The 72,089-nt window shown below is 44.8% G+C and overlaps 1 protein-coding gene, 2 long non-coding RNA genes and 1 pseudogene across 3 annotated transcripts; 2 read left to right on the top strand and 2 right to left on the bottom strand.

The window, feature by feature from the left end:
- The first annotated feature begins 21,798 nt into the window (after positions 1-21,798).
- LOC140723138 (uncharacterized) lies at positions 21,799-28,436 on the top strand. Its single transcript, XR_012097818.1, has 3 exons — positions 21,799-22,090; positions 23,794-24,041; positions 28,200-28,436. It is a non-coding gene; the product is annotated as an uncharacterized lncRNA (long non-coding RNA).
- A 71-nt stretch (positions 28,437-28,507) lies between these two features.
- LOC140723156 (uncharacterized) lies at positions 28,508-30,781 on the top strand. The gene is made up of 2 exons (XM_073037780.1): positions 28,508-29,555; positions 30,764-30,781. The coding sequence occupies exons 1-2, from the start codon at positions 28,533-28,535 to the stop codon at positions 30,779-30,781; spliced, it is 1,041 nt and encodes a 346-aa protein (XP_072893881.1). The 5' UTR covers positions 28,508-28,532.
- Positions 30,782-47,317: 16,536 nt separating this feature from the next.
- On the bottom strand, positions 47,318-66,830 carry LOC140723137 (uncharacterized). Its single transcript, XR_012097817.1, has 4 exons — positions 66,788-66,830; positions 63,051-63,224; positions 49,091-49,333; positions 47,318-47,441 (listed from the first exon to the last, which is right to left on the bottom strand). It is a non-coding gene; the product is annotated as an uncharacterized lncRNA (long non-coding RNA).
- On the bottom strand, positions 47,435-49,081 carry LOC140723135 (uncharacterized; annotated as a pseudogene).
- Positions 66,831-72,089: the final 5,259 nt, after the last annotated feature.

Here is a 72,089-nt window from a genome sequence, read left to right on the forward strand (position 1 = left end):
AATAAAGATCCCTCCCCCTCCCCTCTTCTTCTATTCAGCACGCTGGTTCATGCCTATTCTCACCCGCCTATCACCTCACACGGCGTCCCTAAATACCTCCGTTTTTTTCTGTACTCCACTGTCCTCTCTTATCAGATTCCTTCCGCTCCAGCCCTTCGTCGTTCACCTGGTTTCATCTCTCACCTTTCCCCACTCACGCCATTTTATTCTGGCGTCTTCCCCCTTCCTCTCCAGACATGAAGAAAGATTTCTACCCGATACATCCAGCGCTTATTCATTTCCATAAATGCCTTCCGCCCTACTGCATTCATCCCGCAATTGTGGTGAGTGTGTTTGTGTGTGTGTGTGTGTGTGTGTGTGTGTGTGTGTGTGTGTGTGTGTGTGTGTGTGTGTGTGTGTGTGTGTGTGTGTGTGTGTGTGTGTGTGTGTGTGTGTGTGTGCATGTGTGTGTGTTGCCCTGGATTTTGAGCATCTACTGAATTAGCCGTGTTTAAAATATTAATGTGTGTGTGTAATTTGAAAATTTGAAATGGATGGATACGCACGGACGAGTGAATGATTCAGCAATAGTTCACCGCAGTTCGTGTTTTGGGAGAAAATGTGAAACGAAGACAATCATGTCTACTCACAATCTCAGCAGGAACAAAATTCAGCACAGAAATAAACAGAAATGTATCACGTGTTCTGCTCCTAATAGTGATGGATTTTATACGAACGACAAAATGCCCTGTGATAATGCAATACCTCACAACGGTGTTGCACCTCAAAATAACACAGAAGCTGCCACACTTTACCAGTCCAGGCTATTTCGGCTTCCGGAGTGGTAAAGAAATATCAGCAAATTTACAAGTTTATAATCACTGTCCCACAGACCGGGGTCATCAGATCCAGATGCAAACAGCTGGAAACAAGATCAAAGGCGAATCAGCAATACATCTCGGCAAAGAATCAGCGCTCAGACAGAGCAATGCGGAAAATGGTTTTAGCATCTTGGACTTCAGCACCGCGGGCCAATAAAACGTCTGCGGTTATGGAGCATTTGAGTCTGGCTTGGCTACGACAATAATAAAGCATCACGGAACCGGAAACAGGAATGTGTTGTGTTGAAGTGCCAACGCATCTGAATGTTCCTCATTCATCCCCGTGCCGCTGAGAACCTGGATCAGATTCCCACATGGCGGATGGTTCTCTCCCGGCCACTGGCGAGAGTAGAGCTGCGCTCAATTCGGATGGCCCATTTAGAGAATAAATCATTATCGGAAGTGATAACTGGAGTATGCGAGAGTGTTTTCCACAACTAGAAATTACAGCCAATTTTCCAAACAGAGTGCGGGGAAATGTTTTGCAACAGTAAGTGTAAATTAATGGCAAATCTCCCTGAGTTTCGCATGTACAAGTTAACATAATTTGCATTCGAGGTGAAAATTGCAAATCACTGGACTAGTAAATCGGGCAGAGAACCAACTGGATTGTAAACGGCATAAACCGTGTCACGAGTACAGTTAATTTAACCACTTCCGCTGTAACGACGACAGATACATGAAACAAGGGGCAAATAGAGGGGTTGCGTTGGAACCAGTTGGACACGAACGTAATACCTCAATGTCCATAACAAGGGGGCAGTATTTTCATTATATTAAATAGTCAATCAGATATAGGTTTGAGAGAGAATCTCTTCACTGTGCCGCAGTAACGGGAGCACCATATTTCATACAGTATTCCTCACAAGGGGTCCAGAGATTTCTGTTTTACCCGATTAGTTGCGAGGGTGGAATTGTCCGCCCTCCAGACACCAATCACACTAGTTTCATCACGTGATGCCCGAGCCCAGGCGCCCGATTCAATCAGTGAGCCATTCTCCATGCGGACAAGCACGGAGAGAGTTGGTCGAAAGGAAATTCGGTGCATCATTCCGACTTCCCCCCATGTCTACATTTCAGAAGGTCGGTTGTTCCTCTGTGGCTTCACTTTACTTTCACATTCCGCAATCCCGTCTCCGAAAGTGACAGCAATTCCTGAACCACTGGATCTGCAGGTCGATTTCTTGTTTTCCTGGTCACAGCCTGTAATTCAGACAGTATCCTGGTAAAGCACTCTTTCAAAATCTGCCGCATACTCATTTCCCATAGGGGTAGAACCAGACGACTGCAGGCTAACAAATGTGATTCCTCTGTTCAGGAAATGGGGAGAAGATAGCACTGAGAATCACAGACCAGAGTCTTACTTCAGCGGTGGCTGAATCATTGGACAGACAGGATTTACTAGTATTTGGAGAAACATGGTCTGATTAAGGATTGTCAACATGGCCTTCTAAGGATCAAGTCAAGAAACACGAACCTGACGAATTCTGTGATGATGTGACGAAGCACATTTTTTAAATTTTTTTTTAGATTATGAGGACACCCAGTCCTCGTTTATTGTCATTTAGAAATGCATGCATGCATTATGAAATGATACAATGTTCCTCCAGAGTGATATCACAAAATTACAAAAAGGACAAACCAGGACTCACACATTGATGAAGGTAGAACAATGGATGTGTTGCAGGTGGACATTAGTAAGGCGTTTGATAGGGTTCCCCATTGTAGGTTCAGCCATAAATTCTGGGGGCATACGAGCTGAAAATGTGGCTGTGTGAATACAGAATTAGCTTTCGCAGACAAGACAGAGAATGGTAGTATTTGGCGAGTATTCCGCTTGGGGGTCAATGACCATTGGTGTCTCCAGGGGAATCTGTTCTGAAACCGCTGTTGCTTGCGACTTTTAGAAATGGCTTGGTTGGGGTCGTGGGGGCGAGATTGAAAGTTTTCAGACGATACGAAAGTTGACTAAGTGGTCGTCAGAGTGGAGGAATTTTATTTAGTTGGACCGGAACATTGCTGATCGGTTGGAGCATCAACGGATATGGGGAGGAGTCAGGCGAATGGGGTTGAGTGGGATCTGGGATGAGCCATGATGGAATGGCAGGGTTCACGCAATGAGTTGAATGACTTGATTCTGCTCCCACGTCTTATGGTCTGTACGGGTTTGTTGGAGGCACGTTCGTTGTACAGAGAATGGTGGGTGCATGGAACGCTCCGATAGAGGCGGATACACTGGGGGCATTCACAAACACTTATTTAGGCACATTGGTTATATAAATAGCAGGCTGTGTTGTAGCGGATGGTTAGATTTATCTTAGGTAAGATTAAAATGTCGGTACAACGTCGTCGGCCGTTACGCCTGTATTGTGCTGTAATGTTCTATGTCCTATTCTCCCGGTAACTGTCATTGAATACAAAACTGTAAATGAAATCTTACCGGAGGTTTATATGAATTCCTGACTATTCCACTTACTCACCTTCCCACTGAAGGCAAACATGCCACATACGCTTATAACATCCGGACAGCTTGCGTACACACTGTCGATGAGCTCAGTATTTCGGCGGACAGATTACTCTGTAAAGCAATAGTGAACAATTCTGTTAGCGGTCTGTCATTGATCGCATACCTTCACTTACAGTAGAACTCCAAGGACAGCCCCGGCAGTTGGCTGGATTCAACTCCAACAGGCACGTCCAGAACTGATCTTTATTGTCTAAATACCAAGCAACTGGTTTAGCATTTTGTTACCCCTGTTCTCCCTCACACAGCATTTATTAGCTAAATTTGTCTTTCTTTTCAGAAATTCTGCTGACAATTTTTCAATCCATTTGACGTCATTCACATATTCTGTGTGCTCTCCGATATATATCAGCTCCCCGCTTTCATCAGTGATTATGAATGGAAGAGAGAGGCAGGCAGAGCAGAAGAAGACTGCACTAGCAGTGCGTTAAAATGTGTCACACGCCTACGTTGGTGTTCGTTTCAGTAATGACTGATCTTTGCCGGCATGCACAGTCTTTCGATGCCAGTTCCGAAAAGCTCGCTATAGCTCTAACTTCAGGGTTTTTTCAATGTGCACGGGCTGTTTCTGACGATCTGCCTCTCAGAGAACGCGGTGTCAATGCAATTCAATTAAAAGCAGGTTTTAGACAAAATGTCCCTTGTTCACGAGTGGCAGACAATTGAAAACATTCAACATATTTTCTGCTCAGTTCAAAGTTACAGTTTGAAAACTATCGCCCTGACTCTTCAAAGCCTAAGCAAAATACAGATATAAAGGGATTATCCTTGAACAGGAAGAACTTACAGACTGCGGTATCAATTAAATTAGCGAGGTGGATGTGTTCTGTAAAGACGTCGGCGCTGCCGGTTCAGTTCCCCGGTAAGAGGATAACACTACTACTGAAGTATAGACTGATAGGAAATTAGTTCAACCCGGATCCAGAGAATGGCACCCGAACAGAGAAATCCGCAAAGCCATGCGCTTGAAATGGCCACTCTCAGTGATAAATGATTGCATACAGATGATTGCTAAGAAAATTATACAGTTCTAATGCCGATTAGATCTTAAATATTAGAGATTACAAATATAACTGAAATGTAGCGAAATTCACTCAAAATTTTGGAGCTGAATAAACAGTCCATGTTTCTGATCGAGCCCCTTCTTTAGGATTCGTCCGGGGTCTTTATCGCCGGAGTACGGTGCGGATATGGAAAGACAGTTTGTTCGGATGTGGAAGGACACTTGGTTCGGATGTGGAAGGACAGTTTGTTCGGATGTGGAAGGACACTTGGTTCGGATGTGGAAGGACAGTTTGTTCGGATGTGGAAGGACACTTTGTTCGGATGTGGAAGGACACTTTGTTCGGATGTGGAAGGACACTTTGTTCGGTTGTGGAAGGACACTTTGTTCGGATGTGGAAGGACACTTTGTTCGGTTGTGGAAGGACAGTTTGTTCGGATGTGGAAGGACACTTTGTTCGGATGTGGAAGGACACTTGGTTCGGATGCGGAAGGTAACTTGGTTCGGATGTGGAAGGACAGTTTGTTCGGATGTGGAAGGACAGTTTGTTCGGATTTGGAAGGACACTTTGTTCGGATGTGGAAGGACACTTGGTTCGGATGTGGAAGGACACTTGGTTCGGATGTGGAAGGACACTTGGTTCGGATATGGAAGGACAATTTTCCTTCAGGTGCTGCTACACAATACTGGCACCAGTTTCAATTATAAAAAGAGATCGGGAAAATACGCACAATGTTTGTTCCTGGTCCTCAGTTGTTGAAATTATATGTTGTAACTATGTGGTTTTGAGCCGGTCTTGAGGCTTTATTCCTTGGTCTTGTTTTGTCTGGTGGATTTGGAGCTCCTTTCCGGGGAACGTGCTAAGACAGTAGCGCAGTATTAATAAGCAGCAGCCTCTCCGGACTCTGGATTGGGGATTGCCAAACGTTATGTGGATTTTCTGGTGTAGTCTATTTTGTCATGTGCTTTTGTGATATCATTCTGGAGGAACGCTGTCTCATTTTTAACTGCATTGCATTTGTGGTTTCTAAATGACAATAAAATGAATCTGATTCTGAATCTGATATGTGGCAAAGCTACAGCGGTCACACGGGCAATGAAAGAATGCTTCCGTCCCTTGCTCACGAAAATGTAAAAGGGAACATGGTCTGCTTTGAAATCTAGTGAACACAATGCAAGATTCAGCAGGAATATTTTCTGTTGCAATAGAGGCTCCATTCTGGGATTCACGGACCGCTCTGTTAATGGTAGGAGTCCATGGCATAAAAAGTTTCGGAAACTCCTGGGCTACAACATAGTTGAAACTACAACATAGTTAGATCTGATTTAATGGAAGGAAACTAAATTACACAGCACTATATTCCCAATGAGTTTGTATAAACGCGGGTAATGAAAAGCATTGTGTAACGATCCGGCAGGTGCCTGAAACTCATACATGGTCATGAATTCCTGCCATCCTTATTATGTGTTTGTGAAGGGAATGTGATGTCACAATCAAACCCCACAACCCCAGTAAGCATACATGTTGACGTCACAGCACAGAAGCTTAGCACGTGAAAAAGACATCATTAATACCTGCACATGCATAATAGACCCTGACGTCCAGCACGCATTTTGGATTCAGCCGAGGTTTTATACACGCAACAAAAAGACAAGCAATTCAGGCAGAATCTATGGAGGGAAATTCGCAGTTGTGACTCCCGACCTCATTCGGAATGGAAAAGAAGTTAACAGACGTCAGACTAACGTAATGTGGTTGGATTCCAGACTACATATTGCAAGGTTGTATTGTAAGTATATTCATAAAATTTTCCCCAGCTTCTGCATTTGAACGCTTACAATCTTCTACAGACACACAGTGGTTTGTACATTTTGTCTGCTTTGGCATGTTCATTGTCACATCTGATGTCATCGGCGTACTTACTTTATAAACTTACTTTGAAATTTGAACTTCATCATTCTTAGTTCTGAATTTCAGTTCTTCATCTTCCACAGAGGACTTTAATCTGATGTTATACGTATGAATAGTCACGTGGTGCGCAAAGGTAATAATCACATTGTTGCTGCTTAATCTGCTGGTCACGTTTCCATGTAAAACACAGCGAGTTATAAACTGAGAGCTGAAACAGCCACTGAGCCGCGATACAAAAGTAACATATTCTACATATTTATGCCAAAACACAATTAGGGATAACTGCACGCACATGTTATTTACAGAGCTTGCCATTCAGTGTAAAAAGATACTTCGCCCCATTCTTCAGCTCCTCCCTGAACTTCCTCTGTGTCAGTCCATAGATACACGTGTTGGTGCAGGAACTGAGCAACATCAACATATACCCAAATTCTTGCAGGATAAATGTAGGCGTGTTATAATATTTTTCTGTGAAATGAACGTTTACCGCTGCCCAGGTCATGGAGTGCACAATATTGGTTATCCACAATAAAATGAAATTGGCAGATAGAGCGAACAACAAAACCATTGAATTTCTCCGGTTCTTAACCTCTGGATCACTTTTGTTGTCAGTATTGCTCCGAAGTCTACGGCGAACTATATTCGCTGCTATAATAGATCTGGTGGTTAAAACATTGAACAACAGAATTAAACCCACTGGCAATAATGGGGTCATGATAGTATCAAATAACTCGTAAGCTCTCCACAGGGATGATGTATAGTACTCGGGTCTGGGAATGCACTTCCCTGGCTCTCCTGCCAAGTAAAATGGAAATGACTGAACACAGCTACCTACGGCCACCGCCACGATCGCCACGGTCGCTGTTCTCTCCGTACAATATCGGGGCCGCAGCTTCTGAAGGTAGATCGCAACGTAGCGATCGAAAGTGAAAGCAACAGTCAGCCAAACGGAACAATCCATGGCTGCAATCGTCAGAATAGGTCCCACAACACACAGCGGCGGGTTCACCAAAAAGTCAGCATACGGATAGAGAGCACTGATTTTTATCAAATACAACACCAAAGAGAACGACCATTAGATCCGCTGCCTCCATGGCCACGAGGTAGCGAGTGATACATTTGGAGAGCCCACAATTTCTGCGAGACAGGATCACAATCGCCACTAAATTCACTGAGAAAAGAGAGATAAAAAGAGACAGTAATTTTTCAATGTGGCTCGATTGCTCAGTGTGACTTTGCTTGCATGGCAAAACTGGTAGTCCAATCGCGCAGTGTAGGCAACAGTCCGCACAATTGTTCCTTTTACCAAAATGCATTACCGTACATTTCCCAATACTGTATTCCATCTCTCACTTTTGTGCCCATTCTTCCAATATGTATAAGCACTGCTGCAATCGCATTGCTTCCTCAGCAATACCTACCTATCCACCCATCATTCGTATCATCCGCACACTTTGCCACAAAGCCGTCAGTCCCATCATGGTAATCCTTGGTGGTAGGGAGAAGAAATCCATGGTGGAAATTTGTTTCTGGGATCGCAAATCAGCGAATAGTGATTTGTTCGGCGATCGTTGCCATGATCACATTGTCATGTGTCATCTATATCGAAGATTTGGATAACAATGTGCAAAACCCTGGGAATAAATTTACAGAGGACAATAAAATAGATTATCTAGTGGAGAGCGGGGTCAGCTATCAAAGATTAGGCTGTTATCTTCATCAGTTCAGTAAGTTTGTCAAAGAAGGGAATGGTGGAGCTTAATTGGGACACGTGGAGGGTTTTATTTTTGGAAAGATAAGCGCGGCAGGAGTTTCTCAGCGAACATTTGGGATCCGTGGAGTCTTGAGAATAGAGGTGTGTATATTTCAAGAACATGATTCACTGAAAGTGGAACATAAGGCGGACAGGGTTGTTATGAAGCTCGGATCGATAGGCTTCATCAGTGAAGGAAATGAGCAGACAAATTTGGATGGGAATGGAAATGCGCGCGTCTGTGTTACGCCTGTACACAAACAACTGTGAGCATTGTGGTCACCTTGTAGTTGGAAAGGCTCACACTGAATTAGTCCAGAGACAATTTACCAGAATGTTTCCAGGATTGTAGAAACTGCTTTGCAGAGAGAGATTGATCAGAGCCGGACATTATTCGCTGCAGGGCCGGTAGATGGGCGTTAATCACACAGAAGCACAGAAAACCACAAGGGACAGAGACAGTGTAAATTCACCCAGTCTATTCTTACAGGGTTGCGGAATCCTGATCCTGACGGCGCGGGTATAAATGGAGTGGGAAAGGTTCAATAGGTATTTGTGGGGCAACGTTTATACAAATGGGGCAAGTAGGTGAAATATGCTGCGCGATGACGTGGCTGCAGGAGATCCAATAATAAAAGGCAGTTGGACGGGTAAATGGTAATGAAGCGTTTGAAAGGTTGTGAGTCGAACGCTGAAACATCGCGCGGCATCTTTTTGACATGGAGTCTTCGGATCAAAAATCTATTTTTCGTGCTGCATAACTCCAACCCTCCAAAACAAATTGGAATTCTCGTTTATCCTAAATTCAGGGTATTTTCATAGAACACTTTTCACTCTGGATTAATTTAATTTTTCTCCTGTATCCCTCATGAACTTCCGTTGACCCTTCAGATATCAGTTTCCAACGGACTGACAGCCAGGACAGCACATACCATTTGGCTGAATACACAGGACAGTCACCATAACTATTCCAGATAGAGGACATCATGAATCAAACACAATCACTTTGTATTATAATCTGAACCAGAGTCGGGTTTAATATCAGCGGCAAATTCATTACATCCAAAACAGAAATGTTATGATTATACAGAAAAGGTTATGATACAGTACATTAAAACAAACAAGAAAAAAAAGAACAATAAAAATATCAAAGTAACGCAAATCATATTTTAAACAAATCGATGTAAAGTCTTTCTTTCTTCATTATTTCCTGAGTGATTTTATATGAAAAAGACTTGAACAGGAAAACACGTCCTCTCTAAATTGCAGCGCATAATTTAAAAACTACAGTATGTCGCACATCTCGGCATTTCCGTGACCTTACCTGGAAAACCAACGGCTGCCAGTACGGGATAGTAAATTGAGACGATATAATAAATCGCTGGGTATCCCATTTTCTGCCAGAAGCGTTGATCAGTTGTACGAAAAGTGCCAACTTGCCCAGATGCGGTGGTTCAGTGAGACCTTATACACCAGGAGGAATGTCCCTTAAGCCAATTAATGCCCCCTTAGCTACATTAGCTACAGGACAGTGAACAAACAACCAGTGTTTGTTTCGGTCTATTTTTACTCATTGTGACATTGGGTAACACACTGAACTCTTGGCGGTGCATGACAAACAATGGGTTCGATGTTCATTCAATGTATTTCAGAGGGGCCAGTGAAATAGTGTACCACAGCACAAAAAACTGGACCCATCCAGTCCGTGTCAAATTCTGCCTCGACTTCCGTACCGTTACATTCACGTACTTACCCAAATTTGTCTTAAATGTTACTTCAAGCCCATGTCCACCACTTTCGCTGGCAACTAGTTGCACAGTCTCCCCACTCGTAAAACAGAGCTCCGCATCAGTTTCCCTTAAATATTTTACTTTTCATCCCTAACCCATGAACAGTTGTTTTAGTCTCACCTAAATAGTGATAAAAGCCTGCTTCCATTTACCCCTCATAATCTGTATGCCTCTGTGTAATCTCCCCACATTCTCCTGTGCTCAGGATAAGGAAAACAAAATCAATGTCCAAACCTATTCAAGCATTCGGTATAAATCAGGTCTTCAAGCTTCAACAAAGGTCTTGTGAGCTTTCTCTGTATTTGATCACTCTCAGTAATTTACTTGTGCAGGTAGTTGATCAGAACTCCACACAACACTCCAAACTGAGTCTCACCAACGTACAATTCAACTTCAGAATTACATCCTCAACTCAATAGTCTGATTTGTCAATGCCTAACTGCCCAAACCCGCTTTACGACCCAATCTCCCTCAGACACCACTATGAATGAGTAATGGATCTGTACTCACAGACCCCTTTGTTCACTGCGCTACTCAGTGCCGTACTATTCCATGTGTACGTCCCACGCTGGTCAGTCCTCCCAGTGTGTAACATCCCACACGTCCGCATTAACAACAAAGCCGGCGGTGATCACTGTGGCACTCCACTATTTTCAGGCCTCCATTCAGATTGGCGACCATATAACTTCACTCTCTGGCTTCTACCGTAGTCATGTTGAATCCGGTTTACTACATCCCATGGAAAGAAAGGGACAGAACAGTCTGGACTAACCTCTTATGTGAGCTTTGTCAAAAGCCTTCTTGATGTCTAAATGAACGAGATCCACTGACACGTCTTCATTAGATTTTCTAGTAACTCCTAGAAAAAAATGTCTCTAAGACTTTCTATCTATCTCTCTGTCGATCTGTCTTTCTTCCCATGTCCACTTTAGGTTTTCAGCTAGAGCAAGATCAGGACAGATTCTAAACCTGCTGATTTAACTCTTGTGTTCTCTTAAATGGTGTTTATTCCTCACATTTGTTATAGATAGATAGATAGATAGATAGATAGATAGATAGATAGATAGATAGATAGATAGATAGATAGATAGATAGATAGATAGATAGATAGATAGATAGATAGATAGATAGATAGATAGATGCTTTATTCATCCCCATGGGGAAATTCAACTTTTTTCCAATGTCCCATACACTTGTTGTAGCAAAACTAATTACATACAATACTTAACTCAGTAAGAAAATATGATATGCATCTAAATCACTATCTCAAAAAGCATTAATAATAGCTTTTAAAAAGTTCTTAAGTCCTGGCGGTAGAATTGTAAAGCCTAATGGCATTGGGGAGTATTGACCTCTTCATCCTGTCTGAGGAGCATTGCATCGATAGTAACCTGTCGCTGAAACTGCTTCTCTGTCTCTGGATGGTGCTATGTAGAGGATGTTCAGAGTTATCCATAATTGACCGTAGCCTACTCAGCGCCCTTCGCTCAGCTACCGATGTTAAACTCTCCAGTACTTTGCCCACGACAGAGCCCGCCTTCCTTACCAGCTTATTAAGACGTGAGGCGTCCCTCTTCTTAATGCTTCCTCCCCAACACGCCACCACAAAGAAGAGGGCGCTCTCCACAACTGACCTATAGAACATCTTCAGCATCTCACTACAGACATTGAATGACGTTGAATACAGACCGTCTGCCTAACAAAAGTAAATATACCCCTTGAAAAGCAAGATCCTGTAAGAATGGTGGACTTTTGGTTTTGTTCTAACAGGAATATAGGAGTAGTGTACACTCAATACCGCTTCTAAAGGCCTCCCACCTACCCAGCATTCATTTGAACAGATTTGGCAAATTCTATCCCATCCATTTCTTTACAGGATCAAAGTCCCAGTCAACATGTTGAAAGTTAAACTCAACTACGAACACAACCTTCATTTTTTCTGACGTTTCTGCAGATTTGCTCCTCTCAGTTCCGCCGCTCTTCAATGTAGTCAGCAACGTGATCATCGCTTGGGTTTAATTCCGTTGTACTCATGCAGACTCATTGGAGGAGTCCTCCAGTAGGTCCTGCCCGAGCTCTGTTGTCACATCTTCCATGACCAGTAATGCCGCCCTTTCCTCTTTAATAACCACCTCACCTTTCTATCGTTTATGAAACAACTGAACCGCGGAACATTGAGCTGTCGGCGCTGCCACCCCGCATGCAATTGTTACCATTGGCTATAATAGCATAAACCCACGTGTTGATCCTTCCCTAAATCACTCATTGTATTGAAATAGACGCAGTTCAGATTATTAGTCCCACCATGCCCAACCTTTCAATCATGTCTTTTAATGCAGACATAATATCTACATTCCCCACTACTACTTCACTAGATGACCTGTCACACTCATTTCCATATCACCACAACTTCATTTTGAACGTCTCGGAGCAGTACCGGGAAACCTCGACACAACGAAATTGGTTCCCGTGCAGTTGATGAGCAATCTGTTCCCGTTGTGAACGTCCTGCCTTCCGTGGAAGACAGTCCAATGATCCACATTCTGCATCCTGTCTCCTTCCCCACGTGCTGAACTGTGTCATGTTCATAGTTCAAGCGTCAGTGACATGTGGTACGGGTAGCAATCTCGATATCACCGACCTTGTGGTCCGGCCCTTTAACTTATCACCTAAATACCGGAACTCACTTTGCAGGACATCGTTACTCGTCCTGTTCATGTAATTGATAAACCTGCGGTTGACAACCTTGGCTGCTTTCCTCCCACCGCCAACACCCACATTAACAATGCTAAGGCCATTATCCGACATTTCACCGACCCTGCTACCTAGGGGCCATCCCATCTTGGAATCTCGCTCTATAACCAATGAATGTCCTGTTATTTCTATCAGTATGCTCTCTAATCCCAATCCAGTAGTGAGGTGGAAGAAAATGTGGACAAGGGAGGCAGTGAAGCGTTTACAGGACTGGACTGTATTCAGGGATTCACCTTCGACTCTGGAGTCCACCATCTGTGCGGATTGGAAACAACATCTCCGCTCGCTGTCAATCAGCACTGACGCACCACCAGGATGCCACTGTTGTCACCGACTACATTAAACCCTGCGTGGATGAGTGTTTGCCTATGAAATCTTCCTGTACATTCTCAATCAAAAACCTGCGGATGAACAATGATGTTCGTAGTCTTCTAAGGGCCAGATCTGTGGCATTTAACTCCGGTGAACCAGGTCTGTACGGGAAAACCTGGTATGATTTACAGAGGACTATTTCCAGAGCTAAGAAACAGTTCCGAAAGAGTTTAGAGGCGACGTCGGATACACGTCAACTCTGGCAGGGTTTGCAGCTATGACTTCCGACAAAGCAAAACCCAACATCATGAAGGACAGTATTGTTTCACTTCCAGTCGAGCTCAACCCCGTTTATGCTCGATTAGAAAGGAAGAATGAAGTTTCAGCTGTGAGGATCCCTGCAGCATCCGGTGACCTTGTGACCTCTGCGTTGGAGGCCGACGTCAGGTTGTCCATCAAGAGGGTGAACCCTGCAAGGCGGCAGTCCCCTAAGGAGTACCTGGTAAGGCTCTGAAAGATGTGCCATCCAACTGGCAGGGGTATTGAAAGACATTTTCAATGTCATTGCTACGGTTGGCATTGTTCGCGCCTGCTTCAAAAGGGCAGCAAATATACCAGTGCCCAGTAAGATCAGTGAAAGGTGCCGTAACGAATAATATACAGAGCACTCACGTCCACGGCGATGAAATGCTTTGAGGTTTAGGTCATGGCTAGAATCATCTCCAGTCTTAGTAAGGATCTGGACTTTCTGCAATTTGCCAACGCCTCCATAGATCTATAGCAGAAGCGATCTCAGTGAATCTCCTTGCAGTTTTGGGTCACCTGGACAGTACAAATACCTACGTCAGGATGCTTTATATTGGCTGTATATTCCTACAGTTCTGATCGGGAAACTACAAACCATGTGCCTCTGCACCAGCTGCATTCAAACTGCAATCGCTCGTCCGTCAGCTGCAACCGCCTTACCGAAACTTTGTCGTTCCTTCTACCCCGGAGCCTCGGCTGGCGACACCGGCATGGAATTGGGCATATACAGGGCAGCGCAGGGCCGCTTCCCGGTGTCGAGTCGTCCGGGACGTTCCTTGATATGTCGGAAAACGGCCGGTCAGTGAGCTCCGGGAGCAGGAAACCCCAACGAAAAATGACAGTCTGAGCGCAGCTGCAGATCCGAGGCTTCAACAGGTCAACATCCAACCTGGAAAAAAACGAAAGAGATGAAGTAAATCTGTTTCCGCGAATGAGCTTGAAGGGGCGACAAGTTGGCGCCATCTTATCTCCTCCTCCCTTAAACCCCCCCACCCCCTCCACCAGATTCCTTAACTACTCCTTTGGTGGTGTTTCCGGCATTATCTGAATTTCTGCTTAAACCACTCACTTCCTTCAGATAGTGTAGAGGAATACTTATGGCTCTTGATGTCATTTTCAACCATGGTCGCTTTTGCTTATTAGATTAATATTGCCGCACTCAGTCTCGCCAAACAACACGCGAATAGTAACCTTCTTGCAATAAACTCTGACTCTCCAGTGAGACGACCCCTGTTTCGAAGAAGTATCTGTAATCTGATTAGTTCGCATTCGAGATATCTGTCTTCCAAATTAATCAGTTTTCTAAATAAATTCAGTATTTGTCAGATTTGTGTTTCCTTTCCGGCATCCTGTCACTCGCAATAAGTTCCATTTGACCTACAGCATGTTGAAGATGCTCCACTGTTACAGCACTAATATATTTACTCTGTTTGCCGGATATCTGTACAGTGTTAGAAACGATCGATATGACATGAAACAGCGGACAGTGTTGGGCTTTGTGAACCCGGTGTCCGAACGTACACTAAAACACGTCACTGTGAGTTTCACCGCTCTGTACTGACACAGTCACTGCTTTCCATATACAGGTTGGTCTCTGTAACTCTCCACCTCAGTCAATGACCACATCCCTTTTCCACTTCAATTCTTTATCGCTCGCTCTACGGCTCTGTCGCAGTCTGTTCTGTTTACGTGACTACTGTCCTTCGGCTCCTAGCAACACGGTCTCGCGCTTATTCTTTGGTCATGAGCAGAGCCGGATCCCTGTCCATTCATGTGCCCGAGAACCTCTTGAGCGCAGATATCGCATTCGCTCCGCTACTCTCCGCAAATTCTGGTGCCCACCGCTCTGTGTTAATAATTTGTCGCACACATATCTTTGCCCCTGTAAACTTCAATGCATGCACTCTGATGATAGACGTTTCTCCTTGCGAAACCTGTACCGACTCCCTGCTCACTTATCTTTGTACCAATAAAATTCACTGGATGCACTCTGATTATAACCCTGCAAAACTAATAATGCCTCCCTGCTCTAACTATGCCTCTCATAATCTCATAATTCTACAACATATCTCCTCTCGGTCACACACACAAAAACAACCCGAGTCTCCAAAATCTTCGAAAGTACATGACTTCTAACTCAGGCATAATCTGGAAAATATCATCTGCGCCGTTATCAGAGCCTCGTTACTGAAGACGGATGCAAAACACCTATTGGGTTCATCTGCAATTCTTTGTCCCCCATTCGCACCTCACCAGCATCATTTTCCAGTGACCCAATATTAACCCCCACTTCTCTTCTACGCATGTTATAAAGGAACAACGTTTTATCTTCCTGCATTATGTTATTGCCTTGTTTGCTCTCGTTTCGTCTTTTCCTTTTTTTTATATATCTTCTTAATTGACTTTTGTTGGATATTAAAAGCTTCCCGATCATCCTTCCCCCTAACTTCTGCGTACTTATCTGCCCTTTCCTTGGCCTTTATGCAGTCCGTAACTTCCCCTGTCAGCCACGGTTGCTTACTCCTGCCATTTGAGAACGTCTTCCTCCGTGGAACATATCCATCCTGCACCTCGTGAACTATTCCCAGAAGCTTCAGCCATCTCTGCTCTGCCGTCATCACCGCCAGTATCCACCTCTGATCGGCCAGGGCAATTTTCTCTCTCGTGCCCCTGTAATTCCCATTATTCTGTAGAATGATGAGGAATTCGGTATCTTACCCTCCCACCCCCAGCACCCCAGCAGAATATCTCTTGCAAACAGCAGTAACTGAGCGGACGGACATATTGTTCTGTGGAATACAATCACATGTAAATTCATTTCCAGCGAATGAAACACACATGGGTTTTAAAACATTTTGCTGAACAGAGTTTTCATGAATACTATTTGTAGCAAAGTGGACTTTGCTTTCCACGCTGAAATTTACTGTCCAACCCACTTTTGCCCGAGATGACGGTCCCCTTTGCTAATTCACGGATGCAGATTTTGCACAAGAGAGCGACTTCCTGTGTTTCACCCGGCGGTTTACACTCTTGCTGGCTGTCGCTGGCCTGAGCACAATTACGTCAGTAAGCGGGGGAGTTTATTTTCCAAATGCTCGAACCAGGCTTAAAGAACCGGAAGGCTGGAAAATGATAACACAATCGGGCTGCTGGAAACTACCTGGGAAGAGCTGAGAGGTGTTGTGACCCAGGCCCACGAAGTGTTGCTGTGGGTTTCCTCAAAACTAAAGGAACAGCTCAATATGAAGTGGCTGATGGGCAGCGTTGACGCTTGGCCATTGATTTTATATCCACTAAACAAGTTAAGTGCGGCATCATGAATGTGAATTCAATTCAATGTGCTTCGATTCGGGCTGCTGGCCTCAGATTACGAGGTGTAAAACGGTTTTCAGAAATAAACTTTCTTTCTTGCATGCAAAATAAAATAAACTGTTTAATTTCAGAATTTCAGGCGTTCGTGTAATAGATGCCTCTCTCTGTCTCTGCCTGACAATAAACAGATCCATTGTGGCTTGTTTCTTCAACACATTCCGACACTCTTTTCTTTCTGCATTTCTCAAGCTTGTAACTTTCCGTTCATTATTTTTCCTGATGCCAATTTACTCCAGTAGTGCACAGGGAAATGTGTCGACAACAATATGTGTTATTAATGTCTCTCTCTCTCTCTCTCTCTCTCTCTCTCTCTCTCTCTCTCTCTCTCTCTCTCTCTCTCTCTCTCTCTCTCTCTCTCTCTCTCTCTCTCTCTCTCTCTCTCTCCCTCTCTCTGTCTCGAACTCCCCCTCTCTCTCTCGAACTCCCACGCCCTGTTCAGCTCTTCCCTGGTTGTGAACCGGGGGACACTTGATTCGATAGATAGATAGATAGATAGATACTTTATTCATCCCCATGGGGAAATTCAACCTTTTTTCCAATGTCCCATACACTTGTTGTAGCAAAAACTAATTACATACAATACTTAACTCAGTAAAAATATGATATGCATCTAAATCACTAACTCAAAAAGCATTAATAATAGCTTTAAAAAAAAAGTTCTTAAGTCCTGGCGGTTGAATTGTAAAGCCTAATGGCATTGGGGAGTATTGACCTCTTCATCCTGTCTGAGGAGCATTGCATCGATACTAACCTGTCGCTGAAACTGCTTCTCTGTCTCTGGATCGTGCTATGTAGAGGATGTTCTTGTTTCATTCTTGTTTACATTATTCCGTTCCATGTCCTGGTGCCACTTTAGGGCGGAGACTTGTATTTTCATTTGCTGGATGAGTTGTGATGCGCCACGACTTGGCGCATGACTTTCCATGAAGGAATACGACGGGCAATAATTTCCAGCCTGAGCGGTAAAGCGACAGCGGCATCTAGGCACACTCCGGGGAATTGGAGTGCAGAAACCTGGATATCTGCCGCTGATCAGTCGGGAAAATGACAGTGCAGCTCTTCCCTGGTTGTAAAGTGCAGGACACGTAAATCATTCTTGTTTTACATTATTCCCTTTTATCTCCAGATGCCAAATTAGGGCTGAGACTTGTATTTTCCTTTGAGTTCATGGTCCACTCACTGTGCTCCATTTCCTCAGCCAGTTCACGTGCACATTCACTTACTTTTGGCATTCTATGTCCACCAGACTATATATCTTCAATGCAGTTAAAACTCGGACACCGAATGAGAGATTGTGCGCTATCGACCCGCTGGCTCAAGGATTATGAAATTCAGTCGCACACGGTAAATGCCCATCAAGTGACAACGGAATGGTAAAATGACATCATTCCCACGTCATAGTGTCTCCATTTGTGAACACTCATCCAGTAAGATTGAGGAAAGAAGCATTTCCATCTCCATAACAGCTTTCTATTGTCCATCTCCTTGTGAAATCGTCTCCATCAACCTGGCAATATCTGACAGAGCAGCTGATGAACAGTTAGACAGGCAAATAGACAAGCAGGCAGGCAGAGGACAGGCAGACCGACAGTCTAATAGATAAATAGATAGGCAGATAGACAGATAGATAGATAGATAAATAGATAGACAGATAGACAGACAGTCTGCAAACAGTAAACAAGAACAAGTCCAGACGAAGAAAGAAGTCGTTGTTCTTGACATGTGCTCGCAGGAATTGAAGTTCCTGCTCCAGGCTGGCCTAATTAAAGCAAATAAAAGTGGACGCAATGAGCTATTTACTTTTTCTCTTTTGCTGATGATCTGCGAGACCTAAGCCCATGTTCAAGGTCCAAGACTGAAATATAGACTCGGAGAACTCGTCCAGTGGAACAGACTCCGGATAAAGAGAAACTAGTTAACACTCAACTCCGGGACTGCGTCAAAAGTTTAAATGTTTTATTCCCCATCATAGAGATTGTGGGGAGGTGAATGATAAATTAGAACATGGAGCCCTTTACTCAGTCTCTGTTGTGCGCGAAATACTGGCAGTTCTTTTTTATCGTACCCGGGCGAGAAAGGAACATCTCCATAGGAACAATGAGAGGGCAGTTCAGCAGATGTTTAAAAAAAAAATCACAGTTCATTGGCGATCGTAGCAAGCTGTCCGGTTGGAAGATGAGATGCCGTCCCTCTCATTTATGCTCTGCCTCACGTTGTCAGTGGAGAAGGCCGCAGGCAGAGGAATAGTCCGCATGCCAGTGGAATAAGAATTAAACTGTGATGAAACAAGAAGATCCGGATTAAGCACGTGGACCGTGCGCAAATATTCGGCACTCCGAGCACCCAAACTCACTTCTCTTGTTGTATTATTCTCTCTCTGGTGTGATGGAGAGATAATTGTGGACGCTGAAGTTTCTGTAGCCTCGGTATGCAACTAGGCAGTTCTGCACCTAAATCTCTCCGCCAATTACTTACATGAAAATGAAACAAAGAAAGCCAACACCTTACGCGAACTTACGTTAAATCTTCCACTTCCACTCCAACTGTGTCCATTGTATTATCCACTACTGAACACAGGTATGTCGCTAATATCAACCCACATCACTGCCTTCAGTGAATTCTGACCGTCCATTTCCTTGTCCGTCCCTGCATCAGCACTCTCCAGATCCTCTCACTCTTTGTGAATATTCCAGCCCTACTCATCCGTGGAACCGACTCAATAAGCACATCAATATTGACCGCTGTTTGCCCGTCGAGGATTATCTGACAAGCGGATCAATTCCATACCATAATTGACGACCCAGTCGACTCTGTGCCTTCCTGCACAAGGCATCTGAGTTATATTGGAAGTCTGATGTGTACAGGGTGAACAGGACCGGAGAGAGTACGGTTCCCTGCGGCGCTCCTGTGCTGCTGACCACCGTGTCAGACCTACAGTCTCCCAACCGCACATACTGAGGTCTATCTGTCAAGTAGTCCACTATCCAATCCACCATGTGAGAGTCTACTCCCATCTCCGTTAGTTTGTGCCTTAAGATCTTCTGCTGGATGGTGTTAAAGGCACTAGAGAGTCAAGGAATGTAATCCTCACAGCACAACTGACCCCATCTAGGTGAGAGAGTGATTTGTGCAGCAAATACGTGATAGCATCCTCCACTCCCACCTTCTCCTTATACGCAAACTGAAGAGGATCCCGGGTGTGCCTGGTTTGTGGCCTCAGATTCTGTATTATCAGCCGCTCCATGGTCTTCATCACATGCGACGTCAAGGCAACAGGTCTGAAGCCATTCAACTCCTTTGGTTGTGGTTTCTTCGGTACCGGGACAATACAGGATGTATGCGTGGAGCCAAAAAGAAACTATCGAGGAGTTCCTAAGTGGATGTTTGCACCTGTGCTCACTCGTAAAGAGGACACGGAATCTGTAGCAGTGAGGCCATGGACGTTATACGCGTCACGGATGAGGAGGCGCTTAGACGAATTAAGGCAGATAAATCCCGAATGACTGACAGGTTGACCCCCTCGGATCCTGAAGGAGGCTTGTACGGAAATTGTAGGGACGTAGCCGATAAGTTCAAATTATGTTCATCGACAGGAGTCCTATCAGAGGATTTGTACTCTGTTTTGTTAATTTTGTTCACTTTTTTAAAGAAAAGCTCCAAATTTAAACTAGAAAGTTATAGGCCAGTGCGCCTCGTATCAGTAGTAGAAGGCGCTGGAATGACCAAAATAACTAGCATTTGAACAAAAAGGTCTGATCAGGGATTTCGGGTGTTCTAGACAATTCTATGGATTTTTTTGGAGAATGTGCGAGGAATGTTACCAGGAAAATTGATAAAGGCAAGACATTGGATATTTTCTACCGCATGGATTGGTGGTGATATCCGTTGTTTTTGTCATCTATATCAGTGATATGGATGATAATTTGATTAACCGGATCGGCAAATTTGCGAATGACAGCAAGGTTTTGGATGCAGTTGACAGCGAGGAGGACTATCAGAGCTTGCAGGGGGATCTGCATCAGGTGGGAAAATGGGCTGAAAACGGCAGATGGAATTTAATGCAGGCCAGCGAGTTGTTGCTTTTCGGTATGATCAACCAGGATTGGTCTGACACAGTGCACGGTAGGGCACTAAGAACTGCGGTAGGACAACGGCGGCTGGGAATACAGGTCCACAATTCATTGAAAGTGGGGGCGTACCTCGACAAGGTAGTAAGGAAATCTTTGGCACATTGTTCTTCATAAGTTAAAGTATTCAGTACAGGAGATTGCGTGAGTTAAGAAGGTTATGAGGTCTAATTTGGAGTATTATGAGCAGTTTACGTCACCTATCCACAGGAAAAATGTAAATAAGTTTGACAGAGTACAAAGACAATTTACAAGTATGTTACTGTGATTGGAAGATCCGAGTTATAAGTGAAGATTGAAAAGGTTACGACTTTGCTCATGACACGCAGAAGATCTGGGAGAGATTTAATAGATGTCTACACATTCATGAGGGTATTGATAGGTTACATGGGGTAGAGGGATGGGGAGAGTAAGGTTTAGGTCAGGCGATAGAGGGAACTGAGAGTCCCGTTTTTAATCAGCATACTACTACTCCGCACCCCACTCTGATAGTTCATTTTCAATCAGCCCATCATCACTCCCCCTTGGTAAAACATCTGGCCATTTGGAATAGCCGAATTTTAAGTGAAACAAATTCTACAAGTATTTCCGGCAGGGTGTGAATCAACAATCACTGCTTGTGAAACGAAACCCGCTGTTAACCGTGGGCGAGGGGATTTCTTGTGACAACAGTTCTCCAGATGGAAATACAATAATCTCTCAATGATGGAGTTTATCAATGTTAATAAACTCCTCTGAATCGAGAGGTGCTGAGAAAATCATTGACCATTTATTTTTTTTCCAAATTGAGTTGGAATATGTAGTCGAACGTGTCTGCATTAATTTCAACAGAAATGCTGCTCCCTGTACCTGGACAGGCGACAGACGTTTGAGCTGAAACTATACCTACGCCGGGCAGTCCTATTTACACACGGGGCGGAGCTCAGATCCTCCCAGAACCCGGACTGGATCAAATTCGCAGCCTGGGACTCGCTGAGTTAAACAGAGAAACTCCGCCCCACTGGTTACGATGAAAGAAAAAGGAGAGAGCTACACGGAAATCCGGACAGAAAGGTTAACGCAGGCTGTTTGTTTCCCTCTTTAGGGTTGCTACATTGATCCCACTCCCGCCTCCTCCCGCTGTCAGACCCGTCCTGAGCCGGTGAGAGTTAGTGTGACCCCGACTGCGGCAGTCCCGCTCTTCCACGGCTCACCCGGCCCTGTCCATCTGTAATGAGCGACGGACACATCACAGCCGAGTGGCCTCGGGAGCAGCAGCTCAGACTCAACTCTCCGTACAGGGTGAGCACATCGGTGCAGGACCATTGTCGGTCACCCGAATAGTCAGACTGTGATTTCCCGGGACCACACTGAACGCCGTCCGGTTAAACATCAGAGGTAAATGTTGTCTATGATTCTGCACAACGATTCAGCGTTTACAGCGAGGCTCGGCTTTGATCGGAATCGGGAGTGAATTTAGTGGGAGAAGGGAGTCCTGACATGTTCATGTTAACGAGACAATCATTGTCCAAATGGATTAAGAGAAACGATGCCGTTGCCTTCAACTAGAAATACTCTCCAGGGTGGTTTCTAATGAGTGGGAACTGAAGGCATCTTTCACCCCGGTAGTGACACGTGAAATCCCATGGGGTAGTGACCTATCACTGGTCTCTCTCTCCCTCATTAAAACACAACTACTTAAAATAACAGGACGAGATCCCAGTTATATTACAGAATGTCGCTTTTGGTAATGCCTCGGTTCGATTTATTTGAAGGAAGCCTAAGAATTATTTCATCACATCTCCAGATGAAGCGAATCTGAGATTAAACGCAAAATGCTGGAAACTCGTAGCAAAGTAACTGATAACGTTGTGGGATCGCGTCCACACGTGATGTTCTGTGCAGCACGTCATTGGGACTATCTCTTCCTGTAGCAGAAAGGGTTAAACTTCCTTCAGATTTGAAGGGCAGTGTTTTGTCCAACCGGTTGGATTTAGTTTCTGCAGAGCGGCCGCTCCCTGTTCTGAGGAATGTGTACGAGCAGGCAAATACTTGCACGCAGACACTGGGCTCCGAGTCTCACAGAACAAGCCGCACCTTCCCAATCAGTCGATCATTTGGCCGTTTGCCTTTTCCATTCCAGTCCTAATGAAGGGACTCGGTCCGTGACGTCGACTATTTACACCCATCCATAGATTCTGCCTGACCTGCTGAGTTCCTCCAGTATTGTGTGTTGCCATGGTTACGAGAGATCCGTGTGGGGCAGTGGGCGGGGTTATTTGTCAGAAACGACACACGGTATCCACACTCACAGAATATTCTTGGGGAATTACGGTGAGAATAATTCAGCTTCTGATATTTATTTCGGATCTTTATTTCCAATTAGCCAGTCCTCTGTGCATTGGATCAGCGGTCAAGGAGATATTTTAAGCCACTTTTGTCTGTGGTGCTTTTTGTCTTCCGACTGTTACCTATCTGCACAATTTACATTTTCCACAAGTTAAGTAAAGATTAAGAACAGCTGTAGAACAATGATCGCCTGTTTCAAAGCAAAGATACGAGATCCGTCCAGCAAAACACCTGCTTCGTTTTCAGAATGTCTTATTTCAGACGAATATATGGATTGTTCCTGTGCCGATTGGGAGAGGTCTGAACTCTTCTCCGCAATGACCAGTGGGAGCAAAGTCTTTGACACAGTTTACGGCCGATATTGTTGATAAGCAGCGGGTTTGAAGTGTTTCAGGGATGGACAGTGGGGGGGGGGGGGGGGAGAATGCGTAATGACATTTTAGATCAGATATGACATGGCTTCATGATCTGCAGCAGCACATTCGAGCGGCCGTGTGGTCCAGTTATACGTATTGGTATGTTGACACGAGAAGCTCCGACAATTTATTCCGTGCAATTAACTATAATGACAGCATGTGAAGAGGGATATGATTTTATTATAGGGTTGAACTGGAAACAAATATAAATCGATTATTTTTTTAATTTCCAGTTTTGTGCGTTGATTATTTCCCCCTGCTGATAAATAATCAGCACACAAAGCTGGAATTTAAATAATTTAATTTATTAAATTATAAATTTAATTTATAATTAAGGTGCGGGGCTCACACTGAGACGATTTGGGGAACCTTGTGTGCCCGTCATCTGCCAGACAACCGTCGTCAGGAGACGTGCGAGTTATTTAGCTCCATTGGTGCCGAAAAGTGTCAATCTCTGCCTCATCTCACACTGAACTCTCCGCGCAGGTTAAGCACCCTCGTCCAGATCCACTGCCGCCCACCCGGGAAGTTAGGGTGAGGTTACCCGTGACCGCACCGAACGCCATCCTGTTACAGCATCAGAGGTAAGTGGTGTCTCCTATATAAGGGTATAGGTTTTATCTGTTTCCCCGCAGGGCAAAGGGTTGAGTGAAATATGAAAGCGACTTTGATCATACCCAAACGGGAGTGAGTTGTTGGGTAAATTGGAGTTTGCGCGGATAGGGAGCAGCTGACACACAGAACCAAGTCCCACAGAACCACAACCCACTTCTCCCTAATCAATCAAACATCTGGCCCTTCCCCCTTCCTTTCCAGTACTGATGGAGTACTGATAAAGCTGTTCACCCTCTCAGCCCCAGATCCACTGATGTCAAAGGGGGTCAGCCTGTCTCCATTCCGCCTGTAGTTCACAATGGGCTCCTTAGTTTTGTGACAATGAGGGAGAGGTTGTTTTTGTTGACAAAAGACAGATGTTGTTCAGACGTCAGGGCATGGAATTATGATATTGTAGCCATTACTGGAATTTGGTTTCACCCAACAGTCTGAGGGATCTAGAGGAACCTATTTATAGAGAGATCGCAGACTATGCCAAGAAACAATTTTTCATTTAGTAAGTGAATTTAACTTTCCATATATTGACTGGGACTCCCATACTGTAAAAGGACTAGATGGGGTAGAGGCGTCAAATCTTCCTTTAATCAGTACGTAGAATTCTCGACGTAGAGGTTAGGAAATGATACAGGGCTAGAGACATATATTAGTGTATGGGGACACTTTGTGTCTAGTGATCATAATGCCATGAGATTCCAAGTAAATACGGAAAGACAGAGGCCTGGACCTCTCTTGAAATTCCAAATTGCAGAAAGCTCAATTTTAAGGATTTGACAAGTGTGGGTTGGGACAGAATGATTTTTGGCAAAGGAGTACTTGGTAAGTGGGAGGCCTTCAGAAGTGAAATATTGAGGATGTCTAGTTTGTATCTGCTTGCCTAAATAAAAGTTGAAAGGGAACTGGTTCAGGGTACCTTGGTTTTCAAGAAATACTGAGGCCCCGGATATTTTGTTCCTCTAAATGCCACAGACTGTTGGGTGCAGCCAAGAGTCATTAATGACTACATCATGGCATCATGACAACATGACTACATCATTCCACGCCGTGAGCTCAGTTGTCATTTTCTAGTGGTCTTCTGTTGGTTTCTAAAAGCTTCCCAATGGGTTTTGCTCGTTTGTTTGCCCTTTCTTTGGCTTTTCTGTTGGATTTGGCTTCTCATTTCAGCCATGGTTGTGTCCTCCTGCCTTTCCAATGCTTCCACTTCTTTGGGATGTATCTACCACGCACCTCCTAAGTTGCTCCCAGAAACTCCAGCCATTGCTGCTCTGTCGTCACTCCTACCAGATTCCCCTTCCAGTCAGGTTTGGCCAGCTTCTCTGTCACAGAAACATGGAGAAGGTCAGAACAGAAACATGCCCACTCTGGACGATCAGAATGGTAATCAATACGGGAGACAAAATAGATGGGGGAGGTTTTAAATAGTAGTTTTGCATCCGTATTGACTCAGGAGATGGACACAGAGTCTATAGAAGTGAGGCAAGGCAGCATCAACTTCAGGGACCCTGTACAGATTACAGAGGTGGAGGTGTTTTCTGTCTGAAGGAAAATTAGCGTGGATCAATCCCCAGGGCCTGACAAGCTGTTCCCCAGGACCCTGCATAAGATAAGTGCAGAAATTGTCGAGGCCTAAGCACAGATATCTAAACCATACTTAGTGACAGGTGAGGTACTGGAGGATTGGAGGACAGCGAATGTTCTTCCTCTGTTCAAGAAAGGTTCTAAAAATAAACGAGGAAATTGACATCAGTAGTGGGAAACTTATTGGAACATTTGCGCAGAAACAGAATATATAAGTATTTGGATCTACGTGGATAGATGGCATGGGTTTGTGCATGGTAGGTCATGTCTAACCAATCTTCTCTCTAGTCTCTCGAGGAAGTTATCAGGAAAGTGGGTGAAGGCAAGGCAGTGGATATTGTCTACATCATATATGTCAAACTCAAGGCCCGCGGGCCAAATCCGGTCCGCGGTGGAATTATCTTTGGCCCGCGAGGTAATATCTAATTACTATTAAAGCTGGCCCCAGTAATCGAAGCGCCTATAGCGTATGATATGGCTAATGCTGAGTTTATTCAGGTACCAGGTTTTCAGGGTTTTTAGTGTTTATTCGGCAGTCTTGCTCGGCAGTCTTCTTCATAAGAAACGGAATTTGTAAAGTGAAACACTTTGTAGTTATAGCAGAGACTGAGACACATGAGAGCAGGCTGAAAAAACGGAGGCAACGAAAGCTGCGTTCACACGCGTCCGACTGATCCGGCACGCATGAAGCTGCATTTTGCTCAATGAGTTTGACACCCCTGGTCTACATGAACTTTAGCAAGGCAATTGACAAAGTCTCATATGGGAGGTTGGTCAAGAAGATTCAGTCACTCAGCATTCAAGATGAGACAGTAAATTGGATGAGACCCTGTCTCTGGCAGATTTCAGAGTTTGGTAGCAGATGATTGCCTCTCTGACTGGGGGCATGTGACTAGTGGTGAGCCACAGGGATCAGTGCTGGATCTGTTGTTGTTTGTCATCTATATCAGTAATCCGGGTAATAACATGGATCGCCCTATCAGCTAATTTGTGGATGAAAACAAGACTGCGGGTTTAGCAGACTGATAGAAGACTATCATGGCTTGCAGTGCGAACCGGACCAGGTGGAGAAATGGTTTGAGAAATGGAAAATGGAATTTAATGCAGCCAATTTCGAGGTATTACACTTTGGTAGGATCTACCAGGATAGGTCTTACACAGTGACTGATAGGGCACTGAGGAGTATTGTTGAAGAAAGGGATGGGGCAATAGGTCTATAATTCACTGAAAGATGTGTCACAGTTGGATAGGGACAAAAAGAAATAATTTGGCACATAGGCCTTTATAAACCGAAGTACTGAGTACAGGAGATGGATGTGATGTTGACGTTGTACAAGACAATGATGATGCCTTATTTGGAGTATTGTGTGTAGCTTTGGTCACCATCCCCAGGAAAGATTTTAAAATAGTTGAAAGAGTTCCGAGAAAATTAGCAAGGATGTTGCCAGGTCAGGAGGTCTTGGGTTATAAGGAGAGTTTGAACTGGACTTTATTCCTTGGAACGCAGAAGACTGAGGGGTGATTTGATGGAAGTGTACCAAAATTATGAGGGCATAGATAGTGTAAATTCAAGCTGACTTTTTCTACTGAGATTGGGTGGGACCACAACCAAACATCATGGGTTAGGAGTGAAAGGTGAAACATTAAGGTCAACATGAGGCGAAACGTCATCACGTCATCGTGGGGGTGTGGAATGAGCAGCCAGCTCAAGCTGTGCATGCGAGATCGATTTCGGCATGTTAGAGGTTTGTACAGGTACCTGGATGGTAGCGATATGGGAGTGGGCAGATGGCCAATGAGCCTGTTTCCATCTTGTACTTTCTATGACTGTTACAAGAACCTGAAATAATACTAATATTCATTCTAAATCCTTTGAACAGCTGTGTGGATCAACTGTTCATCTCAGCAGGATATATTTACATGGCTTTAAAAATGTGGCACTTTAAATAGACAATACATGAAAGAAAGTCAACATAGGTTACTTGTCTGAGATTGTTTCAGTTGCTCTGGGGCCAGGCACCAATGCAGCTCAGTGGAAACAGGGAATAATACCAATTCGAGAGTCAGACTGAGCCAAGTCACAGATTGGAGACAGCAGAAACATAGAAAAAAATCCAACAGCACAATACAGGCCCTTCGGCCCACAAAGCTGTGCCGAACATGTTATTACCTGAGAAATTACCCAGGGGTAGCCATAGTCCTCTAATTTTCTGAGCTCCATATACCTGCCCAGGATCCTCTTAAAGACCCAATTGTATCCGCCTCCACCACCGTCGCCGGAAACCCATTCCACACACGGACCACTCTCTGTGTAAAAATCTTACGCCTGATAACTCACCGGCACAGATTCTTATAGAGGCAGGAGGAGCATCAGAGAATTTCATGGACATTCCATTTCCCAGCACTGTGCCCAGTTAGAAGGTCATTTCTCTCTCCAACTTGGGTTGACCTTCACTGTAACAGTGTGATGTCAGATCACACCTCGGCGACCAAAGTGATCTCATCTTAAATGTTGTCCTTCACCCACTGATTAATTTTACTTTTTTTTTCAGGTTAAACACGACAAGAAATTTGTCTACGGGAATCTCGAACACAACACGCCAGTCTCGCTGTGTCTGCCCAGATATTTAAAAAGTGGAACGGGGTATTCGTAAAATCATCCTTCCTGCTCATTTCCCGATCCTACCTGTTTCGACTGGGAAGGGACTCGCTCGGTCATTTGACCTACTGGCATACCCGTCATTTTACACCGGGAAGCGGCCGTTCATCTGCTCAGACTGTGGGAAGGGATTCACTCGGTCATCCCAATTGCGGACACACCAGTCGGTTTACACTAAGGAGAGGCCGGTCACCTGCTGAATTTGTGGGGAAGGTCATCTGAAGTAATGGCACATCAGCGAGTTCACACTGGAGAGGGGCCATTCACCTGCTCAGACTGTGGGAAGGGATTCACTCAGTCATCTCACCTTCTGAAACACCAGTCAGTTCACACTGCGGAGGGGCAATTCACCTGCTCAGACTGTGGGAAAGGATTCACTAAATCATCTCACCTACTGAAACACCAGTCAGTCCACACTGGGGAGAAGCCGTTCACCTGCTCAGACTGTGGGAAGGGATTCACTAAATCATCTCACCTACTGAAACACCAGTCAGTTCACACTGGGGAGAAGCCGTTCACCTGCTCAGACTGTGGGAAGGGATACACTCGGTCCTTTCAGCTGAAGGCACATCGGAGACTTCACACTGGGGAGAGACCATACATCTGTTTTTTGTGTGGGAAGGGGTTCACTCAGTTATCTAACCTAAAAGCACACGAGTCAGTTCACGCTGGGGAGCGGCCCTTCATCTGCTCAGACTGTGGGAAGCGATTCACTCGATCATCTCATCTGAAGGTTCATCAGAGTGTTCACACTGGGGAGAGGCCGTTCACCTGCTCAGACTGTGGGAAGGGATTCACTCATTCATCCTACCTGAGGAGACACCGGGTAGTTCACTCTGGGGAGAGGCGATTCTCCTGCTCCGACTGTGGGAAGGGATTCAATCGATCATACGACCTACAGAAGCACCAACAAGTTCACACTGGGGAGAGGCCGTTCACCTGCTCAGTCTGTGAGAAGGGATTCACGCGGCCATTCGACCTACAAAGACACCAGCGAGTTCACACTGGGGAGAGGCCGTTCACCTGCTCAGTCTGCGGGAAAGGATTCACTTTCGCATCTCACCTACAGACACACCAGTCAGTTCACTCCGGGGAAAGGCCATTCAGCTGCTCAGTCTGTGGGAAGACATTCACTCAGTCATCCAACCTACAGAGACACCAGCGAGTTCACAGTGGGGAGCGGCCGTTCACCTGCTCAGACTGTGGGAAGGGATTCGCGCGGTCATCTAATCTACTGAGACACCAGCGAGTTCACACTGGGTAGAGGCCGATCATCTGCTCAGACTTTCGGGAGAGATTCTCTCAGCCATCTCCACCAAATGTGCATCATTGAGTTTCCACTGGGGAGAGGCCGTTCATCCGTTGTGAATGTGGGAAGGAATTCACTCAGTAATCTAACCTTGTGACAAGTGGAGTTTAATATTCTGGATCTGAGACAAATAAATTAGTTATATTTTAAACTCTGTCTCTGGTACTTAGTGAATTTATAACACGCCTAGTGCAGAGTAGAGAGTCAACTCAGGCTAGCTGGATCCTGCCAGTGATTCTGTTCCAGGACAGTCCTTTAAATCCTCCCCTGTTGTTCCCCTTTCGCTCTCCCTGTGGGATGGGTTCCAGTCACCACTCTGTGGGTGAAGAGGCTTCCCTTGAATTCCCTGCTGACTGAAGAGGACGAGCTGACTGCAGTTCTGTCTGAAATGTTCTTCACCCCTCTCATCTCTGGACTGAGGAAGAATGACTTTGGTAGTTAACCTCCTTATTCACGACTGATTTCCACATTATGTGTCATTTTCCCTGCTTCTAAAAGTTGTTGAAAACACCCCTGTCCTTTAAAGACTGAAAGCAGAATGGAAAACCATCTGTTGGATGTTCAACGAAGCAGGGTCAGAAACCCGAGGGGTGTCTGCACAGGGCAGAGTTTGGGGCTCTGGATTATGAACGTATGATGATGAGAAGGGAAGCAGCAGCGGGGCGTGGCAACGAATGACAGAGTAACAACACTTGGAAGCTGATTGACAGAGAAAATCTTTTGTTTGTCTGACTGATGACACAACAATACCTGTGGTGAGGTGCTCCACTGGTTGTGGAACATGTTTGTGTGCTGGGATTGGTTTTATCTATTAAGGTTGTTGTTCCTGCTTGTTTATCTTGTAGTATTATATCCGGATGGTTATTATGGATTGTCCTATCTGAAACAATGTATTGATTATCATATAATTTGTAAGATTTTGTCTCTAAAATTGGATAAGGCTTGAATTTATGGTGCCTTTAAGAAGTGATAGAGGGCATTCATGAGTTTGTATTTTAAAGATTTTGGTGAATGATATTTGCCACTTGATTGTACTTTTGTAAGTAATCAGATTGAGTTAAACTGCTGCAGGAGCCTGGAATGTCTTCGATTGTCTCTGGTTTCTCTTGGCATTTTCTGCACTTACTGCTTTGTTTGTTTGTTGGTAGAATCTGCGGGTAGAATGAAGGGATAGCAAATGTAAAAACAAACTCCTTGATGGGAATTGTACAGAGACCTCCAAACAGTAGTAAGTATGTGGTCCACAGATTACAATGGGAGATAGAAAATGCATACCAAAAGGGCAATATTACAAGATCACAAGACAAAGGAGCAGAAGTAAGTGAGTCTGCTCCGCCACTCCACTATATATTAATAAGAGGGTTAAAAATGAAACCAAGGCAAATTCATGTTTGATAGAGCTATTTCGAAGAAAGAAAAGTATAATTCAGATAATGGTAGTAGAATAATTCCAAGCGTGTACATTAAAACACAATGGGACAAGGAATGAGGAATAATTATATCTGAGGAAGAATGGACAATATTATGGAGTTATCAATGGAGGTATACCAGTTCACAGAAATGGACGGAGTTTGGATGGAAAACCTTGATAAGATATTTTATTACACCCTCTCAGAAATCCCATTATGATAGTTAACTTCCTGTTTGCTGGAGAAATTGTGGAAATGAAAATGCAAACCATTATCATATTTTCTGGGATTGCCCTGTTGTCAAAGACTACAGGAGTGGGATACACAATGCCCTGAAAGACGTTGTAAATGTGAAATACCTTTAGAAAGTAAGACCATATATTTTGGGTATATACCTCAAGAATGCTAACAAAGAGATAAATATTTAATGAATTTTCTGCTGGTTGCTGTTAAAAAGATTTTTTTTTACCAAGAAGTTGTTATCACAGGACAGCCCAACCTTAAACGCATGAATGAAAATTACAATGGACATTTACAAAATGGAGAAGATAACAACATCTGTTAATCATAAGTTGGAACAATTTAATTCATACAGGGGAAAAATGTTTTAACTACATAACACCTCATAGACCTGATTTTATTCTCACAAATGAATGAAAATATTGTAAAAAAAAAAGATCACTGCCTACTTGTACATAGTTTTCTCCTTTCGCTTGTTCTTTCTTTCCTCTCTTTTCTATAAGTGTATAACTCAGATGAAAATTATGTGGAGATTTGTGGCAAAATATATATGTACAGTACCTGAAATACATCTTATGGAAATGTTTGTTGATGATGAACTTCATTAAAAAAATAAATTACAATAAGAAGTCCCGATGAAGGGTATTGGCCCGAAATGTTGATTTCCATCCATATATGCTGCCTGACATGCTAGGCTCCTTCAGCACTTTGTGTGTAGTTCTCTAGATTTCTAGCATCTGCAGGTCCTCTTGTTTCCCAGATACTTATATATTTCTTGAGAGAACAAGCTGGTAGTGGGTTTTGTGGCTCTGTTGGTAAAATATTAAATAAAATAATTAGAAAGAGGTGGCATAGAGTTTGAACGTGTAGAATCTGTGGGTAGAATGAAGGAATAGCAAATGTAAAAAATAACTCCTTGATAGGAATTGTATAGAGATTTCCAAACAGTAGTAAGTGTGTGGTCCACAAATTACAATGAGAGATAGAAAATGCGTGCCAAAAGGGCAATGTTACAATAGTCATGGGGGATTGTCATGCAGGTGATTAGGAAAATTAGGATGTTGTTGGTCTCAAGAGGAGAATTTCCTAGAATGCCTACAAGATTTTTTTTTAGAGCAGCTTGTGATTGAGCTCACTTTGGGATCAGCTATTCTGGATTGGGTGATGTAACGAACCGGAATTAATTAGGTTACTTAATTTCAAAGAGCCCTTAGGGACAAGTGATCGTAATACGATTAAATTCACCCTGACATTAGAGAAGGAGAAACAAAACTCTGATGCGGAATAATTAGAGAGGCTTGAGAGAAAAATTGGTCAAAATTGATTTGAAAAGAACACGGGCAGGGATGAAAACAGAGCAGCAATGGCTGGAATTTCTGGAAGCAATTCGGAAGGCACAGGATATATACATCACAACGAGGAGGTAGTATTCCAAAGGGAAGGTGACAAAATCGTGGCTGATAAGAGAAACCAAAGAAAACGTAAAAAACAAGGAGAGGGCATAGAGCAAAAATTACTAGGAAGTTAGAGAATTGGGAAGCTTTTAAAAACAAACAGAATGCAACTAAAATAATTAAGAAAGATAAGATGGAATACATCGGTGTGCCAGCTAGTAATATTAAAGAAGATACCAAAGTTTTCTTCAGCTACATATAGTGCAAAAGAGAGGCGGAAGTGGTCGGGACAACACGGGGCTGCAGAAGATGGAAATTAACTCCTTAGAAGATTAGCAAAGAGGTTAGAGAATATTTGTTATAGAGAGTGCAATGAAGATTCATCAGACTGATCCCTGCAGTGGTGCGGTCATCATATGAAGAAATATCAAATATGATAACCCTTTCATTTAGAGAATAGAGAAGTGAGAGGAGAACACATTGAAATGCACAACATCCTTACTGGTTGAACCAGGGATGCCAGTCTCTGAAAAAGGGGGTGGACTGAAAGATGATGCTGGACAGGTAATAATGGGGTTGGGGTGCAAAGTGATGGCAGATGAACTGAGTAAGTATTGTACATCAATCTTATCTCTCGAAGGCACCAGCAGGAATATGGAAGTCCCAGATGTCAGTGCTCAGAATGTGTAAAGTTACGTTACACGGGAGAAGATTCTTGGGAAACAGAGATGGTCTGAAGGTAAATAGGTCACCTGGACCAGATGGTGTACACCCCAGAGATCTGAAAGAGGTGACTGCAGAGATGTGGAGGCATTAGCAATGATTCTTTCAAGAATCGTTAAGGAAATAAAATCCTAAGAAGTTTTTTCCTTCACTACTCCCCCTCTCGCAGTTTTACCTATCACCGACCACTTCTTCCACCCCTTCACCCTCACACTTTTTCCACCCCTCTCATCCTCACACTTCACTACTCCCCCTCCCGCAGTTTCACCTGTCACCGACCACTTCTTCCACCCCTTCACCCTCACACTTCTTCCACCCCTCTCATCCTCACACCTCAGTACTCCCCCTCTCGCGGTTTCACCTGTCACCGACCACTTCTTCCATCCCTTCACCCTCACACTTCTTCCTCTGACGTCTCATCTTTTTTTCCCCCCAGTCCTGATGAAGGGTCTCTGCCCGAAACGTCGACTGTTTACTATTTCCCATATACGCTGCCTGGACTCCTAGGTTCCTTCGGCATTTTGTGTTTGTGTTGCTTGGATTTCCAGCATCCACAGATTTTCTCCTGTTTTGGATAAAACCGAAAGCGGGGTCATATAATACAGCAAGAAAACAGTGGGAAGTTAGAGGATTGGAAAGCTTTTACATAACCAACAGGAGACAACAAAAAACACACACAAGAGAGACAAGATGATAAATTAAGGTAAGTGAGCCAATAATATCATGTATCAAAAGTTGTTCAGATATATAAAGAGTAAAAGAGATGCAAGAGTTGATATTGTACCGCTGGAAGATGATGCTGGCGAGTTAGTAATAGAGCAAAGAAATAGCGGCCGAATGTAACAAGTATTTTGTGTCAATCTTCACTGTGTAAGACACCTGCAGTATAAGACAATAAGACATAGGAGCAGAATTAGGCCATTCAGCCCATCAAGTCTGCTCCGCCGTTCTATCATGGCTGATCCCGGTTTTCACTCAACCCCATGCACCTGCCTCGTCGGCATATCCTGTAATGCCCTGACTGATCAGCAAACTTTTAGCTTCTGCATAAAATGTACCCACAGACTTGTCCCGCACCGCCGTCTGTGTCAGAGAATTCCACAGATTCACTGCTCTCTGACTAAATAAAATCCTCCTTAACTACTCTAAAAGGTTGCTCCTCAGTTTTGAGGTTGTGCCGTCCGTTATGGCTACCCTCACCATACGAAAATTCCTTTCCTCATCCACGCTATCCAGACCTTTCCACATTCGGTGGGTTTCAGTGAGATTTAACACCCACGACCCACATTTATTAAACATAAGTCAGTGCAGGAGTACAGGCCCAAGGCTGGAAACGCTCCTCATGCCTTAACCCCTTCATTCCCGGAATCATGTTCTTGAACATCCTCTGGACTCTTTCCTACGACAACACACCTTTTCTGAGATATGGGTCCCAAATATTCTAAGTGCGGCTTAAGTAGTGTCTTATAAACACCAGTATTATCTCCTTGCTTAGATATTCTACATCACTTTAAATAAATGCCAGCATTGCATTTGCCTTCTTTACCATAGGCTCAACCTATAAATTTCCTTCTGTATTTCCGCTTTTGAAGTTTCTCCCAATCGGATGCACCATTGTTCCTTTTCCCAAAATGCATTATCGTACATTTCGAAATATTGCATTACATCAGTCACTTTTTGCCCGTTTTTCAAATTTGTCTGTGTCCTGCTGCAATCGCATTGCTTCCTCAACATTACCAACGCCTCCACCAATCTTTGTATCATCCGCAAACCTTGCCACAAAGCCATCGGTTCCATTATCCAAATCACTGACAAACAATGTGAAAAGTAGCGAACCGAATACTGACCCCTGAAGACCACAAGTCACTGCTGGCCAACCAGAAAAGACCCCTTTTATTCCCACTCGCTGCCTCTTGGCTGTCAGCCATTCCTCTATCCATGCCAGTATTTATTCTGATTTTTATCCTGTCGAGCAGTCTCATGTGTGACACCTTATCAGATGCCTTCTGAAAATCCAAGTAAATGATATCCGCTGCCTCTCGTTTGTCCATCCTGCTTATGACTTCCTCGAAGATCTGTAACAGATTTGTCAGGCAAGATTTCCGTATGCATAAACTATGAGGTTAAGCTAACTGGACTATAATTTGCTTTCTTTTGCCTTCCTCCCTCCTCAAAGAGTAAAATGACTTTTGCATTCTTCTGGTCCTCCGGGACCATGCCAGGATCAAGTGATTCTTGAGAAGTCATGACCACTGCATCTGTTATCTCTTCAGCAACCTCTCTCAAGACTCTGGGATGTAGTCCATTTGGTCCAGGTGACTTATCCATTTAAGAACCTGAGTTTGCCTGACACATTTCCATTTGTAATTGCAATGACACTCTTTCTGGCACACTACTAGTGTGTCTTCCATAGATCTTCAAAGATTATGGGGAGAAGGCAGGAGAATGGGTTTGAGAGAGATAATCAACTGGACAGGAGGGAATGGCTGAGCAGCCTCTGTCTGATATCTCATGCCTCGGTCTGGAGAAGAGGCCAGTGAGGTTGCATTAGGGTTAGGATATTGTTAGGGTATCCACGCCTGGATTATTGTATTCAGTTATAGGAAAGAGGACGCTAAGCTAGAATAAGGGCAGAAAAGATTTATGAGAATGCTGCCGATACTCGAGGGACTGAGTTCTGGAGAGAGGTTGGGCAGGTTGGGATTTCACACCTTGAAGTGCTGGAGATTGAGGCCGACATTATGCAGGTGTTCCAAACTATGAGTGTACAGAAATGGGGAATGTGCACAGTTGAGCGAACTCAGCCTTGTCTCCTTGTAGCGACTGAGGATGAGAGGTGACCTGATAGAGGTGTATAAGATAATGAGAGGCATTGATCGTGTGGATAGTCAGCGGTTTTTTCCAAGGGCTAAAATGGCTGCCACAGTGGGCACAGTTTTAAGGTGTTTGGAAATAGGTACAGAGGAGATGTCGGGGTACGTTTTTACACAGCGAGTGATAAGTGCATGGAATGGGCTCCGGCAGTGTTCGTGCAGGGGGAAACGACAGGGTCTTTTAAGAGACTCCTGGATAGGTGCATGGAGCATAGAAAAATAGAGGGCTATGGGTAACCCCAGTAATTTATAAGGTAGGGACATGCTCAGCACAACTTTGTGGGCTAAAGGGCCTGTATTGTGTTGTAGGTTGTATATGTATTTCTGTTTATTTTTCTTCAGCCCCATTTTTGTAGAATCAACAACCAGAGAGCACCGGTTTTAAGGTGAGGGAGGATTGATTTAATAGGGATCCCAGGGGGAAATTATTAACCCACTCTCCCTTCTGTTTCATTGTTTAACTAACACGATGAGTGCACTCTCAGGTTGGAGGAGCAACACCTCATATTACATCCGGATGGCATGAGCATCGATACCTTTAACTTCTATCTCCACCTTTTCGTTTCATCAACCCACACGCCAGTCTCCTCTATTCTGTCTCCTCACTTCTCTCTTCTCCACTGCGGATCGTCTCCCTCCGGTTCCCCTTTACTTTTTTCCCATTCTCCGCTCTCCTCTCCCATCAGATTCCTCCTTTTCAGTCCTTTGCATTTTCCACCTACCACCTCACAGCGTCTAATTTCATCTCCCACCTCCCCCATCCACTCACCTTCACTCTTATCTGGTTTCACCTATCACCTACCAGCTTGGACTCTTTCCACTCCCCACACCATCTTATTCCGGCTTCTCCCCACCTCCAGTCCTGATGAAGGGTCTCGGCAGGAAATCTCTGTTTTGCTTTATCCCCCTCTATAGAAGCTACCTGACCTCCTGACTTCCTCCAACATTTTGTGTCTGTTACTCTGCATCTCCAACATCTGCAGAATCTCATCGGGACAGAGTGCAGAATGCAGAGACTACATCGGGTCTCAGTAATGTCGAGGAGGCCACACTGGAAAACTGGAAACAGTAGATGACCCCAACAGTCACGATGTTGAAAAGTTGCCTCATATGGAAGGACTGTTTGGGACTCTGACTCGTGGTGAGGAGAGTGGTTAGAGGCAGGTCTGGAACTTCATCGACTTGCACTCCTTCTTACCGCTGTAAACCTCTCCCTTTTGTGGACAACACTGCCACTTGGTGGTGATTTGCCACAATAACAGGACCCCCTGATTTGTGGACTCCATTGTCACCAGGTGGCGCTCTGCCGCAATAACGCTGAGAGACAGAAATGTGACGCTGCAGCCTGCTGAAATGTTTATTCAAGATTCAGGGTTGTTTAATTCCATTTCCAGCAGACACGTGTAAATGATGTCGAAATAATTATTACTCTGGCTCCAATACAGCACAGAAACACAATAGTAACAACATATATCCACAGCTTATATACTGTGCACGGACTGATTGTATGTCCATAAAGTGACGCTCGGCATAGGATGCCTGCATATAAGATGACAGACAGGAAATGATAAAGTCGAGGTGTTTGGTGTTGTGGAAGGGTGGGTTAGAGGGTAGAGATATTTATTAGCTTTACTGCCTGGGAAAAGTAGCTGTCTCAGAGGCTGGTAGTCCTGGTGAGGATCCTGCGCATCTACCCACCAATGAGAGTGAGATGAATAGTCCATGAGTGGGATGGGTGGAGGTAGATTGTGAAAATTAGATTGGTGCTTGATCTCAAGAGAGGGCATTTGGAAAATACTAATGAGATGCTTTTAGAATAGCTTGTAATTGTGCCCTCTTGAGAAATGTTGATTCTGGATTGGGTGTTGTCCAAAGAACCAAATTTGATAAGGGAACTTATGGTAAAGGAACCATGTTGACGCTGTGATCATAACATGTTGCAATTCACCCTGCACTTTGAGAGGGGAAAGGTACAACAAGATGCATCATTATTAGTAGGGTGAGGGGAACTACGGAGGCACGGGAGAGGAGATTACTAAAGTTGATTGAAGGGGACACTAGCAGGGATGATGGCAGAATAGCAATGGCTGGAGTTGCACCACCTGACACCCTCAGGGTTGAAGAGAAACACATCATATTCCAACTGCATAGCTCCAACCTGAAGGCATGAATATCGATTTCTCCTTCTAGTAAAAAAAAACACTGCCTATCGCCTTTCCTTCTACTTTCTCCCGAGTAACGTAACTTTACACATTCTGACCACTGACATCTGGGACTTCCATATTCCTGCCGGGGTCTTCGAGAGATAAGAGTGATGTACAAGACTTATTCAGTTCATCAGCCATCACCTTTCACTCTCACCCCATTACAACATCTCCAGCATCATTTTCCATTGTTTTGATATCTGCTTCTGTCTCTCTTTTACACTATATGTACCTGAAGAAAAAATAGTACCCTCTTTAATATTGCTGGCTAGCTCACCTAAGTATTCCAACTTTTCCTTCTTAATGATTTTAGTTGCATTCTGTTTGCTTTTAAAAGCTTCCCAATCCTCCAACTTCTAGTAATTTTTGTTCTGTGCCCTCTCTTTGTTTTATATGTTGTCTTTGGTTTCTCAGCCACGGTTTTGTCACCTTACCTTTAGCATACCACTTCCTCTCTGTGACTTCTGAATTGCTTCTAGAAATTCCAGCCATTGTTGCTCTGTTTTCATTCCTGCCCGTGTTCTTTTCAAATCAATTTTCACAATTTTTTCTCTCATGCCTCTCTAATTCTCTTTATTCCAGATCTGTCTTTAGTTTCTCCTTCTCTAATGTCAGGGTGAATTTGATCATATTAAGATCACTTGTCCCGAAGGGTTCTTTGAACTCAAGTGACCTAATTAATTCCGGTTCATTACAGCACCCAATCCAGAATAGCTGATCCCCAAGTGGGCTCAACCACGAGCTGCTCTTAAAAAAAGCATCTTGTAGGCATTCTAGGAATTCCTCCTCTTGAGACCAACACCATCCTGATTTTCCTAATCACCTGCATGACAATCCCCCATGACTACTGTAACATTGCCCTTTTGGCACGCATTTTCTATCTCTCATTGTAATTTGTGAACCACATACTTACTACTGTTTTGGGGTCACTATACAATTCCCATCAAGGATTTTTTTGTACATTTGTTGTTCCTGAATTCCAGCCACAGATTCTACACTGCCCAACCCTATGCCACCTCTTATCTAATGATTTTATTTAATATTTTACCAACAGAGCCACACAACCCCACGACCAACTTGTTATTTCACTAAACATATAAATATCTGGGAAACAGGAGAACCTGCAGATGCAAGAAATCAAGAGAAATTCACACTAAGTGCTGGAGAAGCTCAGCAGGTCAGGCAGCATCTATGGATGGGAAACAACATTTCCGGCCGTGACCCTTCTTTGGGTCTCGTGATAACCTCGTATCTGAAAAATCAACAAGCAAAAACAACAGAAAGTAGTGGAATATTGGGAAAACCTTTGACAAAATTTATTTCAAGGTTTTAAAAAAACTGCGGAACAGAGCTCAATAGTTAACAAATACAACAAAGGCAATAAACACTTCCATCTATACCGACATTGACTTTTTTTAATGAAAATATCTTAGTCCCATTTCAATCAGTAAAATGTACAAAGATAAGTAAGAACTGAAATGACAAGTTTAGAAAAGAGTATTTACACTCAAACCCACTGAGATTAACACTACCTTGGACAGAAGGAGGAAGAGGAATAACGCACATGAGAAAAAAATCACATAAGACCATAAGACACAGGAGCAGAATCGGCCATTTGGCCCATCGAGTCTGCTCCACCATTTCATCATGAGCTGATCCAATCTGCCCTTTAGTCCCATTCCCCCACCTTCTCACCATAACCTTTGATGCCCTGACTACTCAGATACCTATCAATCTCTGCCTTAAACACACCCAATGACTTGGCCTCCACTGCTACCCGTGGCAACAAATGCCACAGATTCACCACTCTCTGACTAAAAAAAATTCTCCGCATCTCTGTTCTGAATGGGCGCCCTGCAAACCTTACGTCATGCCCTCTTGTACTAGACTCCCCCGGTCACTCTCGAAATTGCATTCAGCAATGGGGATGGACAAATATCCAGCCTACAGCTAATTCAAACTTTCTCCCCAATGTGAACCCAGTCGTGTGTTACAAGGTTAGATTACTGAGTGAATCCCTTCCCATATTCACAGCAGGTGAACGGCCTCTCCCCAGTGGAACACAATGATGCAGCCTTGGTGGAGACGGTTGAGAGAATCATTTCCCAAAGTCTGAGCAGACGATCAGCCTCTAACTGGTGTGAACTTGCTGGTGTTTTAGTAGACGAGATGATCATGTAAATACCTTCCCACATTCACAGGTCGAAGGCCTCTCCCCAGTGGAACTCACTGGTGTGTTAGCAGATCAGATGACTGAGTGAATCCCTTCTCACAATCTGAGCGGTTGAAATCTCTCTCTGCTGTGTGAACTGACTGGTGAGTCAGTAGGTGAGATGATGTGGTGAATCCCTTTCCACAGTCTGAGCAGGTGAACGGCTTCTCCCCAGTGTGAACTGGCTGTGTGCTTGTAGGCTAGCTAACTGTGTGAATCCCTTTTCACAGTCTGAGCAGGTGAACAGCCTCTCCCCAGTGTGAACTGGCTGTGTGCTTGTAGGCTAGCTAACTGTGTGAATCCCTTTTCACAGTCTGAGCAGGTGAACGGCTTCTCCCCAGTGTGAACTGGCTGTGTGCTTGTAGGCTAGCTAACTGTGTGAATCCCTTTTCACAGTCTGAGCAGGTGAACGGCTTCTCCCCAGTGTGAACTGGCTGTGTGCTTGTAGGCTAGCTAACTGTGTGAATCCCTTTTCACAGTCTGAGCAGGTGAACAGCCTCTCCCCAGTGTGAACTCGCTGGTGTCTCTGTAGGTTAGATGAATGAGTGAATCTCTTCCCACAGACTGAGCAGGTGAAATCCCTCACTGCAGTGTGAACTGACTGGTCAGTCACTAGGTGAGATGATGTGGTGAATCTCTTCCCACAGTCTGAGCCACACAACCCTATCAGTTCCATTATCCAGATCACTGGCAAACCATGTGAGAAGTAGCGGACCGAATACTGACCCCTGAAGAACACAAGTCACTGCTGGCCAACCAGAAAAGGCCCCTTTTATTCCCACTCGCTGCCTCTTGGCTGTCAGCCATTCCTCTGTCCATGCCAGTATTACTTCTGACTTTTATCCTGTTTAGCAGTTTCATGTGTGACACCTTATCAGATGCCTTCTGAAAATCCAAGTAAATGATATCCACCGCCTCTCGTTTGTCCATCCTGCTTATGACTTCCTCGAAGATCTCTAACAGACTTGTCAGGCAAGATTTCCCTGTACAGAACCTATGCTGGCTTTGACTTATTATATCATTAGTCTCCTAGTACCCCAAAACCTCATCTGTTATCAAGTGATTCTTAACGTGTCATTACCAATGCATCTGTTATCTCTCCAGCAACCTCCCTCAGGACTCTGGGATGTAGTCCATCTGCTCCAGGTTACTTATCCACTTTAAGAACCGAAGTTTGCCTAACACGTTTTCCTTTGTAATAGCAATGGCACTCACTCCTGCTCCCTGACACTCACGGATCTCTGACACACTGGTGGTGTCTTCCACAGACAAGACGGATGCAAAGCACCTATCAAGTTCATCTACCAGCTCTTCCCCATTTGCACCCCATGAGCATCATTTTCCAGTAGTCCAATATCAATTCTCACCTCCCTTTCCTATTTTTTTTTATAACTGGTAAATATTATTGCATAGTTTGCTGTCATATTTCACCTTTCCCCTTATAGTTTTTATTTTAAATTTGCCTGTTGTTGGATGTTAAAAGCTACCCAATTATCCAACCTACTACTCACTTTTGCTACCTTATATGCTTTTATACAGTCCTTAACTTCCTTTGTCAGCCACAATAGCCTAGCCCCGCTGTTTGAGAACTACGTCTGTGGGACATATCTATCCTGTACATTATGAACTATTCCCAGAAACGTCAGCCATTTCTGCTCTGGCGTCATCTCCACCAGAATCCTCCAATCCACCTGGGGAATCACCTCTCTCACGCCTCTGAAATTCCCTTTCATTCCATTGAGATACTATGCATCTTGCCTGTGCTTCTCCCTCACAAATTGCAGTAGAAATTCAATCATATTATGATCACTGCCTTCTAATGGTTCCTTTACATTGACCTCCCTATAAGATCTGGGTTATTACACAACACCCAATGTAAGATAGCAGTTCCCCGACTAGGCTCAACCATCAGCTGCTCTAAAAAGCCATTTCGTTTGCATTCAATACATCCCCTCTTTTGCGATCTCACGCCAATCTGACTTTCCCAATCCTCCTGCAGATTGAAGTCACCCACTACAGTTGTGTCATTAAATTTATTACATAAATGCCAAACATTCAGCAGTACCTGGGCCAGAAGTAAGGATACATGCTTTTACCAAGGAGAGAAGGTGTTTTTGAAGCTGAAAGGCCTGAAGGTAGATAAGACACCTCAGAGTTCAGAAAGAGGTAGCTGAAGAGATTGTGAAGGCATTAGAGTCATAAAACACTACAACACAGGAAAATGCCATTCGGCCAGTCTAGTCCGTGCTAAAGCATTAATCTTCCGAGTTCCAACAACTTCCACCTGGACCATAGCCCTCCATATGCTTCTCATCCAGTGACCTAAGCAAACTTCTCTTAAAGATTACAATCGTCCCTGCCACTTGCTCTGGCAGCTCGGTGCACACTCTCCCCGCCTCTGAATGAAGAAGTTCCCCCTTAGTTTTCTCTTCAAGTGATGAGTAATGATCTATCAGAAATCACTAGATTTTGGAACGGTTCTGGTGGACCAGAAATTTGCAAATGTCACTCCACTCTTTAAGAAGAGAGGGGGCACAAGAAAGAAAATTATTGGACAGTTAGTCTGACCTTAGTGGTCAGGAAGATGTTAGAGTGTACTAAGAGTGTGTGTTTTGGGTACTGTAATTGGGGAAATATGATGAAGTAGGCCAAAGTCAGCCGGATTGTTTCGAGGAAATCTTGACTGACAAATCTCTTGGAATACTTTGCGGAAATCACAGGCAAGATAGATAAAGCAGAGGCAGTGTATGTTGTTTGCTTGGATTTTCAGATGATCTTCAACAAGGTACCCCATGCAAGGCTTATTGAGAAAGTAAGGAGGCCTGGGATCCAAGGGCACATTGCTTTGTGCATCCAGAACTGGCTTGCTCACAGAAGACAAAGAGTGGTTGTAGAATGGTCATATTCTGCATGGAGGTCGGTGACCAGTGGTCTGCCTCCGGGATCGGTTCTGGGACCACTACCCTTCGTGACTTTTATAAATGACCTGGATGAGGAAGTGGAGGGTTAGTAAATTTGCTGATGACACAAAGGTTGGGTTAGGTTGCAGGGGGATGTTGATAGTCTGCAAACCTGGGCTGAGACGTGGCAAATGGAGTTCAACCCCAAGAAGTGTGATGTGGTTCATTTTCTTCGGTCAAATATGATAGAATATTGGCAGTGTGGAGGAACAGAGGGATCTTGGGGACGGAGTCCATAGGACAGTCAAAGCTGCCATGTAGGTTGACTCTGTGGTTAAGAAGCCATACTGTGCATTGGCCTTAATCAACCGCAGGCTTGAGTTTAAAAGCCGAGATGTAATGTTGCAGCTATATAGGACTCTGGTCAGACCCCACTTGGAGTACTGTGCTCAGTTCTGGTCGCCAAACTACAGGAAGGATGTGGAAGCCATAGAAAGGGTGCTGAGGAGATTTACGAGGATGTTGTCTGGATTGGGGTACATGCCTTTTGAGAATAGGTTGAGTGAACTCAGTCTTTTCTCCTTGGAGTGATGGAGGATGAGAGGTGACCTGATGGAGGTGTACAAGAAAATGAGAGACATTGATCGTGTGGACAGTTCGAGGCTTTTTCCCAGGGCTGAAATTGCTAGCACGAGAGGGCATAGTTTGAAGATGCTTGGAAGTAGGTACAGAGGAGATGTCAGGGGTAAGTTTTTTACACAGAGAGTGGTGAGTGCTTGGAATGGGCTGCCGGCAATGGTGGTGGAGGCGGACACGATAGGGTCTTTTAAGAGACTCCTGGATAGGTACACGGAGCTTAGAAAAATAGAGAACTGTAGGTAACCCTTGGCGTTTCTAGAGCAAGGACATGTTCGGCATCGCTTTGTGAGCCAAAGGGCCTGTAACGTGCTGCAGGTTTTCTATGTTTCTAAGGTGCTGCACGTGAGGCTGCTGAACAGGATCACAGCTCATGGAATTACAAGAAAGAAACTTGTACTGACAAGGGAGAAAGAGTCAGAATAATGTGGGCAATTCTGTTTTGCTGCCGGTAACTAATGCTGTTCTGTAGGGGTCAGTATTGAGACCGCATCGTTTCATGTTAAATCTGAATGATATGGATGAAGGAATTGATACCTTGGTGACGAACATTGCAGTTGATACAAAGATAGGTACGGGACAGGTAGTTTAGAGCAAAGCGGGAGTCTGCAGAAGGACTTCGATAGGTCTGGAGAATGCCAGCAAAGTAGCAGTTGAAATACAGTGTATGCAAGTCATGTACATTTGGTAGAAGTAATTGGGTGTAGAAAAAAAATAAATGGGAGAAACTTGAAAAAATTAGAGGTGCATAAGTGCTTGTGAGTCCTTGAGCAAGAGGCGCTAAAGGTTTGCTCGCAGATGGAGTTGATTAAGGATGACAACTGCAATGTTAGCAATATAAGAGCAAGGATGCGATACTATAGCTTTATAACGCATTGGGCAGATCACTGTTGGTGTATTGTGAGCAGAGTCCGACCTGTACTTCCGACTTATTATCTGAGCAAAAGATGTGCTCATATTGGAGTGGGTCCGGAGAAGTTTCAAAGAATGATTCCAGGAAGACCAAGAGTGGATGACCTGGATGAGGAAGTACGTGGGAAGGGATTCACTCAGTCATCCAACCCACAGAAATTTATCAATATCCACTGTTGCTGATTTCCACACACAAATAAATCAAAAGGGATATGCCCAATCAAATCGATAATTAATCGATCAATAGCCCCCAAACAACACGGCACAGCCGGACACATAACAGGGGACGTTACATCTCACAACACTGGATTCAGTCATGAAACCCGTGATTAATGTTGTTGTCCCTCTCAAGTCATAAGAAACACACATTAAGGTGCATTTAAATGCGAGCGCATCCCCACAGGTGATGTCACACTGACCACCTCGCGCCTGACGTCACGCATCGGCTTCCCACACGGGGATCTGCCCTTACGTGCACAGTGTCTTACGTCATCCATGCGCTGGTGAGCTCGGGCTTTATCAGTTTAATAGCTGGGCTAATAATCACGTGACCAGCCCTCCCCCACCGCTGTCAACAGAGGATTCAGGGGCTGCGCTATTCCCATTGTTGCAAAGCGATGTCAATCACTTGTTACCACCAGTCGCAGAGGTGGACAAGTCCAGAGGGCGTTACCCCCGCTGAGTTCGCCTCCCGCTCCGGCCTCAAACTCCACATCACAGCGGAGTAAATGTCCGTTTTTTGATTTATTTCCATTTTCCTCCAAGGAAAGTTGGGGGGTTTGTGAAGCGTCTTCTGTGGCCGGATTCTGATGTGTCGCCGAGAGGTAGGAGGAGACCGCTCGGCCCGTCGGTTTGATGCCAGTTCCCTGGGGAGGGAGAGGAGGGATTTTATTGAAAGGAAAAAGATGGTGTGAGAGGGGGCGGACAGGATGTTTGTCCCGGTGGAAATCTGTGGAAATGTCTGAGCCCACGCTGGTGGCGAGCAGAGGGATTCACGTTGGGGGCGAAACACCTGCAGACGGTTGACCTGCAAGTGGGGCCAATGACAGGGGTAGTAGGAGAGTGTTTGGGGCAACACGGGGCTGCGGAAGATGGACATTTTTTGCACAGAGGATTAACAAAGTGGTTAGAGAGTATTTGTTATAGAGTGTGCAATGAAGTTTCAATAGACCGATCCCTGAAATGGTTGGGTTATCATATGAAGAAAAATCAAATGTGATAACCCTTTCATTTAGAGAATCGAGGACTGAGAGATGAACACATTGAAATACACATCATTACCGGTTGAAACAGGGATCCTAGTCTCTGAAAAAGGGGGTGGATGCCTATATTTTATAATATAACCCCTATTGTTTTACCTTTACCTCCTCTCCCAGTTTTATGCTTCCCTGGTCTTTCACACCCCCTTACCTGCTTAAGATTCAGCCCATTAGCAACAGTCAGCAATTCATTCCTTTTGGCTTTTCCTAATGCCTCAGGGGTTGGCACTTCCAGAAATTTATAAATATCCACTGCTGCTGATTTCCACACAAATAAATCAAAAGGGATTTCCCCAATCAAATCGATAATTCATCAATCAATAGCCCCCAAATCTGTTCATATCCCAGACCCACACCCCAAATTTTTTACAAACCATAATGCTTTAGAAACAAACCAGCAGCAATAGACTACACCTGGAGTCTGGTTTTGATGTTAAATCTATCTTTATTAGAATCTACTTGTAATATTGCAACTTAAACAAGATAAACAGAAGTTAACAGTGTTAAGTTTATAGATGTGTGTAAATGTAACTCCCAAACTATTGGGCTCGGGGGAAACAAGGCTTGGAGTCTTGAGATGGTAAAGTATGAAAGTTCCGTTCAACTACAGAATAGGCGATGAGAGAGAGATTTGTAATCCATGGTAAATGGCGAGAGAACGCAAATATGTAGAATTCCACAGGTTCTACGGTGGTAAAACGAGAGAACAGTTGCTGTAGATTTTATCCATCATTGTTCCAAATCCACATACAAATTATCACCAAAAGTGACTTGTCACAAGGTGTATCATCTCCAAGTGAACTACAACACCACAGCCAGGCAAGGGTTAACACATAAGTGGTCTCCACAGGATGCGCCAAATCCGATCCACTCCTATGGATCAAACAAGGTGACAACCACACATTCGATGTACGGTGAATCGATAATTAACCCACCTTGTGAGGATAGGAAAGTTCTAAACAGTGACCCTTGGCCACTAGTTCCCTGGTGTCGATCCTTCAGTTTTTCCTCCTTCGTCTCCATCTGACTCTGAGTGTCTGTGTCCTCGGTTAAAACTAAACAAGCTGCAAGCGATGTAAACAAGCTGCAAGTTAGACTGGTTCACCTTCTTAATCTCTCTCTCTTAAAATGACAGTCCACAGCAAACGAAACCCAGGGATTCATAACAACGACCAGTCCCCACTGTGAACTGACTGGTGTGCCAGTAGTTGTGATGACTGAGTGAATCCCTTCCCACAGTCTAAGCAGGTGAACGGCTTCTCCCCAGTGTGAACTAACTGATGATTCTGCAGATGGTGTGACTGAGTGAATCGCTTCCCACAGACTGAACAGGTGAACGGCCTCTCCCCAGTGTGAACTCGCTGATGTACCAGTAGGTTAGATAACTAAGTGAATCCCTTCCCACAGACTGAGCAGGTGAATGGCCTCTCCCCAGTGTGAACTCGCTGGTGTCTCTGTAGGTAGAATGACAGTATGAAACCCTTCCCACATTCTGAGCATGTGAATGGCTTCTCCCCAGTGTGAACTCGCTGATGTACCAGTAGGTTGGATGACTGAGTGAATCCCTTCCCACATTCTGAGCAGGTGAACGGCCTCTCCCCAGTGTGAACTCGCTGATGATTCTGTAGGTGGGATGACTGAGTGAATCTCTTCCCACATTCTGAGCAGCTGAATGGCCTCTCCCCAGTGTGAACTCGCTGGTGACTCTGTAAGTTAGCTAACCGAGTGAATCCCTTCCCACAGACTGAGCAGGTGAACGGCTTCTCCCCAGTGTGAACTCGCTGATGAATCTGTAGGGTGGATGACTGAGTGAATCTCTTCCCACATTCTGAGCAGGTGAACGGCTTCTCCCCAGTGTGAACTCGCTGATGACTCAGTAGGGTGGATGAATGAGTGAATCCCTTCCCACATTCTGAGCAGGTGAATGGCCTCTCCCCAGTGTGAACTCGCTGGTGACTCTGTAGGTTAGCTAACCGAGTGAATCTCTTCCCACATTCTGAGCAGGTGAACGGCTTCTCCCCAGTGTGAACTCGCTGATGACTCAGTAGGTGGGATGACTGAGTGAATCTCTTCCCACATTCTGAGCAGGTGAACGGCTTCTCCCCAGTGTGAACTCGCTGATGACTCAGTAGGTGGGATGAATGAGTGAATCCCTTCCCACAGACTGAGCAGGTGAATGGCCTCTCCCCAGTGTGAACTCGCTGATGACTCAGTAGGTGGGAGGACTGAGTGAATCTCTTCCCACAGTCTGAGCAGGTGAATGGCTTCTCCCCAGTGTGAACTCGCTGATGGCTCAGTAGGCTGGATGACTGAGTGAATCCCTTCCCACAGACTGAGCAGGTGAACGGCTTCTCCCCAGTGTGAACTCGCTGATGAATCTGTAGGGTGGATGACTGAGTGAATCTCTTCCCACATTCTGAGCAGGTGAATGGCTTCTCCCCAGTGTGAACTCGCTGATGTTCCAGTAGGGTGGATGACTGAGTGAATCCCTTCCCGCAGACTGTGCAGGTGAATGGCTGCCCCCTGGTGTGAACACGTTGGTGTGCCATTAGGTCAGATGACCGAGAGAATCCCTTTCCCGAAATTCAGCAGATGACCAGCCTCTGCCCAGTGTGATCTGACTCTTGGGTCCACAGGTGGGATGCCCGGCAGAATCCTTTCTCACACACAGAACAAATGAATGGCCTCGCCCAGTGTGAACTTGCTGATGTACCTTCAGTTGAAATGACAGAGTGAATCCATTCCCACTGTCTGAGCAGGTGAACGGCCTTTCTCCTGTGTAAAATGCCGGGCTTGCTACTTGCTTAGCTGACCGAGTGAATCCCTCCCCACAGTCTGAGCAGGAAGGATGGTTGATTGAAACCCTTGCTCCACTTCTTAAATATCTAGACAGAGACAACAAAACTGGCGTGCTGTGTTTGGGATCCCTGGAGACAAATTCCTTCTCGTTTTTAACCTGTAGAAGATTTACAAAATCCATCAATGGGTGTAGGACAACATTTCAGATGAGATTACTTGAGTTGCCAAGTTTTGATTTGGTATCACACTGTTACAGTGAGGTTAAACCCAAGTTGGAAGAGAAATCATCTCCTGACTGGGCAGAGTGCTGGTATCTGGAATGACCATCAATCCCCATATGCGTTTCAAGTTCCAACTCCTTAAAGTGCAGGGTTACAAGCTGCAGCTGGATGCATTTCTTGTAAGTGAGGGCATCAGGGACACTACAGGTCTCCCCATCTTCCCTCCAATACCCCCTCTAATTTGTAATAACCAGTGTGTACATAAGACTTGCACTGTGCATTTTTTTTACCCAGTGACAAGATGTGCACAGTGAATTTTTTTATAGAGAGGTTTTCATTTTCACAGCTAGCAAATCACTGTCAATAGGAACTTTGATCTCCTCTGGGTTCGATCCAGTTCATCTGCACTCTCACACAACCTATGTAGCTGGCCTGTAATGGGTAATGAAGGATTTTCTCACCAAAGTTTTTGCATATTGTCCATATGTGGTTTGCTTGCTAAGTTACACTTTAAAAAGTCAGATTTCCAAATATCACTCCACTTCTTCCCACTTGCAAATTTTCCAGCAACTTTTGCAACATCAGAATACACACAAGTATCACCAGTTTCTGTATTCCCCTGAAGCCTCCCCCAATGACTGACAGTGGTGAGCTTAGTGATGGCAATGCCAATGAATATGAAGGGAAGGGCAGTAGTCTGTCTCACTGGAGTCTGGCACATTTGTGATGTGAAAGCTACTTGCTTCCCCAGACAAAGGTGTTTGATATCATTATGTACTCAGAGAGAATGGGACAAAACATGCTCTCACGGGTAGAAAAGTCCAGAACAAGAGGAGGTAGAACAAGCAACACACACAAAATGCTGGAGGAACTCAGCAGGCCAGGCAGCATCTACGGAAAAGAGTACTAATGCTGAATTTTGCCGGCATTTTGTGTGAGTGTTACTTGGATTTCCAGAATCTTCAGATTTTCTCTTATTAGTGATTGGAGGTAGAACAAAGGCGATTTTCTCAACTGCTGATGTAAAAGATTTTGTTCCCTTTCTCTGAGTTCCTAATCCTTGCATTTAGATAGCTGGAGCTCAGCTCTGTCTGAAAGATCCATCGGTTCCCATTCCCTCATCAGCCGGAAGCTCCCTGGGGCCCGTGTACGGAGCGTGGGGCTGAGAGAGAGGGAAGAGGGCAGGACTGTCCCGGAATTGTTGGCCACGGTGTCCGGATTTCACAGGAATTGTTGTGAATTTGGTGTTTAAGATAAAAACATGGAGAATCGCTCTTACCTGCACCCGACATTTTCAAGGCCTTCTGTGTACTGCGCGCATGCGTGAAACTCAGGGACGTCCTCAGGCTGACGGCTGCGCATTTCATTGGCGCTTCAGCGCTGGCGAAATTTTTAACGCATGGCCCTATGGGTAATCACGGTGCCATTAACCATTTCTGCAAGCACTGGTTCAATGTCCATACCTCATTTTTTTTATAGTGTGTATAGAAAAAAATTACAGCTGTTTTAATGCAGAAAGCGGCTCCCATAAACAATATACTCAATATCAACGTGTATCTAACGCCAAAGTAAAATGCAGTTATAAAACACAGGAGATTCTGCAGTTGCTGGAAATACAGAGACGCACACACACAAAACGCTGGAGGAACTCTGCAATTCAGAGAGCAACTAAGCATCGGAGTACACAGGCTAGGCATGCTGAAGGGGCTCGGCCTAAACATTGTCTTTTTATTCCTCTCCACATTTGCTGCCTGAAATTAACCACCTTTTTTTCAGTCAACCAGTTTACAAATGTTTCTGACCTTCCTTTTGTAGCCACATCCTGCTGGTCTGATTCCTCCTCCTCCTCATAAACTCGAGACCCCATCTCTCTCTGGAGCCCCAAAGCCCTGACTCAGGCTGGCAACTTTTTGGTTTTTGACTCTGCACCATCGAAGATTTACTCACTGGTCTGCTGTCAGGCTTTAGATGCGCATTGTGTTGCGAGACCGCAGGTTCGTTTACTGTGAGTGTCGCTTTAATTGCCTGAGTGAGGTGGGGCTGTGACGTCAGACACAAGGAGAGAGAGAGAGAGAGGGAGAGAGAGAGAACGTCAAAACCACAGTCAGCTCATCGTCTTATTCACCCTGGAGAAAATCATGCGGGTGTCTAAGATGATGAGAGCATTGGTCGTGTGGATAGCCAGAGGCTTTTCCCCCAGGGCTGAAATGGCTAACACGAGGGGGAATAGGTTTAAGCTGCCTGGAAGTAGGTACAGAGGAGATGTCAGAGCTAACTTTTTTAAGCAAAGAGTGGTGTGTGTGTGGAAAGCACCACCAGCAACAGTGGTAGAGGCGGATACAATAGGGTCTTTTAAGAGACTCTCAGATAGGTACATGGAGCTTAGGAAAATAGGTGGCTATGCGGTAGAGTAATTCTGAGCAGTTTCTAGAGTAAGATACATGGTCGGCACGGCAATGTGGGACAAAGCATCTGTAAAGTGTTGTGCATTTATATGTTTCCATGAAATTCATGGGAAATCTCCTATCCCACGGAGTGGTGACTAGCTGCAACTTGTCATCTCAGGGAGAGTGAGAGGGGAATGGCAGGGAGAGATTTTGATATACTGATATGGAACAGAAACTTGGGCAGGAACCAGATGGGCCGAGTGGCCTTTCTAGTGTACATTGTGAGTGTGGTAGAGACAGTAAGTACCTGAGACATGGGATTTGATACAGAACTGATTTATCTTTCACAGATCCACAATATTAAATGCCAGTCTAGTTTAAGGCTAACATCAGCAGAACAGACTCCTCCAATGCTCAGTGACCAGGGTTCAGTCCTGGGTACGATGAGCAGCCGCAAGAACTGCAGAATCTGACAGTAACAGTCCCTCATGAACCTGCAGCTGCCTTCAGTCACCATGATGGCTAAACTTTTAACACACAGATGATTTGAACTCCCTCCCTGATGTAGGAGCGCTCAGACCGAAGATGTAGGGGAGAAGGGAAAAAAAGAGATAATAAAGTTATTTGCACCGTTAGGGATAAACAGAGAGGAAGAGGTGGAAAGTTACTTGAATGCATCTATTTTAATGCTAGGAGCATTGTAAGAAAGGTGGATGAGCTTAGAGTATGGACTGACAACTGGAAATATGATGTTGTATCTATTAGTGAAACATGGTTGCAGGAGGGGTGTGATTGGCAACTAAATATTCCTGGATTTCATTGCTCCTGGTGTGATAGAATCAGAAGGGCAAGAGGGGGAGGTATTGCAATGCTTGTCTGAGAAAATATTACAGCGGTGCTTTGACAGGATAGATTACAGGGCTCATTTAGGGAGCCTATTTGGGTAGAATTGAGGAATGGGGAAGGTATAGTAACACTTATAGGGGTGTATTATAAACCACCTGATTGGGAGCGAGAATTGGAGAAGGAAATTTGTAAGGAGATAGCAGATATTTGTAGTAAGCACAAGGTTGTGATTGTGGGAGATTTTAATTTTCTACACATAGAAACATAGAAAATAAGTGCAGGAGTAGGCCATTAGGCCCTTCAAGCCTGCACCGCCATTCAGTATGATAATGCCTGATCATCCAACTCAGAACCCTGTACCTGCTTTCACTCCATACCCCTGATCCCTTTAGCCACAAGGGCCATATCTAACTCCCTCATAAATATAGCCAATGAACCGGCCTCAACTGTTTCCTGTGGCAGAGAATTCCACAGATTCACCACTCTGTGTGTGAAGAAGTTTTCCCTCATCTTGGTCCTAAAAGGCTTCCCCTTTATCCTTAAACTGTGACCCCTCGCTCTGGACTCCCCCAACATAGGAAACAATCTTCCTGCATCTAGCCTGTCCAAACCCTTTAGAATTTTATACATTTCGATAAGATCCCCCCTCAGTCTTCTAAATTCCAGCGAATATAAGCCTTGTCGATCCAGTCTTTCTTCATATGAAAGTCCTGCCATTCCAGGAATCAATCTGTTGAACCTTCTTTGTACTCCCTCTATGGCAAGAACGTCTTTCCTCAGATTAGGGAACCAAAACTGCACACAGTACTCTGGCTGTGGCCTCACCTGGGCCTCGTACAACAGCAGTAGAACCTCCCTGCTCCTGCACTCAAATTCTCTTGCTACGAATGCCAACATACCATTTGCCTTTTTCACCGCCTGCTGTACCTGCATGCCCACTTTCAATGACTGGTGTACAATGACACCCAGGTCTCGTTACACCTCCCCTTTTCCTAATCGGCCATTCAGATAATAATCTGTTTTCCTGTTCTTGCAAACAAAGTGAATAACCTCACATTTATCCACATTAAGTTGCATCTGCCATGAATATGCCTACTCACCTAACCTATCCAAGTCACCCTGCATCCTCTTAGCATCCTCACAGCTAACACTGCCGCCCTGCTTGGTGTCATCCGCAAACTTGGAGATGCTGCATTTAATTCCCTCGTCTAAGTCATTAATATATATTGTAAACAACTGGGATCCCAGCACTGAGCCTTGCAGTACCCCACTAATGACTGCCTGCCAATCTGAAAAGGTCCCATTTATTCCCACTCTTTGCTTCCTGTTTGCCAACCAATTCTCTATCCACATCAATAACATACCCCCAATACTGTGTGCTTTAAGTTTCCACACTAATCTCCTGTGTGGGACCTTGTCAAAAGCCTTTTGAAAATCCAAATATACCACATCCACTTGTTCTCCCTTATCCATTCGACTAGTTACATCCTCAAAAAACTCTATAAGATTCGCCAGACATGATTTTCCTTTCACAAATCCATGCTGACGTTGTCCGATTATTTCACCTCTTTCCAAATGTGCTGTTATCACATTTTCACAAACAACTCTAGCATTTTCCCCACCACCGATGTCAGGCTAACCGGTCTATAATTCCCCGGTTTCTCTCTCCCTCATTTTTAAAAAAAGTGAGGTCACATTAGCCACCCTCCAATCCTCAGGAACTAATCCAGAATCTAAGGAGTTTTGAAAAATTATCACTAATTCTTGGGCTAATTTCTTAAGCACTCTGGGATGCAGACCATCTTACCCTGGGGATTTATCTGCCTTTAATCCCTTCAATTTACCTAACACCACTTCCCTACTAACATGTATTTCCCTCAGTTCCTCCATCTCACTAGACCCTCGGTCCTCTATATTTCCGGAAGATTATTTATGTCCTCCTTAGTGAAGACAGAACTAAAGTAGTTATTGAATTGGTCTGCCATGTCCTTGTTCCCTATGACCAATTCACCTGCTTATAACTGTAAGGGACCTACATTTGTCTTAACCAATCATTTTCTTTTCACTTATCTATAAAAGCTTTTACAGTCAGTTTTTATGTTCCCTGCCAGCTTTCTCTCATAATCTTTTTTCCCTTTCCTAATTAATCCCATTGTCCTCCACTGCTAGACTCTGAATTTCTCCCAGTCCTCAGGTGTGCCGCTTTTTCTGGCTAATTTGTATGTTTCTTCTTTGGACTTGATACTATCCCTAATTTCCCCTGTCAGCCACGGGTGCACTACCTTCCCTGGTTTATTGTTTTGCCAAACTGGGATGAACATTTGTTGTAGTTCATCCATGCAATCTGTAAATGCTTGCCATTGCATATGAATGTTGAGGAACCAACTAGAGAGCAGGCCATTCCACATTGGGTATTGAGCAATGAGGAAGGATTTGTTAGCAATCTTGTCGTGCGAGGCTTGGGTAAGAGTGACCATAATATGGTGGGATTCTTCATTAAGATGGAGAGTGACATAGTTAATTCAGAAACAAAGGTTCTGAACTTAAAGAAGGGTAACTTTGAAGGTATGAGACGTGAATTAGCTAAGATAGACTGCCAAATGATACTTAAAGGGTTGATGGTGGATATGCAATGGCAAGCATTTAAAGATCGCATGGATGAACTACAACAAATGTTCATCCCAGTTTGGCAAAAGAATAAACCAGGGAAGGTAGTGCACCCGTGGCTGACAAGGGAAATTAGGGATAGTATCAAGTCCAAAGAAGAAACATATAAATTAGCAAAAAAAAGCGGCACACCTGAGGACTGGGAGAAATTAAGAGACCAGTACAGGAGGACAAAGGGCTTAAATAGGAAAGGGAAAAAAGATTATGAGAGAAAGCTGGCAGGGAACATAAAAACTGACTGTAAAAGCTTTTACAGATATGTGAAAAGAGAAAGATTGGTCAAGTCAAATGTAAGGACCTTTCCAGTCAGAAACAGGTGAATTGATCATAGGGAACAAAGACATGGCAGACCAACTGAATAACTACTTTGGTTCTGTCTTCACTAAGGAGGACATAAATAATCCTCCGGAAATAGTAAGGGACCAAGGGTCTAGTGAGATGGAGGAACTGAGGGAAATACATGTTAGTAGGGAAGTGGTGTTAGGTAAATTGAAGGGATGAAAGGCAGATAAATCCTCAGGGCCAGATGGTCTGCATCCCAGAGTAGCCCAATAAATAGTGGATGCATTAGTGATAATTTTTCAAAACTCCTTAGATTCTGGATTAGTTCCTGAGGATTGGAGGGTGGCTAATGTAACCCCACTTTTTAAAAAAGGAGAGAGAGAAAAACCGGGAATTTATAGACCGGTTAGTCTGATGTTGGTGGTGGGGAAAATGCTAGAGTCGGTTATCAAAGATGTGATAACAGCACATTTGGAAAGAGGTGAAATCATCGGACAAAGTCAGCATGGATTTGTGAAAGGAAAGTCATGTCTGACGAATCTTATAGAATTGTTTGAAGATGTAACTAGTAGAGTGCATAGGGGAGAGCCAGTAGATGTGGTATATTTAGATTTTCAAAAGGCTTTTGACAAGGTCCCACACAGGAGATTAGTGTGTAAACTTAAAGCACACGGTATTGGGGGTATGGTATTGATGTGGATAGAGAATTAGTTGGCAGACAGGAAGCAAAGAGTGGGAGTAAACGGGACCTTTTCAGAATGGCAGGCAGTGACTAGTGGGGTACTGCAAGGCTCAGTGCTGGGACCCCAGTTGTTTACAATATATATTAATGATTTAGATGAGGGAATTAAATGCAGCATCTCCAAGTTTGTGGATGACACGAAGCTGGGCGGCGGTGTTAGCTGTGAGGAGGATGCTAAGAGGATGCAGGGTGACTTGGATAGGTTAGGTGAGTGGGCAAATTCATGGCAGATGCAATTTAATGTGGATAAATGTAAGGTTATTCACTTTGGTTGCAAGGACAGGAAAACAGATTATTATCTGAACGGTGGCCGATTAGGAAAAGGGGAGGTGCAATGAGACCTAGGTGTCATTGTATACCAGTCATTGAAGGGAGGCATGCAGGTACAGCAGGCGGTGAAAAAGGCAAAAGGTATGCTAGCATTCATAGCAAAAGGATTTGAGTACAGGAGCAGGGAGGTTCTACTGCAGTTGTACAAGGCCTTGGTGAGACCGCACCTAGTGAGCAGTTTTGGTCCCCTAAACTGACGAAAGACATTCTTGCCATAGAGGGAGTACAAAGAAGGTTCACCAGATTGACTCCTGGGATGGCAGGACTTTCACATGAAGAAAGACTGGATCGACTAGGCTTATACTCACTGGAATTTTGAAGATTGATGGGGGATCTTATTGAAACGTATACAATTCTAAAGGGATTGGATAGGCTAGATGCAGGAAGATTGTTTCCAATGTTGGAGAAGTCCAGAACGAGGGGTCACAGTTTAAGGTTAAAGGGGAAGACTTTTAGGACCGAGATGAGGAAAAACTTCTTCACACAGAGAGTGGAGAATCTGTGGAATTCTCTGCTACAGGAAACAGTTGAGGCCAGTTCATTGGCTGTATTTAGATATGGCCCTTGTGGCTAAAGGGATCGGGGGTATGGAGAGAAAGCAGGTACAGGGTTCTGAGTTGGATGATCAGCCATGATCATACTGAATGGCGGTGCAGACTCGAAGGCCCGAATGGCCTACTACACCTATTTTCTATGCTTCTATCCACCGTCAACCCTTTAAATATCATTTGCCAGTCTGTCTTAGCTAATTCACGTCTCATATCTTCAAAGTTGCCCTTCTTTAAGTTCAGAACATTTGGTTCTGAATTAACTATGTCACTCACCATCTAAATGAAATATTCCACCATATTTTGGTCGCTCTTACACAAGAGGCTTCGCATGAGAAGATTGCAAATTAACCCTTCCTCATTGCTCAATACCCAGTCTAGAATGGCCTGCTCTCTAGTTGGTTCCTCGACATGTTGGTTCAGAAAACCATCCTGCACACATTCTAAGAAATCCTCTTCCTCAGCACCCTTACCAATTTGGTTCACCCAATCTATATGTAGATTGAAGTCACCCATTATAACTGATGTTTCTTTTTTGCACGCATTTCTAATTTCCTGTTTAATGCCATCCCCAACTTCACTACTACTGTTAGGTGGCCTGTACACAACTCCCACCAGCGTTTTATGCCCCTTAGTGTTACGCAGCTCTACCCATATTGATTGCACATCCTCCAGGCTAATGTCCTTCCTTTCTATTGCGTTAATCTCTTCTCTAACCAGCAAAGCTACCCTACCTCCTTTTGTTTCCTGTCTATCCCTCCTGAATATTGAATATCCCTGGATGTTGAGCTCCTATCCTTGGTCACCCTGGAGCCATCTCTCTGTGATTCCAACTATATCATATTCATTAATAACTATCTGCACATTCAATTCATCCATCTTATTATGAATGCTCCTTGCATTGACACACAAAGCCTTCAGGCTTGTTTTTACAACACTCTTAGCCCTTATACAATTATGTTGAAAAGTGGCCCTTTTTGATTTTTGCCCTGGATTTGACTGCCTGCCACTTTTACTTTTCACCTTACTACTTTTTGCTTCTACTCTCATTTTGCACCCCTCTGTCTCTCTGCACTTGTTCCTATCCCCCTGCCACATTAGTTTAAATCCTCCTGAACAGCAGTAGCAAATGCTCCCCCTAGGACTAGGAGGAGGGACAGCCCTCAGTGAATCTTGTGTATGCTCCCTGGAAGCCTCAAGAAATGATAATGATCATGAATCAGGCCCCAGATAGAAAAGAAAAACCAGCACAGTTTGCTCAGTGTGTCCACAGTACTATACAAATGTTTAATGCGACTCTGCAAGATTTATTCGGTCTCTCCTGCATGATTCTCTCAGCTGATGAGGGGTGGAAATGGAAGGCAGAATTGAGATACCAAACCTATCAGGAGTTACAGATGGGAAAACATAATGAGAATGAACAGATGGACCAGATCATTCAAGCCTTGGAAAGGGCTCTCCAGCAACCTGTAAACATCACTAAAGTACCTGAATGTAAACCTAAGCCTGGGGAATCGGGACCAGACTATTGAGAGCGATTTGTGGCCTGCTACGGCACCTTCGCAGGAGACCAAGACTTTAATGATGGGAATCTGTCCCCCCAGTTCAATGCTCTACTGCTCCAATGCTTAGCAACTAAGTTCGCCAACATGATTAAAACAAATAATATGGATTGGACTGACAATGACCGAAATCTAATGCGACGAGCTTTGACATATCATTAGGACCCAACTTTCGAATCTCGATCAACCCTGAAGGGAACTAATATTAAAGGTGAATATGCTCAGCTGGAAGAAGGACGCGAGCAGGCTATATCTGAGGAACAGAAATGGGAACAAAAACCTACCAAGGGACAGGTGGGGACAACAACCCGTTTAGAAATTGACAAGAAGATGCTTCCAACCATGAGTGCCAACCGTCAGGAAGAGCCCAATGTAATATTGCAAGTTGCTGGAAATCCAGTTCCATTTATGATTGATATGAGGGCAACCACAACCAGTCTCGATCAGGAAATAGTATCGGAAAAGTGATTCCAGCTATCAGATGCTACAATCACTCTGTCTGGGTTCGAAGGCATGGAACGTACGTATTCACGTACCCAGCCACTGCAGGTGGAATTCCAGGGGAACCAGTGTGAGGTTTCATTTACAGTCACCACCAGATGGGGGTGTAATCTAGCAGGGAGAGACTTGCTCTGTCTGTTGGAAGTCGAGATTCTTTGCACAGACAATGCTGTCACCCTTGACAGGTGAACAACCGACAGCTTCCCCAGTTTCCGACCCCCAAGTGGAGGGCACTTAATTTGGACTCCACTCCTTCTGCCAGCAGCCGACCCTCATGTGACTCTGTGCTTTGACCCTACGGGGTGCGCCACTGAGGAAAGCCAATATTATGCACCCCTCGATGGACAGAAGTTCCCAGTCACGGTGATTAGACAGGTTAAAGGAAGAGACGGTATTGCATTACTGGCCGAATTTCCAGATTTCCTTTGGCGACAGACAGAACTGGTAGCTCCCCATAGCACCATTAGGGTTTGCACTAGGTTCAAGCCAAAGAGCCCAGGGTTCCTGGCCTACACCCTAACGAAACAAGCCTCCAGCACCGAGGGAAACTGGCAAGACTTGGCCACGGGTCTAGTCCAATATGGGAAGGAGTCTGAGGTGAAGACGGGATATCTGGTAAGACAACCTTTTAATATTGACCGATCCCAAGACGCTGTACCCCATCTCTGTGCAATTTCAGGCCAAGAAGTCTGTTGCACCAACTGCCCCCCTGTCCGGATCACCACGAAAGAAGGACAGACGCTCCCATCCATTTAGCAATATCCCCTCAATCCCGAGGCAACGTTTTATGAGGATGGAAGCTCTTTTGTGGATCCAGCAGGATAACAATATTCTGACTATGCAATAATGATGGACGGTGAAGTAATTAAGCAGGCATCTTTTGAAGCAGCTGTCTCCACCCAGAAGGCTGAGCTGTTTGCTCTGACTTGTGCCTGTATCCCAGCAACAGACTAAAGTGGGAACGTTTACACAGACTCCCGTTATGCATTTGGAATTGTACATGACTACGAGGCTCTCTGGGAACGTGGGGATTCCTAACTTCCTCTGGCCAGCCCATTAGTAATGCCACCTTTGTAAACAACTTACTCACTGCTGTACAGTTATCTCGAGTTTTGTTCTTCTCAGGGGGCGCCTCTGAGGAGGAGTGAAAACTGTGGTCCCAGATGGGGTGCCAGAAAGACCCCAACACATAGGTTTTTGGATCACCCCAGTGGAACAGGTTTGTGTTCCTACACAGTTTTTACCAATATTGGCCGATTATATACATAATTGTACACACCTGGGAAAGGAGGTAATGGTTGGTAACCTGTACCCTGCACACCGGGTACAACTCCCTTGCCAGGTGGACCTTTTTGTGTCTACAAGTTGATTTTATTGAATTACCTAGAGTACATTGCTATAGATGCTGCTTAGATATTATTGATGTGTTTAGTAGACTACCAATAATACTGTTATGACTGTTGTGAGGGTATTATTACGGGAAATACTTCCCAGGTACGGCCTGGCAGAGATGCTGAGCTCTGACAATGACCCACACTTTGTGGTGAAAGTAAACAAAGGGGTACGTAACGAACTAGCTATCCAGCAACAATTCCACTGTGTACACCACCCACGGGCCGCTGGCAGAGTGGAGAGAGCCAATGGCACTCTGAAGAGAAAACTGGCCAGACTAACAGTGGAGACTGGACTCACATGGTTGATGGTCCTACCGTTACCCAGTTCCACATGAGGGTTACCCCACAGGGGAAAACAGGGTTGTCACCAGCTGAAATTATTTATGGATGGCCCATGAAGACACCCTGGGGACTAAGACCTTGTGTACCATTGCTCCCAGAAAGTCTACCAGCAAAATTGGATATTCATACCCGAGGGGAAGACATGGGGAAATATATATGCCAACTAACCAAAATTTTCCAAGCATACATTCACAGGTATGACAGGCTTACAAGGAAGAGAACTACACTGCACCATGGAACCTGGGATTTTTTTTCCTGATGAAGAACTGGGATTGAGGGAAACTCGGACTGCGGTGGAGAGGACCAGATCAGGTGTTACCGACCACTCCCATGGCTGTGAAACTGAAGGGGCAATCTCGGTGGATACATCATTAGGCGCCAAAGATGTTACTGAAGGAACTGAGTAGAAGGTCTCTCTCGGACTAATGGAAAATGTATTGGTTGTTAGTGGTGTTCATGTTTATGTCTTTGAGAGGGCTCACCCCAGCATCCGGGGGCCCCCATGTTAACACATTTCCATCTTTCTGTCATACCTATGCCAAACAGGTAGAACTAGGGGCCTGCTGGGTTTGTGCTGAAATTCCACAGCATGGTAAGACTATGATTCCAATGTCAGTAATCCTGCTCAACCAGAGTGAGGAACTCTCAGCCTGGGCTTTCTCAAAAAACATCTGGGGAAGTGAGATGAGGACCTGTGGTCCAGTCAGAGATGACTGTGGCTGTCAGTGTTTTGAGGGATGGTGTCTCAGGCCCCCATCAAACGGAACTTCCAATACTGGGAAACATGCATCCTGGCCATACTTGCAGGTGCCCAGCAGCGGAGAGGAACAATTGAGACTGATTGATTTTGGATGATCGCTTTTCTCTCCTATGGAGTAGCCGGGAATTCATGAGAGATAATCAATTTGGATACAGCACTTGAGGAGCTGGCCACAATACTGCAGGGGCCCTGACAGAAACACAGGCCCAAGTAACAGAAATATCCACTGAAATGATTGCAATCTGGCAAACAGTCATACAGAATCATACAGCTTTAGAGTTTATCCCAGATGAGAAAGAGGGAACCTGTGCTGTTATTGACACAGAATGCTGCACGTATATCCCTGATGAATCTACTAACATTACACCCCTCTCCGAGCACACTGCAAAGGAGATTGACAGCATCAAGAAAGTAGGGCAGGATTTACACGGGTTCACCGAAGGGTCGAAATGGTGATCTTTGAAGGCCTGTTTGGTAATATGTGGGGCATGATACTGCATTATGTCCTAACAGTTGTACATATCTTTGTTACAATTACTGTTGTACCCTGTCTTTACCCACTGATAAGTCAATGCTGTCATCAGTTGCTTTCTCTGTAAGAAGTTACTGTGTTGTTGATAATGTAATGATCAAAAGGAGGGAAGGATAAAGTCTGTAAAATGGTTAACACTTCGTTAAACAATAGCAGCCTGTTTTTCTGAAAGAAACTGCTGATGATCAACCGATGTGCTGAGCCATGTTTCTTCTTGTGGGTAGCTGGCTAGAGGTTCAAGATGCTTATCTCCTTGCGCATTCACATGTAGAGATAGGATAGCTTCAGTCTGTTCTGTGTGTGTAAACCATTATGACTATTTTGTAGTTTGTCTTTAGGGGCTACAGCCTGTCATGTAGTAAATATCTTTGGCTCCAGCCTGTCTTGTGTGGGGGTATCTGGATGGATATATCTGTGGTGTAAGGGGAATTGTTAGTCAGTTAGTGGATTGGGTGGGAACAGTCACAGACTGTTCCTGTTTGAGCGACTAACTAAGTAAGCCCCGGGTGCTTGGAATAAAGAGTTTGTACCGTATGGTCTCAGAGTGACTTTATCCAGATTCGACTTCCACAGAGTGGGAGTGGTTTTAAAGGGCTGGGCTGCTGGAAGCACATTACCAGACCTGGTGTGATTGCAACTGCGTCTGACAGAGGCATAAATGGTTATTCTGGGCACATTCAGTCTCACCAACTATTTCCCACCTTCTATTGTACAGGTATGTAATGTATAAAGGACCAGTGTTTGAGTAAATGAGACTCACCAAACTTCCTCCTCACTGACTCACTGGGATCTCCAAGTCAGCTGATTCGGAGTTGTTCTCTCCAGTTGATGCTCTCAGTCCTCGGGCCAGTTCACTTGTTGCTATTCCCACATCTTTAGCCATGGTTTGCTTCCAGCTGGGGTTTTTTCTTCCAATAAACCTCTCACCACAGGTCTAACATTAACCAGAGAGATAATGAAGCACATTAACAATGAAAAGGAGAACCAAACATTTCTGCTTAATGTTACTAAGAACAAAACTCACTGAAACTTAAACGTTGAAGCCAAATATAATAATCTCAGTGAACAATCTTTTATTGTCCCTCACACATCACAAAACAATATGGGATAAGAAGGAGCCATCATTCTGTCATGGTAATACATAAGACACAGGAACAGGATTAGGTGATTTGATCCATCTGGGCTATAAATGTGCAGGAGCAATGTGTGGTTAAGTGCCATGCTCAAGGATACAACGCACTGCCTGGCCTGAGGCTCAAACTCATGACCTTCAGATTGCTTAACCACTCGGCCACATGCACATCACAGAAACCACTCTCCCCCCTAGACTTCCCAGTCCCTCGGTAAAGCAGGCAGTGAAATCAAAGATCCCCACAACCTGGAACGTTCTCCTTTCTCACCCACCCCAATCCGGGAGAAGAAGCATCAGCCGGAAAGCTCAAGGACAAATGTGAGCTGCCTCAGGAAGTGTGGCGAGTTGGGGGAAGTTAATGAGACTCAGTGACCAACATCAGATTCCCCAACACAACATAGAGGAAGCATCCTGACCCAGCCAGGGACTCTAAGCACACAACGTCATCTTGCATCACAAAGTGAAGGGTAGGGAAGATCTGCAGTAAACAGCCTCACGTGACCTGTTGGTGGGTCTCCCATTTCAAATCTGCGGAAATAGACAGCCTGGGCTCCAGGTTTGGATCGTTCAATGCAGATTAAGTGAAGTCTACACATTTTTGACCAGCCCAGATAATCGGAAAATAAATGAGTAATTGGTCATCAGTTCGGGGCTCACGGCCAACATCGGATCTCCCCGCTTGGGATCGGTCTCAGTACTCACCGATGGGAACACGATATCTTCGGCCTACAGACACTGATCCCGACCCCTGGCTCCCCCACCCAGGAGGTGAGGACCCTTCGCTCGATCCCACAGATGATGCACTTCAGCACTGAGCGGAAAAGAAAACACCGCCCGGCCAGAGACAGTGAACATGCGCGAAGTGAGTGTCACATCATCCGGAGGGCAGGGCCTCGGAAACAGATGCACAGGTGCTGCCCAACTGCTGTTAAATGGGAGGGGCAAACGGGATCACGTGACCAGTGGGGTCTCCCAGCCCAGGCAGAGTTTTCCAGCTACCCACCATTCTGTGTAAAGAAACAAACTTGCTGCTTACATCTCCTCTCACCATAATTATATTAGACATTTCAACCCCCAGGAAAAATAGATTGTCTGTCCACTCAGAATCAGAATCAGGTTTATCATCACCGGTGTGTGTCATGAAATTTGAAAACTGTGCAGCAGCAGTTCAATGCAATACATATTATAGAAGGGAAAAAAAAAACCAAAATAAAATAATAAAAATAAACAACTAAATCATTTACAGTATATCTGTGACCCTTACTCTTTGTGATTTTGATAAATGACCTGGATGAGGAAGTGGAGGGATGGGTTAGCAAGTTTGCTGATGACACAAAGGTTGGGGGAGTTGTGGATAGTGTAGATGACTGTCAGAGGTTTCAGTGGGACATTGATAGGTTGCAAAAATGGGCTGAAAAGTGGCAGATGGAGTTCAACCAGGATAAGTGTGAAGTGGTTCATTTTGTTAGGTCAAACATGATGGTAGAATATAACATTAATGGTAAGACTCTTGGCAGTGTGCAGGATCAGAGGGATCCTGGTGTCCCAGTCCATAGGACACTCAAAGCTGCTACGCAGGTCGACTCTGTGGTTAAGAAGGCATATGATGCATTGACCTTCATCAATCGTGGGATTGAATTTAGGAGCCGAGAGGTAATGTTGCAGCTATATGTGACGCTGGTCACACCCCACTGTGCTCAATTCTGGTTGCCTCACTACACGAAGCATGTGGAAACCATAGAAAGGGTGCAGAGGAGATTTACACAGACGTTGCCTGGATTGGGGAGCATACCTTATTAGAATAGTTTGAGTGAACTTGGCCTTTTCTACTTGGAGCAACGGAGGATGAGAGGTGGCCTGATAAAGGTGTATAAGATGATGAGAGGCATTGATCGTGTGGATAGTCAGAGACTTTTCCCCAGGTCTGAAATGGTTATGACAAGACAGCACAATAGGTACCTGGAGAAAAATAAAGAAATACTAGCTTAGAAAAATAGAGGGTTATGGGTAACCATAGTAATTCCTAAGGTAGGGACATGTTGGCACAACTTTGTGAGCCTAAGGGCTTGTATTGTGCTGTAGGTTTTCTTTGTTTCTGTGAATAAATTAAAAATCATGCAGCAAACAGAAATACTATATATTTTAAATGTTAGGTAGTGTTCAAGGGTTCAATATCCATTTAGCAATCACTGAGTGTGAGCATTCAGACTTCTGTACCTCCTTACCTGCTGGTAACATTGAGAAAACCACATGCCCTGGGTGCTGGAGGTCCTTGATAATGGACGCTGCCTTTCTGAGACATGGCTTCTAATCCTCTGGTAATCTTATAAACGTCCATCCAGTCTCACCCCAGCTGGCACGGCTCCGGAGAAAACGACACAATTTTGTCCAACCTCCCGTTAAAGCTCAGGCCCTCTAATCCAGGCAATATCCTGGTAAACCTTTTCTGCGCCCTCTCCAAAGCCCCGATATCCTTCCGAGAATGGGGGCGACCAGAACTGTATGAAACACGCCAGATGTGGGCCAACTAGTTTTAGAAAGCTGCAACACAACTTCCCGACTTTTGAACTCAATGCTTCAACTGATAAAGACAACCATGCCATTTGCCTTCTTAACCACCCGATCAATCTGTGCAGTCTCTTTCAGGGAGCGATAAACTTGGAGTCTAAGATCCCTCTGATCATCAACACTGTTCAGGGTTTTGCATTTAACAGTGTACTGTCTCATGCATTCGACCTACCGAGCTGCCAAGATGATCATCACTGATCAAATCTCACTGAGATTTCTCAGGTCCTGTTGAATTTATTGCCAAGTGCACAAGTACGGGAAGGTACAGGTACAGAGAAACACTGACTTGTAGCAGCATCACAGGCAAGTACATTCAGATAACACACGGAACACAAATTGTACAATTCTCTGTCAGTAACAAGATAGAAACATGTTTTACTTCATCCTGCTAATAGGACCAGAACAACAGGGGCTGAGCGGCGGCTCATCTCAGACGGTTCGGTGTGAAGGTATCACAACCCGGACCGACCCCGGCAGATTCTGTGAAGGAAGCGAGGCGAGGCCGCCAGTTCGGGAAAGTTCATCCCCTCCCCCTTCAGGTTTCACCGATCTCCTTGTGTTTCTCTCTTCCCTCCCCACCCCCATCTTTTATTCTCCAGTCCTACCGAAGGGTTTCGGCCGGTAATGTCGACTGTATTCTTCCCCTAGATGCTGCCCGGCCTGCTGAGTTCCTCCGGCATTTTGTGTGCGTTGCTCGCATTTCGAGCAACTGCAGATTTTCTCTTGTTTGAGTTCGGGAAAGTTAACTCACCGCTCAACGTCAGACCTCCCCGCTCGGGACCGGCTTCAATACTCACCGAAGGGAAATTGTTGGTGTTGCCCCGCAGAGAATAATCCGTCTCTGGCTCCCCGTCCAAGGGGGCGAGGACCCCCTCCCGATCCCGATCCGAATCCGAATCCCGAACCCGGACCCGCAGCTGACCCAGTTCCACAAAGAACGAAAAAAAACTGCCTGGCTCGGACCTGTGAGCATGCGCAATGTGCTTCTTATTGCGTCACAGGCGGTGGGCGGGACCACGGAAACAAACCCGCAAATGCTGCCGATCACGTTTCGCTGGAGGGTCTCCCATGTGACCGGTGACTGTTCCTCGCCCTTCACATCTGCCCTTCCCACCGCCGCATTTCCCACATTATTTCATTATTTCCCTATATCATTTCCATACGTATTTAGATTTTCCTTCCATATCTTCCCCGATCCCTTTCCCTCCAGCCCCAGGTCACAGAGTTCTCAGAGTTATAGTTTTGATTCACTTCCCATCCCGACACACAATTCAGACCCACACAGAAAATGAGCTGGTTTCTTTTAAATCCGTCAACACACACAAAATGCTGGTGGAACGCAGCAGGTCAGACAGCATCTATAGGGAGAAGCGCTGTCGACGCTTCGGGCCGAGACCCTTCGTCAGTCCTGAAACGTTCCGAAACGTGGACAGCGCTTCTCCCTATAGATGCTGCCTAACCTGCTGCGTTCCACCGGCATTTTGTGTGTGTTGCTTGAATTTCCAGCATCTGCAGATTTCCTCGTGTTTGTCATTTAAATCAGTCTATGTTTATAAACACTCATTTCTATTCACATTCCTCTGGCCTCACTGGACAGGAACACTGAAACATTAAGTGAGAAACAACAAGAGGAGGCCATTCGGCCCCTTTAACCATCAGCAAGATGGAGGCTACTCTCCCATCTCAGCCACATGCTTATATCGATCCTCATTTTCTCGATCCCTTGGGTCTCCACAAATCTGCCAGCCTCTGTTTTATGTGAGGACGATCACCGAGTCTTCAACACCCTCTGTAGTGTGGATTTACAGACATTCACCACCCTCGGCGTGGAGACATTTCCCCTCATCTCAGTCCCGACATTTTCACTGCCATCATATTTGACCTACTAAAATGAACCACTTGACACTTACCTGGGCTGAACTCCATCTGCCACTTCTCAGCCCTGTTCTGCATCCTATCAATGTTCCGCAGTAAACTCTGACAGCCATCCACACTATCCACAAAACATCCAACCTTTGTGTCATCAGCAAACTTACCAACCCATCCCTCCACATCCTCATCCAGGTCATTTATAGAAAAACACAAAGAGTAAGGGTCCCAGAACAGATCCCTGAGGCACTCCACTGGTCACCGGCCTCCATGCAGAATATGACCCATCTACAACCACTCTTTGCCTTCAGTGGGCAAGCCAGTTCTGGATCCACAAAGCAATGTCCCCTTGGATCCCATGCCTCCTTACTTTCTCAATAAGCCTTACATGGGTTACCTTATCAAATGCCTTGCTGAAATCCATATACACTACATCTACTGCTCTTTCTTCATCAATGTGTTTAGTCACATCATCAAAAAATTCAATCGGGCTCGTAAGGCACGACCTGTCCTTCACAAAGTCATGCTGACTATTACTAATCATATTATACCTCTCCAAATGTTCATATCCATAGCGACTTATCCAACTTGATGCTTTCCAAAAGCTGCAAGACATCCTCTTTCTTAATATCTACATGCTCAAGCTTTTCAGTCTGCTGCAAGTCATCAGTACAATCAGTAAGATCTTTTTCCATAGTGAGAACTGAAGTAAACTATTCATTAAGTACCTCTGCTATTTCCTCCGGTTCAAAACACACTTTCCCACTGTCACACTTGATATTTCAGGGTGAAAGGTGAAATATTTTTGGAGAATCTCAAGGGGGATTCTTCACTCAGAGGTTGGTGAGAGTGTGGAATGAGTTGCCAGTGAAAGTGGTGGATGTGGGTTCGAGTTAGACACTAAAGAGAAATTTGGGTAAGGACATGGATGGGAAGTGTATGCAGGTTGTTTGCAGTAAAAACAAAAACGGGTCCGTATTGACTAGAAGGGCCGAAAAGCCTGTTCCAGTGCTGCTGGGCTCTGTGACTCTAATAATATTCTGATTTGTAATTTCCACAGTCATGTGCTTTGCTGCTAATTATCGAACCCAGTAATTTACAGAATGGGTTTAGAGGCTGCCCAGTGACTGTTCCTGTGATCAAAGTCACTGAGACGTTTCATCACTAAGCAGGTAATGTCTTCTCCATTCTCTTTCACTCAGTCCATCACTCAACACCTTCCATGTTTACAGGAAATCACAGAACTCACAGAGAAGGAAACCGCGACAGAGGATTCCCCGCTTTTCCTCAGACCTGGTGATGGGGAAAGGCTCCCCGTCCCAGAGAGTGATGTGGGAATCAGGAATGAGTTTGCAAAGTTGGACAAAATGCTGAAAGGATTTCTGCAGCTCGGTACGGTAAAACAATGCACCGAACTGAAAATAACATTGAAATATTGCTGACGTAACAAAGTTCGGCCCATCATGTTTAGCTCAACCAAATAAATTAGCAACCAAATGGCCACTAAACTGATTCCTTGTGCCTGCACAATGTCCATCTCCCTCCATGTTCTTCACATTTATGTGCCAGTCTCAGCGTCTCTTAAAAGTCTCTAATATATCTGCCTCTACCTTCAGCCCAGGCATTCCAGACACCCACCAATCTCTGTGTGAATGAACTTGCCTCTCACATCTCCTTTGAACTTACCCCCTCTCAGATTAACTGAGAAAAAGAATTACAATAAACATGCGATTGTACTGGAGTGAGTGTCATGGTCCGGTCCGTGAAATCCGCATTCCGGTTTACGGTCCGGTTCATCGATCCTCATTCCGGGATTTCCTGTTTTCCCTGGGTCCAGTGGCTGCCTTAATTGAGGCACCTGATTCTCGTTTTGGGCTGGCTACATAAACAGCTTCGGGATTCATCTTCCGTCTGCTGGGCTGTTCTCTCCTTTCTTCCTGTCCCTGCACTTCTGAAATTCTGGCAGTTAGTTCGGCATCTTATATCAACAGTTATTTTGGCACTAACCTTCGTCAGTTTCCTTCGCCTGCTACCTTGCCAGTAATCTCGTCTGATACCTTGCCTGTATCGCAGTCAAGTTCAACCGCCGGAGTGACACTGGAGCCTCGGCATGCCAAGATATGGAGGTATCTATTACTGAGTTTGGATCTGTCTCTTTGTGTTCCTGTGTTTAGTATCCGTCAAGGAAAGAGTCCCGGCCTTAGGAGGGTCCTGACTCTGTATAGATCCCCGGCCCTAAGTCCTGTTCCCAAGGAGGGGTCCTGGTTCTGTGTTCTGTGTAGAACCCCAGCTCTCAGACCTGTTTCCAAGGAGGGGTCCTGGCTCTGTGACCCTGTACTCCAACACCAAAGCTCTGTGTTCCAAGATCAAGTCAGGGCGCCGTGTTCCAGCCCCGTCCAAGTCTGAGCTTCGTGTCCTCATCCAGTTCTGGTGCCTCACTGAGCCCAGGAGTACCTCGCCCAGCCTGGTGCTGGAGATTCCTCGTCCAGCCCTAGCCACGTCCAAGATCCTGGTCTAGTCCAAGCCACGTCCCTGTGATCCCAGTGTTATCTTGTGTCTAGTCTGTTCCTAGTCCCGAGTCCTCGACTGGATCCGGGTTCCGAGCCCGAGTCAAGACCCATGTTCCGGGTCCCTGTCCAGTCTCTGGCTCGGAGTCCTAGTCCAGACATCTAGTTCCAAGTTCCTCATCCAGGTCCTGCTTTCACAGTCTGAGTCCTAGACCAGGCTCGGTCTGCTTGTCTCGTCCAGGGCCGGTGTCCATGTCCAGCGTCCTTTCCTCCTGACTTCCCTTGCATTCTGGATAATCTCAGTCCTGTTCCCAGTACTTCGGTGGTTGTGTCTTGCATTTGGGTCCGCTACCAGCAACACACATAAACCACTACCGCTACCAGCAACATACATAAACCAGCCCGTGGCGTTCCTAACTGTGATTTCCTCAATATAACGAACATTACCGAGAATCTGGAATCTGCAGCGTTCGCGGTTACAGAGCTACTGACTTGTTAAATGATCTTGATATGAGGGTAGAGGTAGAGTTAGAATGAGGCTGAGGAATAGGAGGATAGTGAGGTGTTGAGAAAGTTGTGTGTGGAAAGTGGAGAGCGGATGGCTGCAGATGAAGGTGAGTGTGTGGAGAGATGGTGGAGAAAAGAGAGAAGGAGAGAGAAAGACCATAAGACATGGGAGTAGAATGAGGCCATCTGGCCTATCGAGTCTGCTCCGCTATTCAATCATGACTAAACCTTTTCCCCTCCTCCTCAATCCCAGTTCTCGCTCTTCTCCCTGTAATGTTCATTGTCATGTCTAATCAAGAACTTGTCAATCTCTGCCTTAAACATACCCAATGATCTGGCAACCACCGCTGCATGTGGCAACGAATTCCACACATTCAACGTACTTTGGCTCGGAAAATTTTTCCGGATCTGTTTTGAAAGGGCGCCCCTCTATCCTGAGGCTGTGCTCTCTTATCCTAGACTGTCCCACGATGGAAAACATCCTTTCCACACCCACTCTGTCCAGGCCTTTCAACATTCGAAAGGTTTCAATGAGATTCCCCCTCATCCTTCTGAATTCCAGCGAGTACAGACCCAAAGCCATGTAACGCTCCTTGTGTGGTAACTCTTTCATTCCTGGAATCATCCTTGTGAACCTCCGCTGGACCCTCTCCAATGGCAGCACATCTTTTCTAAGATGACGGTCTCAAAGCTGTTCAGATACCTCAAGGTGAGGCCTCACCAGTGCCTTAAGGCCTCAGCATCTGATCCTTCCTCTTGTATGCTAGACCTCTTGAAATGAAAGCTAACATGGCATTTGCCTTCCTCACCACCGACTGAGCCTGCAAGATAACCTTTATATTGATCTGCACAAGGACTCCCATCTCCCTCTGCATCTTAGATTCCTGTAATTTCTCCCCGTTTAGAAAATAGTCCGCACATTTGTTTCTGCTACCAAATTTTATAACCGTGCATTTTCCCACATTGTACTTCATTTGCCACTTTCTTGCCCATTCTCCTAAACTAAATCCTTCTTCATCCTACCTGTTTCCTCAACACTAGTGACCCTCCACCAACCTTCGCATCATCTGAAAACTTGGCAACAAAACAATCTATTTCATCTGAATCATTTATATAAAACATAAAAAGAAGCGGTCCCATTACTGACCCCTGTGGAACTAGTGACTGGCAAACAACCAGAAAAGGGTCATTTTTATTTTAACTCTCTGCCTCCTGC

The sequence above is a fragment of the Hemitrygon akajei genome, unplaced genomic scaffold, assembly GCF_048418815.1.
Source record: "Hemitrygon akajei unplaced genomic scaffold, sHemAka1.3 Scf000102, whole genome shotgun sequence".
Lineage (NCBI taxonomy): Eukaryota > Metazoa > Chordata > Chondrichthyes > Myliobatiformes > Dasyatidae > Hemitrygon > Hemitrygon akajei.

Coding starts and splice junctions, on each gene's coding strand:
- LOC140723156 (XM_073037780.1), top strand. CDS start 28,533: ATGGCACATCAGCGAGTTCACACTGGAGAGGGGCCATTCACCTGCTCA.